The sequence below is a fragment of the Curcuma longa genome, chromosome 16 (genome assembly GCF_044706935.1).
Source record: "Curcuma longa cultivar G26 ecotype Majalengka, Jawa Barat chromosome 16, ITB_CL_G26_1.1, whole genome shotgun sequence".
Lineage (NCBI taxonomy): Eukaryota > Viridiplantae > Streptophyta > Magnoliopsida > Zingiberales > Zingiberaceae > Curcuma > Curcuma longa.
This window is the reverse complement of record NC_133876.1, coordinates 8,433,765-8,505,122: the sequence shown is the minus strand read 5'-3', so window position 1 is coordinate 8,505,122 and position 71,358 is coordinate 8,433,765. Positions and strand designations below refer to the sequence as shown.

General features: G+C 36.2%; 6 protein-coding genes, 1 long non-coding RNA gene, 1 other non-coding gene and 1 pseudogene across 9 annotated transcripts in view; 1 reads left to right on the top strand and 8 right to left on the bottom strand.

Moving 5' to 3' along the window:
- Positions 1 to 605: 605 nt before the first annotated feature.
- LOC141847340 (elongation factor 1-alpha) lies at positions 606 to 2,753 on the bottom strand. The gene is made up of 3 exons (XM_074735367.1): positions 2,707 to 2,753; positions 1,756 to 2,243; positions 606 to 1,675 (listed from the first exon to the last, which is right to left on the bottom strand). Exons 2-3 carry the CDS (start codon positions 2,215 to 2,217, stop codon positions 794 to 796), a joined length of 1,344 nt encoding a protein of 447 aa, XP_074591468.1. The 5' UTR covers positions 2,218 to 2,243; positions 2,707 to 2,753; the 3' UTR covers positions 606 to 793.
- A 1,979-nt stretch (positions 2,754 to 4,732) lies between these two features.
- LOC141847285 (L-ascorbate peroxidase, cytosolic-like) lies at positions 4,733 to 8,355 on the bottom strand. 2 transcript variants are annotated; one of them, XM_074735291.1, is made up of 9 exons: positions 8,182 to 8,355; positions 7,927 to 8,101; positions 7,782 to 7,847; positions 6,041 to 6,089; positions 5,595 to 5,680; positions 5,443 to 5,522; positions 5,217 to 5,319; positions 5,050 to 5,108; positions 4,733 to 4,960 (listed from the first exon to the last, which is right to left on the bottom strand). In XM_074735291.1, the coding sequence occupies exons 1-9, from the start codon at positions 8,298 to 8,300 to the stop codon at positions 4,945 to 4,947; spliced, it is 753 nt and encodes a 250-aa protein (XP_074591392.1). In that variant the 5' UTR covers positions 8,301 to 8,355; the 3' UTR covers positions 4,733 to 4,944. The 2 variants fall into 2 exon arrangements, with proteins under 2 accessions (XP_074591392.1, XP_074591391.1); XM_074735290.1 differs by lacking the exon at positions 4,733 to 4,960 and having other exon boundaries at positions 5,031 to 5,108.
- A 480-nt stretch (positions 8,356 to 8,835) lies between these two features.
- On the bottom strand, positions 8,836 to 8,908 carry TRNAE-CUC (transfer RNA glutamic acid (anticodon CUC)). Its single transcript has one exon. It is a non-coding gene; the product is annotated as a tRNA-Glu (tRNA).
- Positions 8,909 to 11,777: 2,869 nt separating this feature from the next.
- On the bottom strand, positions 11,778 to 15,785 carry LOC141847283 (protein NETWORKED 2A-like; annotated as a pseudogene).
- A 1,205-nt stretch (positions 15,786 to 16,990) lies between these two features.
- LOC141847282 (uncharacterized) lies at positions 16,991 to 19,887 on the bottom strand. Its single transcript, XM_074735289.1, has 5 exons — positions 19,663 to 19,887; positions 19,323 to 19,390; positions 19,101 to 19,227; positions 17,315 to 17,415; positions 16,991 to 17,224 (listed from the first exon to the last, which is right to left on the bottom strand). The coding sequence occupies exons 1-5, from the start codon at positions 19,844 to 19,846 to the stop codon at positions 17,195 to 17,197; spliced, it is 510 nt and encodes a 169-aa protein (XP_074591390.1). The 5' UTR covers positions 19,847 to 19,887; the 3' UTR covers positions 16,991 to 17,194.
- A 16,288-nt stretch (positions 19,888 to 36,175) lies between these two features.
- Positions 36,176 to 37,485, top strand: LOC141846905 (uncharacterized). Its single transcript, XM_074734934.1, has 2 exons — positions 36,176 to 36,403; positions 36,542 to 37,485. Exons 1-2 carry the CDS (start codon positions 36,350 to 36,352, stop codon positions 37,454 to 37,456), a joined length of 969 nt encoding a protein of 322 aa, XP_074591035.1. The 5' UTR covers positions 36,176 to 36,349; the 3' UTR covers positions 37,457 to 37,485.
- A 2,829-nt stretch (positions 37,486 to 40,314) lies between these two features.
- On the bottom strand, positions 40,315 to 45,011 carry LOC141847785 (telomere repeat-binding protein 2-like). Its single transcript, XM_074735870.1, has 10 exons — positions 44,826 to 45,011; positions 44,036 to 44,181; positions 43,217 to 43,955; positions 42,807 to 42,944; positions 42,603 to 42,731; positions 42,400 to 42,479; positions 41,760 to 42,004; positions 41,244 to 41,567; positions 41,095 to 41,158; positions 40,315 to 40,890 (listed from the first exon to the last, which is right to left on the bottom strand). Exons 2-10 carry the CDS (start codon positions 44,114 to 44,116, stop codon positions 40,711 to 40,713), a joined length of 1,980 nt encoding a protein of 659 aa, XP_074591971.1. The 5' UTR covers positions 44,117 to 44,181; positions 44,826 to 45,011; the 3' UTR covers positions 40,315 to 40,710.
- A 9,981-nt stretch (positions 45,012 to 54,992) lies between these two features.
- On the bottom strand, positions 54,993 to 56,830 carry LOC141847983 (BEL1-like homeodomain protein 9). Its single transcript, XM_074736090.1, has 4 exons — positions 56,300 to 56,830; positions 55,718 to 56,088; positions 55,576 to 55,636; positions 54,993 to 55,496 (listed from the first exon to the last, which is right to left on the bottom strand). Exons 1-4 carry the CDS (start codon positions 56,756 to 56,758, stop codon positions 55,164 to 55,166), a joined length of 1,224 nt encoding a protein of 407 aa, XP_074592191.1. The 5' UTR covers positions 56,759 to 56,830; the 3' UTR covers positions 54,993 to 55,163.
- Positions 56,831 to 70,015: 13,185 nt separating this feature from the next.
- LOC141848041 (uncharacterized) overlaps positions 70,016 to 71,358 on the bottom strand; it is a 2,389-nt gene continuing 1,046 nt past the window's right edge. Inside the window, exon 2 of the long non-coding RNA XR_012603455.1 lies at positions 70,016 to 70,242. This is a non-coding gene — a long non-coding RNA (uncharacterized LOC141848041). The remainder of the gene's footprint in view (positions 70,243 to 71,358) is intronic.

Sequence of the window (71,358 nt, the reverse complement as noted above, 5' to 3'; positions counted from 1 at the left end):
GCCAACGAGCAGCCAAGCCTCGAACAGATGCACGTCGACAAAGAAGGAAACGCGGGAGGCGAGGAGCAACTGAGGGCTGTCGACTATAGCCGTCAAGTTGAGTTGATCGATTGGATTGGATCTATCCTATCCCCTAATTTAGATGGATAAAATTTTATTAATTGATCCGTGAAGTCCGTAATTTAATTGATCCGTGAAAGTTTATTGATCCGTGATTATTTATTTATTTTATATTTTAAAATTAAAATAAAAAATTTAATAAATTAATAAGTTTGATCTATTTAAATTACAATTTAAATTTAAAAATTATAATTCAAATTTAAAATTTTAATTTTTAATTTAATTAATTTAAATTTAAAATTTTTAAATTTTTTTTATTTTTTAATAAATTCATAGATTCGACCCATAACCCGTAATTTTCTAACCCATCTTAATAGATTGGATCCATCCCACCGTAAATTTGTCTACGACCAATGAATTCAATGAAGAGCAGGTGACCAATGAATTCAATGAAGAGCAGGTGACGAAGGAGAAGATTCCGATCAACAAGTCCAAGTTCACGACCAGGAAGCACGTGAACTTTGGAAGATTAGAAGAGTAGCACGAGCCTTGAACACCATTGATAACCATTACACTAACGGAAGCTTAAACACGAAGCAAAGCTGCTCGAGCAGCACAAACCTAAAAAAACCCTCGAAGCAAACAAAAATCCAACCTCACTGATCCATGACAAAAATCAAAAACAGCAGCTAAATCATTGTTCCGAATTAAGCGACTAGAACTGATCCTTGCTTCACTTCTTCTTGGCGGCGGCCTTGGTGACCTTGGCACCGGTGGGATCCTTCTTCTCTACGCTCTTGATCACTCCGACGGCCACTGTCTGACGCATGTCCCTCACGGCGAACCGGCCCAGCGGGGGATAGGCTGAGAATGTCTCCACGACCATGGGCTTGGTGGGAATCATCTTGACGAAGCCTGCGTCGCCATTCTTAAGGAACTTGGGCTCCTTCTCGAGCTCCTTTCCTGATCGCCTATCGATCTTTGTTAGGATCTCGGCGAACTTGACTGCGATGTGGGAGGTGTGGCAATCAAGCACGGGCGCGTAGCCGTTGCCGATCTGACCAGGGTGGTTCATGATAATGACCTGAGAAGTGAAGTTGGCAGCCTCCTTGGCAGGGTCGTCCTTGGAATTGGATGCAACGAAACCTCTCTTCAGATCCTTGACGGCGACATTCTTCACGTTGAAGCCGACATTGTCACCGGGGAGAGCTTCCTGGAGGGCTTCGTGGTGCATCTCGACCGACTTGACTTCGGTGGTGAGCCCAGTAGGACCGAAGGTGACGACCATGCCAGGTTTAATGACACCGGTCTCGACACGGCCAACCGGCACAGTGCCAATGCCTCCGATCTTGTAAACATCCTGAAGAGGAAGACGAAGGGGCTTGTCCGAGGGCCTCTTCGGCTCATTAATCAAGTCGAGAGCCTCGAGCAGAGTCGGGCCCTTGTACCAGTCCAAGTTGGTAGATCTCTCGATCATGTTATCACCCTCAAAGCCGGAGATTGGAACAAAGGGTATCTTCTCAGGGTTGTAGCCAACCTTCTTGAGGTAAGAAGAAACCTCCTTTACGATTTCATCGTATCGGGCCTTCGAGTACTTGGGAGTAGTAGCATCCATCTGAAATGCACCGAAGGGAGGGGAGTTGGAATGATTTAATTCAACATTTGGCATGAATTAACAAGAACTTGGCAGTGTACCTTGTTACAGCAGCAGATCATCTGCTTGACTCCGAGAGTAAATGCAAGCAACGCATGCTCGCGAGTCTGGCCATCCTTGGAGATGCCAGCCTCGAAGCCACCAGTGGTGGAGTCAATGATAAGAACGGCACAGTCGGCCTGGGAAGTTCCGGTGATCATGTTCTTGATGAAGTCGCGGTGTCCAGGGGCGTCGATGACGGTGCAATAGTACTTGGTGGTCTCGAATTTCCACAGGGCAATGTCGATGGTGATTCCTCTTTCGCGCTCGGCCTTGAGCTTGTCAAGCACCCAAGCGTACTTGAAAGACCTCTTGTTCATCTCGGCAGCTTCCTTCTCGAACCTCTCGATCACACGCTTGTCGATGCCGCCCAACTTGTAGATTAGGTGGCCGGTGGTGGTCGACTTCCCGGAGTCGACATGGCCGATGACCACAATGCTAATGTGAACCTTCTCTTTCCCCATGAAGAAAGCTGGAGACGATTATCTAACTGCATGAAGAGAATACAGAAACTTACAGTTTGACCTAAAAATTCCATATCAGCACAAGCCAAGGAAATAATTCGCATGAATCAAAAGAATCTTAGGCCCAAAATTAAAAAGCTGTTTAACCAAACAAGTAAGAACAAAGCATCGGAAGGTAAAGCATATGCTACTTGATATCATCTTCTGAACAATCTAAATAAAGAATCTCAGATTTAAAAGACAATTGACCTCAGATCAAGTAGCACTACCCATAAAAACAGTTGATTTGCTTATCAGCTGTAAGATTATGGGGAAAAACTATTTTTTTTTCAATCGGACGAGCAAATCCCACCACGCACAACTCAATAGTCGATAAGAAGCTGAAATCATACCAACGGAGGGAAGTACGATATCATATAGACGATCCAACGACACAAACGGAAAGAAAACTAGACAGAGAGGCGCCGGGGAGGAAGAGAGAAATCTGACCTGTGAGAGCCGGAGCAGATCCTACGCCGACAGCCCGATCGATGCGGAGGCGAAGCTCATCTGGCAAGCGCTTTATAGAGATTAGAGGGCAGGGAGGACGACTAGGGTTTCCATATTCGCCGTTCGATCCATTCATCGGACGGTTTAGGAGCTTGAGAAAAATGGGCCGTCGACGAAAAGCAACCTGCCAATTTAAGATCTGACGGCGCAGCTGGGTGATCGCTAAAACCCTAGCCGACCAAGTTTGTTCAGGTCACCTGCTAGATTCTATTGTTTTGGTAATATTTATTAATTAATTCTGAATGGCTTTTAAAATTTTTAATTAATATTAAAATGTTTTTTAAAAATTTGTTGAAATTAAAATACTTATTTTACTCTTTTAAATCACCATCTAAATCATTTTAATTCAAAAAATATTTTAATAATATAATAAAATTTTAAAGAATGTTTTAATATTAATAGGTATTCTAAAAAAGCTGATAAATAACTAAAAGCATTTTAAAAATCATTTTCCCCCTCCATTTTCTTTCCACCTTTCATGTGTGTATATATATTTACTTCTATTACCCTTCATTTTTTTTTATCAAGAAGTGGTGAGTTCGTGGGCATATTAATAAATATACTTTTATCAAGTTTACGATAGTTTCGATATAAATACTAAATTTTTTTTATGAAATATATATTTAATAAGTCTTTGGCATATACAAGACTGAAATTTTAGTATTGATTTACTAATGAGAAGAGATGTAGATGAAATTTTTTATAAAAATATAGAGAGAAGATAGAGATTAGATGTTGATGGAATTTTCCACTATTTAAATTTAAATATATTTTTTTAAGTACTCTTTGTCAAATTCACTTTATTTAATCTGTTATTATACCAATTGATCAATAACTTAATTTTAATCATTGAAGTTATTCATCTATATTAAATTTAAATATTTATACCCAATTAATATAAGTAATATATATATATATATATTTGAATGAATTTAAGTGACAGTGGGTGGGCCTCTGACTGATCACCTCACATACAATTTTTTTATTTTTTAATTATATTTATTAAACGATTAGTTTTAATGATTATTAATAGTTAGTTTTAATTTTTATTAAAAATTATAAATTTTAAAATTGAAAATAAATAAAATGGTTAATTTTTAATGGCTATTTTTTAACGGCTAATTCAAAATTTAGTTTATAAAATTGCATGGAAGGTGGGACGGTTATTTTTAAAATGTATTTATTTAATATATATAATTTTAAGATGAGTACATGATAAAACTTATAAATAAAGAGTGTTAATGTTAAAAGAAATATAAATGAAAAAAATATGTTATTATAATAAATATATAACAGTGAATTTTATATTTTTTAATGAGATAAAGAATATTATAACAAAGATGAATTATGGATGCCCTTACACTCATCATGTTCTTCTAAATTTATTTTTATTTACTTATTTATTTTTACTTTTTGAACTCTCAAAGCGCAGGTAAACGAGAAGAGGCATATCAAAAAACATAAATATATATATATAATATTTATTTATTTATTTGAATGAAAATGTAGAAGGAATATTCCAAGAATACCATAACAAAATTAAGTTGTTTTATTAACATTTTTCTGGATCCCGCCTTAAGATCGCAATCCTGACAACTACTAGCTTTTTACCAACTCACGTAACAGACACATTCAGCGAACATTATCACAGAAACTATAGTTCTTTTCTTTTTACCAGATAGTGCGATATAAAACTTCTCATCTAAACCAAATGCAATAAGATTAAACTTTTCTGAATAATGACGTTATTTATATCATATTTAACTCTGAATCTTTAATTATAAATTCTTCAAATCTAACTGGCTTATTATAATATAGACTAAACGAATATTAATACGCCGTCTGCAATGAGCAAGGAACCACAAGGCTTCAATCATAATATTCGAGATTTAATTATAATTAGAAAAATATAAGAAATATGAAAGCAGGATAAGTATTAGATAAAGAGCAATCGACGAACCATGCATTAAAGCAAAAATTAGAAATATGAAGTCGGATAAGAAATTACAAGTATTAAATAGCATGCATGCATCGCATCACATAGAATGCAGAAATGGTCATCAGATTCTCAAATGGAAGGTTCACCTACGATGACAAAAACATATAATGGAGAAAGCAGCAACCTAATGCTTCAAAATCTTATTGCAAAATGCTTCTACTGGAAACCATGTTCGTTGCTCAAGCCTCAGCAAACCTGCATTACGATAAAAGAATAATGGTTTAGGCTGTTTCGTTGAATTGTTTTTGTTAATGATGGATAACCTTCAAGGCGTAGTTACATACCCCAATTCTGAAAGCTTCAACTGAGCTTCTGCATAATCAGCGAAGAAAGCATCCTCATCCTGAGACATGATGAAATCCAAATTTTTGAAAATATTGGAGAACAGACAAAAAGTAAGGCAACTACACGGTAATGTTGCAACAGTGTTGACAGATAAGATGAAACATACCGCTGCATATTTTTCGACAAGAGGGCGGAATACAGGGTCTGATAGGAGAGCCTTGTCAGAAGGCAGCTGAAGAAGGTCTTCTTTCTCTCCACTCAGGAGTTCCCTGCCAGTAACAAAATGCAGATACAAATAGGAAATTATTTTGACAAGAACACACACAAGTTAAGCATAATTGAATGATCCGAGCCTAAGGGGAAAAGGCGTATGCAGCACAATTGCAACTTACTTGAAGTATGAGTTATCAAAAATGAGGGGATTGGCTGTCCAAGCCCCTTCGAAGCCGGATCTCTCCTTGTGGCACCTTCCCTGCATGAATGGAAGTAAAGATATCAATTATGGATATGGTGATGAGATAGAGTTATCAGAAAATAAGGTTACCAATGTGTGACCGCCAGATAGCGCAACAATATCCTGATCGCTGAGACCCATGTGATGACCAAATACATCCCTAAGGTGATCAGAACCTGCAGAATTTTTAGGGAAAATAAATAATTTTTTCCTCTGGCAACAAATCACTCGTCCTTCAAAACAGTAACAAGGAAGACATAACACTATATCCTGAAATGACTCTCAATTGCCAAAAAAGGTGAACTTTTGAAAAAGACAATTCTTTAAGATGCAAGTTACAAATTATAAGGTTGCACTCTCATTTATGTGTGCGCCATTTTTTGGATGCATTCTTTGATGTAATACAAGGAAAAATATAATTTTTGTTACAACGAAAATGATGTTATGTTAGCTAAAAAATCAATTATATCTACAACCCAACTGCAAAATATTGTGATTCAAAATTTATACACTAGCACTTTATGTAGATAACATACCCTTGGTAGCATCAGGAAGTCGGCCTTCGACAGGTGGCTCTGGCTTGTCCTAAATACATATATATTTTTTTAAAAAAAGAAGAGAGAAACTAGTAGTAAACCAGACGAGCTTGTTTCAAAAAAGTTTATATAGGCAAGTAATGCAATTATACAAAAGCTAAATATAACTAAGAAACAATAAAAAAAAATCCAAGTTTTAATATGCATGTTGATAAAAGAAGACAGGAAAGCCATAATTGCCTTGAGACGAATATTTTAACAATTTGTCAAATTAATTAAAAAAATAAAATATAAGCCAATCACTATAGGAAGGATCCAGTGAATAACTAATTGCATTTGAAGAAGTGCATATCAATAACACGAGTAAGAACTGCAACGCCAGGAGTGGTGTGTGTATGGGGGGGGGGGGGGGGGGGGGGGGGGGGAATCAATTTAATTTCCAAGCGGCATATGCATGGCAACCATAACCTGATTAGAAAAAGGTGAAGGTTGAGAATAAATATCAACAAGCATGCTTGGAGGAGCCAACAGTGACCTTTAAAAGGTCAAGTATACTTTAGCAACTGATTACATAAACACTCAGAGGGGAAAAAAACCTAGTTAAGGATCTGAGGCAATGATTCTATGCCATTTGATGGTGAAGCCGTAAGAGATATTTAACTTTTGTTTGCTTATTTGTAGGTCTGTTCATTGTTTCAACTGTTATTAGTGCACTTCTTCAACTGAAATTTGTTCTTACTTCTTAAATTTAACTATTCAGATTTCATAGCATTGTTCAAAACCTCTCTTATGAGGCATATCCTCCAACACCCATTTTAGATTTGAATGTTTCCTTGGAGGAAAATGAAACAATTTAAGAGAAAAAAGGGAAAAAAGAAATGACAGATTATCTGACTTCCAATCTATTTCTTTCATCACGTTTCCTCATATGACACCGGAAGAAAAGAAATAATATAACATCAGTATATGTTTAAACTTCATTTCAGCCATTTCCACCTGATTAGCACTGAAATAAAAAAAGAATTGGATGGAATTAAATTCCTTATCTCAATCTGTTTATTTTCACTTCAGTCCAACTAAACACAGAATTAAAGGCTAAGCAAGAACTTTTTTATTTCAGAAGTATCATTTTATTTTGAGTTATAGGTTTATTGCCTGAACCGTAATATAAAGGTAGTAGATTTTTGCAGGTCGAGTCCTTTACAAGTCTTCATGGGTTAAACGGATATGTATATGTTGTAATTATAATTTTCTTTATATCAAGAAATATTTACTTGATCACAGTAACACAAGTCCTAGATCAACATCCTGGAAGGGTATCGATCCTCAAAGTGGCAGTCTAGATATATTTAATGGGTTGCCTAGGCTGTTGGCAGGGTCAGCAGACCAGTGCATGTGGTGAAGCTGATCCAGCATGAGCTCAAGCTTCTGGTTCGAACAAAGGCCTAGGTTGCACAGCCCAACACATAAGCAATCCCACTTAAAACACTTAGCATATGGTTTGGCTCAAAAATAGCTTATCTCACTTTGTTCAACTATGAAATTTGAATTAACTAATGGTAAAATACACCAGAGAAATGACAAACATCCGGCAACACAACAGGGCAACCTACAAATAATGACCAAAAAAGACAAAGGAAGAATGGTGCCATCCTTATGCATATCCGATTATAAATTAACAAGAAGCTAACTTCACCAAATTTCCACACGATAAAATGTAAAGTAAGATCGGGATTTATACCTCCCTCCCTGGATGGAACGGAATCTCAGGTCCTCCGGTGACTTCCACGGCCACGACTCCAGCAAGCTGGCATTAAAACCAAAAAATCTAACGAAGTACGATGAAAATAAAATAAAGAAGTTAAATCGTAAGATGAGGAACGCACCTGATAGAAATCGGCATACGACAAAGTGGGGAACTGCTCCTTGATAGGCTCCAAAAGCCTGACGGCGATGTCGAGCCCATTATTGGCACCGTGGGCAAGTTCCGCCGAGAACCTCATGGTCCCGAACGGTCCCCCAGTCTTCGACACCACATCGTACGTCCCAGCCGAGTGCCATCTAAAACAACACAGATCGCAACGTTCCTTCATCAGATCTACCTAAAAACACGCAAACAAGGCGAGATCGGGTTCACTTACGCAAGCCGGAGCATGAGCGGGGCGCATTTCTTGTCGGCGATGAGGCCGCGCAGCTTCCTCTTGGCCTTCGCAACCGCGGCCTTGTACTCCTCGCTCACTGCCGGATACGATTTCCCCATCTGTGAAGCGGCGACCCTGCAGCGTCAACTGAGCGAGAACGATGGTAGGGCAGATCACACTCCACGCTCCTCCGCTCGCTGGTATTTAATACGAGAGGAGAGAAGGTTCTAGTAGCGAAATGGTATCCGTTGGATGAAGAAAACCGTCGTCCCAATTGCCATCATTTGAACGGCAGATGCGGATCGGGCGACGTGGTAGACGGACCATTGAATTGGAAATAAATTTGAAAAGACTAAACTAACCTTATGATTCGCAAACTGTTTTAGAAAGTAATAGGGGTAGTTGAGATATCTCGTTTTAGTATATAGTTGAGAAAAAGAGGTAGTTGAGATATCTCGTTTTAGTATATAGAAAAAAGGAGGACGAATATGACGCAGACACGTGTCTATTGAGGATCGTGTCGAACACGGCATTCTAATTTCCAACTGCTTCATGTGCCCTAGGGATGCCAGGGCTAGGGTTGGCCCGGCTCGGCCCAGTCTGATTTAAAAGAAAGGCCCAGCTCGGACCAGTATGATTTAAAAGGAAAAAAATTTCCGTTGCCGGGACTCGAACCCGGGTCTTTCGGGTGAGAGCCGAATATCCTAACCAACTAGACTACAACGGAATACATATATATATATATATATATAATAAATATTTAAATATAATTTCAAAAATATGATGGATTAATGAGTAGAATTCTTTGAATAACATCATAAGAAGAACCCATCTATGCGGTTGATGACACACATTTTAGAAAATTGATGACTGATTATAATCGACGATGACAGTGATAAAGATCATAACAATGAATCTGTTCATGAAGTGCAAATTTGAAACTATCCTGAAAGAATTAACCATAAGAACAGAAAGAATAGGATGCCAACAATTACAGACATTTCACAAAGTACTTGAGACAACAAGTATAATCGCTAAAAAGCAATGAAAAACTAAAATAGTACCTCTAAGTTTGTCAATTTTTGATCTTTTTATGGTATGTAGTGGTGGTCATCGGAGTCTAATTTTGATATGTATATGTGTTTATCTTCTTTGTAATATAGGATAATACTGTGTATAGTAGATTCAATGTCATCCAATCTTTTTCAATGATACAGGAAAGCTCATGATCTCTACGTGATGAGTGAGGTCGAGAATTGTATTGAGTTGTCACTCAAAATTAAAATCGGTTAGACATATTCTAAAGAGTAGTGGGTTAGATCTAGAGGGGGCTTGAGTTTGGTCAAACTAGCTCAAATCCCAAGGAGTCGAATTTGTCCCAGAATAGATCGATCGCCCCTAACTCTGCCTCAGGTGTTAACTTCATCTCCAACTAGATCTCGGGTGCCAACCTCATCTCCAGTCAATCTTAGACGCCTACCTTATTCCAATTCGCCCTCAGTTGCCGATTTCGTCCACCCTCCTCAGCATCAATCTCATCTCCTCATTTGTTCCCGGTTAAGACGTAACATGCCCACTTCATTCATGATATTGTTTCTTCCAGACGATGCGGATGTTAGAAGTAGATATTTTAGAACATACCATAAATGGAGGTGGATATTTCAGAATCTACCATAAACGATAGTGTGTATCTCGTAACAGACTATAAACGGATAAGCACATTTCGAAAATGAGCACATTGACAACTCTTTAAAAGGTTGTCCACTGGTATGTGCACACATAAATCCTAATTTTTCTTAGCCAATTCTTTTGAGAAAAACTCTAATTTAATCATTAGAGTAATAAGTCAAGATCCCTCTCCAATGCCATTTTAATATTCTTTTGGAGTGCTGTTTAGATTTTTTTTCATCCTCTTCAATGACAATCTCTAGAAAGCGTGTATATTTGTCCATTCACTGATCGATAATTTGACTATCCATAATATTTAATCGAAATATTTGAGATCCATATTGATGAAAATTTTATGTACCATATTGTATTACTTTTATATTTACATGTGCTCATCTTAACAATATTAGATAAGCTAGCATAATCTTCTCAGGCATCTTTCACAAGCTTATTTGACTTTCTGTAATCAATACAAGATATAGAAACTCTAGCATGCAAGTCTAATTGACTTGTGTTTATGTATGCCAATGATGCTCTCTGGAGCATAGTTGAATTGATTATGACAAAGCAGAATTGTTAAATGGATAAGAGTCGAATCTCAACAAAACCGAGGCAATACCCTCTTCCGTCGTGACCAATTACAGCTTCTCGATTTACCTTCTTATAAATGATCATAGGGTTGATCGTATAGAACTATTGAGATGACGAATATCATCTTTTGTTAAAATGTATGCCAATGATGATACAAAGATAATTACTTATCAAAATTAATGACATACTATAATATCATAGCAACTCAAAGGTCCACGTATTGCAAACAAAATTGGATGTGACATTTATATGGAAAAAAATATTTCAATCATTCATTTTAATTTTTAAACTATTATTATTTTTCCTCTTAATCATTAACGCTGTTACTTTATTTTTTTTAAAAAAATAGCACGTAATTATTACTACTGTTACTATAAAATTAACACTGCTACTAGAAAAGTAATGTGACGAATAAGTATCATTATTATTGAATTAGATGAATTATCTAATATTTTAGGACTAAAATAATAAGAATTTGAAAACTGTAAGAGGATTTTGGTGATTTAAAAATTTTCAATTTTTCTTTAAAAACTAAAGTTTAAATAGATCCTGTAAGTAACATTACAAAACTGTTACAAATAAATATAACAGAGTAAAAGCTCAAAAATAAATCTACACCAAAAATTAGAGGTTAAAAGTAATTCTGGACAAAATCTATATATATATAACAGAGTCAAGAAAATTGATATGATGTCATAATTTTTATTAAATAAATACTGGAAATAAGCTTAAACAAATTAGGAAGGCATGTTTAATAAAATGCAATAAATAAGAAATCATGTTTTCTTAAGATAATAAAATGCATAACACCAGAAACACATTGGTAAACTGTTAAAAGAAAAGAAAAGCATAGAATTCAAAATACGGCTAACTATTATAAAAAAAGAGTCAAAAGCTTGAGTGACCAGATAATAGCAATCGTAACAATCTTGTAATCTTAGGGATGCAGCTTGGATTTTAAGCTCTTCTGAAAAAAAAAAAAAAAAAAAAAGGAATCCGTCACCTTAGCAGCTTCACACGATCGATCCCACGACCATTTATGAAAAGGTAAATCGGGAAACTGAGGAATGATTGAATTTTAAGCTCAAACACATGAGGAAGATCCACTGACCTAGCAATTTATTTTGTTCTCTAGATTTATATTCCAGATATATTTAAATAAAATTGATCACTAGAAATGTTTCAGAATTTGGGAGCATCTAAATGCATCAGAATGTACGTTCAGGTACCATGAAGGATAATGTTGATAGAGAAGGAAAAGAGACTTTCTGGAATCTTATTCAAGTACAAGAGTGAAAGAAAGTACAGTGTTTGAACAATAAAAGCAGTTTTCCTTCCAAAGATCCATTAATCATCTGAATTTGAGATTCAAAATCTGAACCTTGATTCACATTTCCGCAAGAGATGAATCTGCCTCTGGAGAGGCTTCATGAGATGGTGTCCGCAATGTCCAAAGTCGAAAAGAACAATTCTACCTAGACCTGTTCAAAATAACTTCCCAAGTTGACACGGTAGCAATAGTTTGAAGCTGTTCAAATTGTCTTGTTGACTTACCGACTGTGAAATTTAGTCTTTTGCTTCCGAAAAATAGGCAGAATGCGTGTAAATATTGATGGTTTTTTGGGCTTGAAACCATACAGGAAGGCGCTTAATGGTACTCCTGCCGTATTTGGATCATGTTTGCCTCTAGATATTAAAATTTGGAAATTCTCATACAGCTTAGCCAACTGCTTCTCGATTTCAGATTGGACCCCCTTGATTTGATTAAATCCCACCAAAAGGTGGCTTGAAGCCTTATTGCTCATATGTTTCATGTTCATCACCTCACTTTGTAACCTTGCAGCTTCATATGGAGTCAACAATGCTCCCTCAGATGATGAACTTTTGCTCACAACACTCGATATCTCCTCTTGCATATTGTTGAGGGATAAGTACCGCTTCTCCAGTTCCTCTCTCAACAACGTGCTTTGCTCTGACCAAAGCAAGAGCTCAGTCTTCAACTCACTCAGTCTTTTGGCAACTGATTCTGACTCAGCATTGTCAGTCTGACTGCTGGTATCAGTAGATTTGCCGCCTTCTGTCTTATTGGCATCCAGTTTATTGATATCAGCTTGTAGCTCTGTGTACTTGGCTTTGAGCTTCTGCACATAATGGTATGTAGTGCTAAATCTTAACCAAAATTCTAAGTTTTTGCCGAGAAAATGATCAATATTCTTCCCAGACTCTTCAGTAGGTTGAGTTATGTTCTGTTCATAGATACACTCCACATTAATGCCATCGACAGATGAGTCTCTCCCGAGAGTAGATAGAGACATCTCAGAGTTTGAGGATATCAATTCACTGTGACAAGAATCAACAGATGAACCAACTGTACAAAGACCAAGTCTTGTCTTTAGAGATGTCAATTGCTCTCTCAGCAAGCGGATTTCCTCATCTCTCGATGCAATGACATTCACTAGTTCCCCAATCAGAGCCATCATCTCTCGGATGTAGTTTTCATTCTTGTTCTCTACCTCTGACGCATTTTTGAGTGAAGCAACTTCCTTATTCTGCAGAAATTCTTCGAGAAATTCAACAAGTGGCTGAGTTGCATCAATCTCTACCAAGTCTTCTTTGACATCATGGAATTCAGTTACCTCTACATCCTTGCACTCAGGATGTGATTCAATGATACAAGAGGAAGAGACTTCCTCTTCCTCTGGGAATGAAGCTTCATCGCAAGCATTTTCCGTGAGTGTAGGAGGCAGAATCTTCTCTGAAATAGCTTTAACGCTGTGACAAGCTTCATTTAACTTCTCACAGAAACTAGATTCTTCATCCTGGATAATTTTCTCAATTGCCTCAACTTTGCTCAACTCATCTTGGGCTTCCTTAAGTCGTTCAGCTAACACATGTGAGTCCTCAGATAGAATCAATTTCTCCTCTTCCAAGTTCTTCACATTTTTATCCAGTGCACAGCTAACTGAGACAAATTGATTTATTTGTGCAACCTGTGATGAGAGTGTGAGATCTAATTCAGTAACTTTGTCAACAAGGCTATCTATGTGCCGAATAATATCAGCAGTGGAACTTTCAGTGCTTGTCTCAAAGAATTCCTTGATTTTGTCCTGTATAATTTGCAGGCCTAGCTTTGCTTTGTTCAGAGAATCAGCTTCTTCTGCCATGTTTTCAGCAGTGAAGCTTATCTCTGTTGTTTCACTAGCCATCTCTGCCTTATCCATCTCAGATTGATCACAGTCTCTCTTTAGAGCTCCAACTTTTCTTTGGCAATTCTAGTTCTTTCATATTCTAGTTGTACTTGTTCCAATGATGTCTTTCGCTGCTCCTGTAATCTGAATATGACATCTTCGCAGGATTTAATGGCTTTTTCTGTCATTATAATACGCTCATCGACATCTTTGAGGACTTCACTGCTACCAAACTCATCTTGCCACCAGCACATTTCGTCATACATGTCCATGATTTGCTTCTCAATGTCCCAATACTTGACTATACCATTCTCATATGAGCTTTTGATGAATTGTTTTTCAGCTTGCAGAAATAGTATTCCTTTATGAAGCATATTTATTTCCTCTTGAGCCTTTACTTTATTAGCCTCAGATTTGGCCCTCACCTCACCTGCCTTTATAGATGATTCACTTCCTCTTCTCTTCTTCATCAATCCATCAACCGTTCTCCTGTTAACTTTACTTGGGTCGATTGGGGTAATTGCTTTCGGAAAATTTTCCTCCTCCTCCTCCTCTAGCATGGCATAATGGACCTGGTCAGGACAATGAGTTGCTATTGTGTGGTTGGCCTTCTGTAGTTCTCCAGAGACACGGTCAAATCTTGCAGCCAATGCTCTATATGCTTTATGGACATCTTCCACAAAGCCTATCAATTCTGGCCTCCTCTTGAAATAGAACTCTGCTTTTTTAGCAAAGGAATCGGCATCTAATTCAACTACCTTAAGCATATTTGTCACTGTAGACTCCATCTCTGCATAACAAAAAAGTGAAACAGAGACTAATGTTCGTAACTAGAAATATTTAATGATTTTTATAGAATATCCAGTTCAGGCACTTTAATTATGGAACAATAACAAGAATCAGGTAAAAGTCTACTTGAGCATTCATTTTGAACAAATAGACTAATGATTTCTGATGGAGAATCATAGCTCTTTTAATTTACGATAACAAATCATTAAACAATGTTTAATAATTCGAATCATATCTTTGGAAAATCTTGCATACAATGGAGTTCAGGAAAAAAGAAAGAATCTTGCATATAATTACAGTGCTTCTTCAAAGAGCTATATGTCTAAGATCGATTTGCACTATGTATGGGCTGACACCAAAGCAGTAATTTAATAAGGCACTTACACCCTTACATATAGTTCATAGATTGTCCTAACAGGAAAAAGGGCTTCATAATTTTGAAGAGGAAATTTTATACAGTGATTCAATTTGTAACTTGTGGTAAACTGCTTGTTTATGTCTTAGATAAACTATCCATTCAAACAATCAGATCCTTCATGCTTTTAAAGATGAACGATACTATTTTATGAAATCAAAAATTATTTTCATTGTTTGGATGAATTGATAAGGATTACCAAAAAAATAATTCATTTTCCCAAAGACCAAAAATTTAACAAACTTATAAGAAATGATGGATAGCCATGCCAACCAACACTAACGAATCCTCAAAAGAATTGGTTCAAAAGTTGGTAAGTTATGGGAAACTGCTTGTTATGTCTAGATCAACCATCCATTCAAGCAATCAGATCTTTTGTGCTTATAAAGATGAATGATACTTTATGAAAATAAAAGCTATTTTTTCATTGTTTCCATGAATTTAATAAGGCTTATAAAAAAATTATTTTTCTGAAGACCAAAGGTTTAACAAACTCAAGGTTAACCATGCCAACCAACCCTAACTAATATATCCTCAAGAGAATTTATTCGAAAAACATTATTAATGGCCAAAATGATGCTTCTATTACATTACATCATTTTTTTGAAGTGGGATCGGAATGATGTTTCTACTATTGAATATGAAAATCAGTTTCAATATGAAATCAAAATTGCTTTCTTTCAAATCCAGAAATCTTCCAAAAAAGAAAAAATGATACAAATTGCAAACATAAGAATCAAAATCTCGATTCAAAACGATCATGAAATTTATATAACCAATTCATGGTTCTAATCGGAAAAACAAAAGAAGAGATCATATATAGAGGGGAAAAAAACAGGGAAAAGGTTAGGGAACAAACCTCGGAGGTTGTTATCGAGCCATTTTGATTGCTTCGTCCTGATGTTGCTTGCCCACCACCATGAATAGGCACCGCTCTCAGCCCTCTCCAGCATCTCGTGCAATTCTTCCTCCGGCCCTCCCTCCTCTCTCTTTCTCTACTAATCAGGAATGCGAACCGCAGAGAGAGGAGGAGGAGGAGGCGGGGAAGAAGGAAAAAATTCGTTTTGGAGAGCGAGAAGATTAGGTTTTCCATAGGTCATCGAGATAAAAATAGCTTAAAAAGAGACAGGTAAAATACAAGCTGGAGCTCCGAAACAAATGGAGGATGAGGAGGAGGAAGAAGAAGAGGAGGAGGAGCCGACGGCATCTGGCTTCGTTGCCAGAATATACTCGCTATCACCTCTGTCTCGAACTAATTGGGAAAGATAGGAATCGTCGTCGGCGCCGCCAAAAGCGGGGATTTCGTTGCAGAAGCCACATGCCAAATGCCAACCTAACTCGTCTTCCTAATGTGAAGCCAGCCCTGTAGAAGTGCAGAATATGGTCGAGCGCTGGTGGTGCTACTGATCCAAATCCAGAGACGACGGCGGCGACCCAACGTCGTAGCCCTAATCGACGACATTTGAGTGTGGTCTTGAAGCTCCCGCCGGTGGATGGATAACGATTTGCCGGAGAGAGGGCCTGCGGAGCTGATATCATCGACGATGACCGTGATGTGATGTGTTCAGCGTGGTCGCTAGCTGATCAGATCGCCGGTCGCCGGTGGAGGACGAAGCTTTGCCTTCCATACCGACGAGGGAAGCGTGAAAAATATAGACGATGGGAAATTTTCACTTTGCCTTCCGTACTTATATATTTTTTAAATTCCGAAATATATTTATTTTAACGTTATATTAAAATAAATTATTTTTAAAATTTAATTTAATTAAAATATTATATATATAATTTTTTTAATAAATGACCGGCCATTATAGCAGTTATCTGTCATTTTGACTACGTTAAAATGATTTTAATAAAATTCATAAATAATTTTTATATGAAAATACTTAGTGCTTTATGTATTTTAATTTTCTACAAACTAAATTAATTTTTCTGTATGTTATATTTTAATAATTATTAAGATAGTTGCTATAACAATATAAAAAATAAATGTATTTTTTAGGATGAAAAATTATGATAGAATTATTTCATTTTTTAATAAAAAAGAATACCCTTTTAACTAAAACATTAACAAGGGTCCTCTCTCTCTATAATTTAGAGTTTTTAATTTACGCTCTAAATTTTTAAACTTATCATTCATATAATCTAAAAGGGTTAATTAATCAATATAATTTTATACTTAATTATTTTAAAACTTATCATTCATACAATCCGCAACCGGGGCACATTCAAATGGCTGATTTACACCGAGAAATTTATCGTAAAATGAAAAAGAAAACAAAATGTGCACGAACTAGATAATTATAAGGATGCAAATAACTTAGCATGTTGGGGGTGACTCAAAGAAAAGCTTTAAAGGTCTTCAACAAACTGGTTTCAATGTGATCACAATCTGCCGAGAAAATGAGCATAGTAAGAAATTTCCCCAAGGAAAACGGGAAAAAGGAAAGGTAATTCAAAGAACATCATTTAGTAACTTTACCTTTGTTTTCTCATTTGTACCGATATAGTCGCAGAGTCTTTTGCCTCTAACAAGTTCTTTCCCTGCCCACCATAGCTGCATTTGCTGATGAACCTCACAATCTAGTTTGATTTTGAAATATATCGCATATAGTTAGCAGGTAGTGTGAACTTTTTTGACATCTGTGTGAAACAACATATAGGAAAACTATGCTAAATTAAGGTTTAACCATTGACAGAAAGCTGAGACTTGGAAAATTAAGGTTGCCCAGTTCAAGCATTTGTGAAGGTTTTAAGGAGAACTTCAGCAAGACTTGCATGAAGATGGTTAGTTTGTTGTACTAACAGATGTTTGTAAAAATTTGAGTAACTATACATCACAAAAGAAGTTAAGAAGAGCTAAACTTTAGAATTATCCACCCTAAGAATCAGAACTAAGCACAATCGTGGATGAAATTTTATTTCTGTGCAAGCTAAAGGGATGGGCTTTTGCCTGGTGTGTTAAAATTTGATTAGAAAACTACTCTAAATGTGGAAGGTGATCATATTAACCAAAAACTGAAACTATCTCAATAATTGGATTACTTCCGTGGAGTTTCTTCAAATTACGAAGTTCAACTGTTCTTGGATCATTGTGCTTTCAGCACTGAACTAACACTTTAGGCTAGTTTCAGATTGCATCAGTAACTTCTTTGGATAGCATGAATCATTTGGTAACATTTATATTTTTGCAAAATAGAATGTTTGACTCTCTACAGCAAAGCTACTTTGGAAATTACAAACCATTGGAAATGTTCACTGGCTTTTCACTACTAAGGACTACCACATGCTTTCATATTTAATCAAACCATTCCATGAAATTCATATGTACTCATGAATCTTAATGAATTTTTTACTTCTTTCAATCCTTGCCAACCAAATTGCTAAACTGTTAATAACAGTTGAAACTAAAAAGGTGTAATTTGGATCAGAATTCAAGTTGAAACAAATAATCTTAATCTTGCCTTGGACAAACTTAGTTAAAGAACAAATGGAGTGATGCTGGTCCTGTAGCAGGTGTCTTGTGATACCATGAATTGTACCAAGCATGTGTTTCACGTAGAAAGCTTAACACACACAGAATTTTGAGTAGGCTAGTGGAAACAAATTTTGTGAAGAAAAGGTGCTTACATCTTATGAGTTATTTATGTAAACATTTAAGTAGGCAGATATTTCAACGACCATAAAATATGTAATCAGACAAGTTAATTGTGTAGTGTTGAAGATTTAATGGGTACAACAAGACCTAATAAAACTCTTTAAAGTAATTACAATTGAGATAGAAATATCAATATTACCATCAAAATAGAACCTCTTTGCACGCCTTCAAAATGAGGTTCTCCAAATTAATCTTAGTTTATTTTTCAAGATTAGAGAAAAGAACTAAAGAATATAACAAGTGTAGCAAGATCAAAGTGTGTATGGTCAACTCCAATGACATAACATCTATATTTAAGTGAGTTAAAACCTACCTCCGCTTACTAAAAACAAAATGATAAGTTCCTTAGACGAAAATAATGCTAACTAGTATAATAGCCTACCTGCTTGAACCAAGCCAAGGCACTAAGTGAGCCCACAAGTATAATGTTTACCAAATTAGGCAATGCTTGTAACGATATAATAATGAACACTGTTATTACATAATTTTCTAAAGAATCCAAATAGAAATAACATATCAACAGATTATTCTTCTCTTTTTGTGCAACAAACCCATTAACAATACTTCTTTAAGATTCAAAAGAATGCATCATGGAAACAACAAATAATACCAGGAGGCTGTGGTAGATCACAATCAAGAAAACCCTTTGACTGAACAATCTTGACTTCCTTCTCTATGTTCTTAACATGAGCGTGCAGGGAATGAGGTGATAAGAACCTTTTGTGCTCAACTTGATCCTGCAGCAAAGTTTAAAAGCACACATCAGTTCAAATAGACAGCTTCCATAGAAAAAAAAAAGCTATAACCTCTATGCATCTGGACTATATCTAACCTTTGACACATAAGCCTCTGCTTCCGATAAAGATCTCTCCAGGGCAAGAGCTGTGTCAGGAGAAATGTCTGAAACAAAATAAGAAGCTATGTAAGTAAATTCTTGGCAGAATTTATGGAAACTTGGATAAAAATTTGAATTTTTAATGATTTATTATGTTGCAGAAAACATCCAAGAATCATGTATAACATCGTCATTTTTTTACTTTGCTTTGATATGTTACGGAGGATTGCCATTAGGGCTTTAAGTATTTTTTTCCCTTTTGGCATGCTGCGGAAAAGAAACACAAGAATAAAGCTTCTCTAGTTACATAAAACGATTTAGGGTTCCGGAGACTCACCTGAGAAAGAAGGGCCGGAAAGCAGGCGTTGCCGGAGGAGAAGGGAGAGAGATTGGATGTGAGACTGCAGGTGGTGGATGCGGAGGATGGCATCGGCCACCTCATCGATGGCCGAAGTGGAGCTGCAGTGGTAGAGGAACTGCTGCTCCTCCGACGTCGCCGCCTTGACGTGCACCACCACCATCGCTTCTCGAGCTTCGCCCCTTCGACGCTGCAATCTCTCGGCCTGCGCCGATTATGTAAAAAGTACTTTTTTCGACAATTTTTTTTTTCATTTTATATATTGGGTAATTTTGAAAATGGCCCAATATTTATTTTTTTTGAAAAATTACCTTAAAATTTTTTATTTTGCTATTAAAATATCCATTATCTAAAATTAAAATATCAATATTTTACCTCACTAAATTGCAACATAAATTATTCACTTATGAATAAAAAAATTCAAGAGGATATTTACCATTAAATAAATTTTTGAGAATCATGTTAAAAATTCGGAAAATGAATTAAAATTGATATACAAAAGGTTTACTAAGTAAACAAAAGAAATAATTTTATCTCTCGTATAATTCATTTTGTTTTCCATCCTTCAAATTAAATATTATGCATGAACACTAAGACCCTTCCCATTAATGTATTGATATTTTGAATTGGATTAAATTGGAACTTAACAATACTCTCATCTCATTGACTAGGCATGATGGACTCAATAATTAGATTTATGAGGATGATATCAATCGATTGATATGCTAAATTGATACAAGATCATTAACTCACGAGCAAAATATTTCTATTTAAAACTAAGTCAATTGGATACTCAACATTTCTATTTAAAACTAAGTCAATTGGATACTCAACTAGTTAAGTTGAGTCAGTATTTTTTTCATTATTCAACTTTAATTAGTTTTCTACTTATGATTAATAATTCAAGATCCTTAATTTTGTACTCACCTAGTTAAGTTGTAAGAATTTGTTGTTTATCATCATCACTATTTTGCCTAACATCCTCATTGATATCACTTAAGTTTGTTTATTTTGCCAACCTCATTTATGCTATTGCTAATCGCATGACTTTGTTGATGCTTATCGCCCACCATCCTCATCACACACCATTGTCGATCAATTCATCTATATTCATGGAGGCGATAGAGATGATGTTTCCATGAGTTTAATATTTGTAACTATGAGAATTTGAATACACAATTATTAGAAATCTCCAATGAAACATATTCATCTAAATTAAAGGGAAAATATTAAATTTTCATGTATGAAAACATGAGAGTATTAATTATATTTTATTTTGCTATTCAAATCTTGAACAAATTAAACTAGACCAAACTAAGTTAATAAAAGAACAAATGAAATCAATAATTAATTTTGGTTCAATTTTAATATTCGGGTTGAATCACATGATCCATAATATATATATCAAATCAAAATTCGTTCATAGATCTATATTAATCACGGGTGTAACCCATAACAATTCAATTTTAGATTAACAAATATCATTTCCAGTATGCCTCTAGTATTCTTAAACATATGATTATATATAACGAGAAATTTAATTCTAGTCAAGATGCGTCACAAGGAATATCTTGCTTAAAATTAAGTAACCAATTGACACCGATAAATTCTTAACTTGGTACTAGTGATAAATAATTAATTAATTAGATGAGTGTCGGTGAGTCCTTTAATGCGTATTATGATAAATCCCAGTCAGTCTCATGACTGTGGCCGGTGAGTTTCCCACCGACCACCAGGATAAATCGGGAAGCGCATACGGCGGCCAATCCGGATGCCCAGCATCCTTTGATTGTGTTCCCCATCCTGCAAATACGCCGTAGCTAGGGATCAAACCGCGGGTCCGTAGATCACAACTCGGATGTCCTACCGTTGCACCTTTGCCCCGGGGCCCCTTTAATGCGTATTATCTTCTATAGGAAGGAAGCAAAAAAATGATAAATTTTGATCATAATATATATGATTATAAATAAAGAATAAAATATATATAATTAAGTCTTGTTCAACTTTATAATTATATGGGCTTGCAAGTTGCATTGCTTTGGAAAAAGCTTGCGTGGTGCTTTTAATTTGCCTCTCCTCTTTTGCATTTCATCCATCTCTAGCTTTTTGTGTATTGTCTACGTAGCATCAACTTTATATTACTCTTTGTCTCAACTTTCAAATGAATGTCATCTTACGACGATTAACTTTTAATCGGATGGAAAATGACAAGATGCTTACATGAGCCAAATCCAAATTTACTTGGTCCAAATGCATGCTTAATATGATCAAATATGAGTAATTCCGTACGTAAATTTAACCGGTCGATGTTCTAGCTCATGAAGTATATATTGATAGAAGAAAAATATGTAAAGAATGTTTCATGTTTATAATCATGTGAGAATTATTGGACACACTTTCTTTTTTCTTTCAAATCCTCATTCATTGCAACTCAATTTCTTCTTTGCTTCTCATTGGAGTGTCTTCTCAAGTCTCCATCATGTCTCATGTTCATGCAACTTCGTGAAGGAAAGGGAGGGAAAGGAAAGAAAAAGGCTACAAGGCTGGTGGCAAAGGAGAGTTTTGCGTATTAGGTTTGGAGTAAGCTAGATGCATGAATATATGCATGAGCAAAAATATATTATTTTAGTTATGCAATTGATGCTCCTCGGGGCATGGTTGAGTTGGTTACTGCGGGACAGATTTGTTAAAGTGGACAAGGGTCAAATCTCAACGAAGTCAAGACAATGCCCTAACTCATAGTGATCAATTGTATTTTTTCGATTTACCTCACTACAACAAATATGACTTTTCGCAGCGCACAAAAGTCTATCCGCAGCGCACCTTGCATGCTGCATAACTCCAAGCTGTTGAAAGTCAAGCACTTTTCGCAGCGCGCGCCTGCGCGCTGTGGATGCTCTTTTCCGCAGCTCGCACCCGCGCGCTGCGGATGCACTTTTCCACAGCGCACAGGCGCACGCTACGGTTGCGCTTTTCAACAGCGCGTGGGTGCAAGCTGCGAAAAAGTACATTCGCAGCGCGCCGATGCAAGCTGCGAAAAAGTGCATCTGCAGCATGTGCTCGCGCGCTGCGGAAAAATGCATACGCATTTTTTGCAGGCTACTAAATATTTCTATATACACAAATATAATAAAAATACAAATAATTATAAAATCATATCTCTAACATTTATAATCCAACAGACAAATACTACATACAATATCACATTCACAATTATAAAATGAAAGCTCAAACAATTATAATATATATCAGAGTAACAAAAATTCATCTTTACTAAAAAAAAAGTATAAGATGAATTGAGTACTAAAGTTGTACAATATAATTGATTATCTATGTATTCTACTTCAAATTTGTTGATATTATATGACATTTAATTCTTTCAATATCCTTTAGCATTTGTGTCCCTTTTTTATAGAAAATATAAATACATTAAAAACTTTTTTTTTCATAATCTACTCTCATAAATTATTTTTCACAGCTAGCGTGTTTGCTTGTCTCATATACTCTTCATAGCATTATTATCCCTTAAATTATACTAAAAGGAGTTTGTATCAATACGCCTTTTAAGTTATAAATTATAGGTCAATCATTAGCTATATAGGAATAAAATATTCTAAAGTGAGCTAGAGTGACGAATTACAAAGGAATCTCTCTTTTTCTTAATAGCAAAACTCATGGCTAGGTGATCCAATCTATTAAACTATCAAACGGCCAATCATGATGAAACAGATTAATCCATCAAAAATTTATTATTCAAATGGATTAATTCATAATAGAACAAATTAATCCATTAAAAATTCATTATACGATAAAGTGAGATGAGCCGACTTATCAATTTGATAGATTAAAAAATCTCTAATCTAATCCAAGATGAGTTATGAGTTAGACGAGACAACTCACGGCATGTCAAAAAATAAAAAATATTAAAAATATTAAAAATTTTAAGTTTGAATTACAGTTTAAACAGGTCAAGTTAAAATTTTTAAATTTGGATTACGGTTTAGATGGGTCAAATTCATAGTCCATATAATTTTCTACTTTAATTTTAAATTTTAAAGAAAAAATAAGTTTTTTAACCTGCTGACCAACTAATCCTACCACGGGTCAATCTATGTAGGTCACGAGCCTAAACGAATCGATTCACTTGAACTTACATTAAAATGGATTGATAAAATTTTAATATAATCAACCTAAATTATTTAACGGGATGGACCAATCTGATGAACCCAACCCAAATTCATAACTGACTCCACACTCTATGTTTAAAATATTCTAAGAGTTATTTTCTTTCTTTCTTTTGTTTTTTTAGTCTTAACTATAATGCTTGTACTATAATGAAATGTGAAATTATTCTCCATTTAGAACACAAATTATAAAGTTAAAATACATTTAATTTGCCCTAAGACACGATACAATGGTAAATGGTAAGATGAACTCTCATCCAACAAGTGTTCAAGTCTGACATAGGGCATCTCATATGTTCATAGTGCTTGAATCACTCGTGATGCTGAGCCGCCCACTATAACTCATCTGTGCACTTGATATCTAATGAAAAATTTTCGTAAGTTCGAATCAATCATCTTAACCAACTTCTTTCTTAAGTAACTTTTCACATGCATTAATGTGAAGGTTATATCATTTTTTTTTTGAAATAAATAGTATTTGAAAGAATAGATGGTTGTACGGCTCAATCGATAGTTGCTAATTTTGAACACTGCAAGTAAGGAATTTATATATACATGTTTAATTCTAAAGAATGTAGAGCAGTTATATCTATTTCAAACATAAAATTCTAAAAACCCTCCTTCATAAAATAGCATACTTTTTTTAAAAAACTAATGGAGCTACTCAAATTTGTTGTAAATATAATTTGATAGCACATGATTAAAAAATCATAAAATATCGTTTAAAACTATAATAAATGTAAATTCAAAAAATCATAGTATCTTATATAAATATACTAATAATACATGTATAAAAAACCATAAAGTTATATAAGGTAAAGAATTATAATACTTGCTCCCAAATGTTTCGGATGGTGTTGTTAGAGGGGTGAATAGCAATTTGAAACTTTTGTCAATCGTTGATCGTGTGCTTGTCTGCAATACATCAATACACAACATAAACAAAAACATATAACATAAAAGAAAAGACAAGCATAAAGATAAATTGATTTAATATGGTTCGGAACCCTCAGTTCCTACTACACGGTCTACGTTCCTAGTGAAATTACCATCAGCTATTTCCTTGTCGGATACTTTCCGGAGCAAACCTCTTACAACAGTTGTTGTTACACAAGTAATGCAACACAACAATAAAAATACAAATACAAATATGATCAAATGTAAATGAAATAATTTACAAACTAAATCTTTGCTTTTGATTGTTTTGGATTACCTCTTGTGGTCTAGAAATATAATGGTACTTGTCTCCAAAACTTTCAAAGAATCGATTATGAAAACCTCATCGAAACTCTTCTTTTATAGTCTTCAGGTTGAGGTTAATTTTCACATATCAATTGATTGAATCCCAAACTCCTAAGAATCGATTATGAAAACATCATTGAAACCCTTCTTTTATAACCTTCAAGTTTGGATTGATTTTCATGTACCAGTCGACTAATCATCATCATCAGTCGATTGTTCCACTAATTCGATCGTTGGACTTGTAGAACGACTCTTAACAACTCTATTTGACCATGAACAATCAACTGTTACTGTTCATCGATCAATTGATGTCCAAACAGTCAAGTGTCACAACCGATTTAGAAATCTTTTGTTCACTTCTACAGTACCATCAGTCGTCTGATAAAACTCATCAACCAATTGATAGGTAATCAGTCCAATCCCCAATTGAATTTTGTATTTTGTATTCGCTTGAATAGTCATATCAGTCGATAGATCATCTTCAGTCGAGCTGATCAATTGATTTCCTTGCCACAGTAACAATCAACTTTTACTATAGTAGAAACAGTCGAGTCGATCATCTTGGTCCCAAACTTTCTATTTGACACATAAACAATTGGCTGTTACGGTTCATCAATATTGTAGCAGAAATTCTAAATCCTATAGCATCCCCAAAACACTATAGCAACCCCTAAGCACTGTGGCAACACTAAATACTATTCATAATGTTGGAAAACCCCTCAAACTCAAGATTTAGGTTCTATCAATTAATTGATACACTCTATCAATTGACTAATACTTATATTTTAGCCTTACCAAAGCTGAATTCTTACCTTACCTAATTTTCTATTGACCTCAAACTACCTAGACTTCCTTTGTCCGGTATCTAATCAATCTTGACATATCAAGACTTCATTGTTGCTTAGCATTCGATCAACTTTGACTCGTCTAGATTTCACGCCTCATGCCAACTCTTTGTTAGACTTCCGACCGCCAAGTATCTGATCAACCTTGACCACTTGATCTTTCCTCTTGTCAATTCCCTATTGGATTTCCAATTGTCAAGTGTCCAGTCAAATGTGACCCACTTGGACTTTCCTCTTGTCAACTCCCTGTTCAACTTTCTACCGTCAAGTATTTGGTCAACCATGACTTACTTGGATTTCTTCACTGATAAGTATCCAGTAAACTTTGATCTAGTTGATGTTTTACTCAACCAATTAATATATTAATCAAACATTGAAGTTAAACTACCAAGACTTCCTTTATCTGGTATCCAGTCAATCTTGACCTACCAATACTTCATTGTTGCTTAGTATTCGATCAACCTTGACCCGTCGAGATTTCACGTCTCATGCCAACTCTTTGTTAGATTTCCGACTGTTGGGTTTTCCGAGCCGCAAAAACCGCTTTTTGCGTTGCGGAAACCTCGGAACTCCCGTGCCATTGGATCCGTGCGAAGATAAAAACATAAAATGCTCATGTACATGTTTAAAAACCTTAGATCTACACTAGATCTACGAGATAAGAACTTTACCCTCGGTGCGTGCCCTTCGCGTATCCCGCTCGTCCACGATGGAGTCGGATCTCGAGAGCTACTCGTGTAGTCTCCTCTATGGTATCCACTCGGACACTTTGGTGGAAAATCAAAACTCAAGGTGTGCTAGCACCTTAGGGAGTTTTGGCAAGCACTAGTGGAGAGGGAGAAGGAAGAAAACCAAGGAGAGAGAGAACCCAATCAAGTTCACGTTGAGAGGAAAAAGTAAATGAAAAACTCCATTTTTCATCCTTTTGTGGTGGGCCACCACACACCACATTAAAGCCAATTAATCATATTAAAAAGCCTTAACACCCCATGAGTTACAAATCACAATTGTAACCTCGTATGAGGTGGCATTCATGATGATGTGGAGGCTTACCATTGGCCACCACTTATGCCACCTCACCTCAAAGTCAAATGGTCAAGTCAAACATTGACCATGAGGTGGCATAAGTCAAGTCAACATAGATGATGACATGACAAAAAGTCAAGTCAACATTTATGATGACATGACACAAAGTCAAGTCAAACTTGACTCCCAAAATTTCTCCTTCTCAAGTCAAGTCAAACTTGACTTCTAATCTCCCAAAGTTGATCAAATCAACTCCACTAGTCTAGTTTGGATTACACCTAACCCAACTTGATTCATCACATGAATCTAATCCTCTTGGTTCATCACATGAACCTTATTTCCACCTAATTGCCCTTTGAGTGTGACCCTATAGGTTCTTGTAACGTTGGCAATGCCCTAAACTCATTTAGGTGCATAAGTAGTGAGCGGTATCTAGCAACACATCACTACTACCCAAGCTACAAGAATGTTGAGATCCAACATCACCTTGTGACTACTAATTGTGACTCTCACAATATGTGACCATGTCCTTCTATCCTTGATATCAAGATTGATTAAACCGAGGCATAGACCGTGTCATCCTCTAATCAATCTATGTCTTGAACTCCAAGTAGACTCACTCAATCAAACGAGCTCAACATCTCATGTTGACTCATTTGGGCATGACCATGCACTTTAGTGGTCTCACTCTATCAAGAACTAAGATATCACTCCCGTCATATAGGAGGGATAGATCCCATCTACATCACTCACATCCCACTACATAATTTGTTACATACCCAGTAATCGCCTTTATAGTCCACCCAGTTACGGGTGACGTTTGACGAAGCCAAAGTATGTAACTCCTTATGTTGGGAACCATGGTGACTTCAGGTCTAAGGACTAATAGTCATACTAATAGCCACATGAGAAAGTATATGACACTCATATAACGATCCATGATACTTTCTCATGGCGGGTCATTCAGTATACATTCTCCAATGCATACCCATGTGTCAACTTGATATCTCATATCCATGACTTGTGAGATCAAGTCATCATGTTGACCTACATGCTAGTCTCTACGCATTAACATTGTCCCTGAATGTTAATACTTGACTAGGAATAGTTTAGTGCAGTGTTCTCTATATCATCTCACTATCGATTCAACCAATCGATTGATATAGATACGAACCTACTACACAAGGACGCTATTATACTTAGTTTATTTGGCACTAATACAAGTAAGTATAATAACCATAAAAGTAATGCCTTTATAAATAAATAGAATATGATACATAGAGTCCTTACATCAACCATCTCATGATTGGCTCTAGGGCTCTCACTAACACCGACCGTCAAGTACTACTGTTCCCATAAAAACATAAAATTTCGATATTGAAGCCATTTCCTGCTTGTCCAACAACCCTAGCTTTGTTCGATCGATTCCCCGTTGAACGTCATTGGCTTCAACAATTCATCCTAGCATTGTCGGTCCAAAACTCCTACATCACCGACTTATCTGTTCTAACACCACCTTCACTTCGACTTCTTAGTTCCAGCCGCACCACCTTCACCTCGGCTTCTCTGTTCATTGACTCATCACCTTTAGCGTCTTCTTTATTCCCCATCAACGACTTTTTTTTTCTCTTGCATCACCACCTTCACTTGTTTCTTTATTTACTTACAACACCACCTTCACTTTCACCACATTCAATCGGGGACAATGTCAAAGCTTCAAGATTTCAACTTACCATAATCTCAAAAGGTAATTTTTTTAGGATATATACTGTTAGATATTGGTGACTCGAATACCGTGTGATCTGATCTATGGCGAAAATTAAATTATGACAGATTTAAGGCCGATATGGATCAAATCAAATTATGACAGATCTACGACTGATATGGATTGTTCCTTATTATAAAAGCTTATTATTGCTAGGGTTTCCAATTAGAATTGAAACACACAAAGATTGTGTGTCGGCCCCGTCATTGTATTCCACCTTTTGATAGTGAATTTTCTCTCCTCTGCCCGTGATTTTTTATCCGTCAAGGGTTTTCCACGTAAATCTGTGTGTGTTCTTTATTTTCTTGTTGTCTATTTTGTCGGATAAACGTTTGACTCTCAAATTGATTTGATGCACACACTTAAGAAACTCATGTATCAATTTTAATCAAAATAGCTATAGTAATATTTTTTAAAAAATATCAAAATATATTTAAAAATAACAAAGAATTAAAAAAAGTCATAAATTCTATCATAAACTAATATATGAATTATAAATTAAAAACATTAACTATAATTTTAAAGAAGATAAGTTTAAAATTTTATTAAAATAGTCATGTATTTGATCAAAACTATTATATAGGCATTTAATGCTAAAAATAAGGGAGTCTAACTATACTTTCAAAGTTATTAGATGACTCAAAAATAAATATTAATTTTGACTAAAATTATTATTGTTGGTGTAATCAACCTCTAGTCCATGTTAACCAAATTCGATTGACCAAACTCGAGTTAAATTTTGATATTTGATTAATATGTTAGTTGGTTAAGTGAGACCTCAAGTAGGTCAAGGCTGATCGAATACTTAATGATGGAAAAAGTTCAAGTGGATCATGGTTGGCTGAATATTTGATGGTCAGAAAGTTCAATAGAGAGTTGACAAGTGGAAAGTCCAAGTAAATCATGGTTAACCAAACACTTGACGATCGAAAATCTAATAGGATGTTGACAATTAAAAAGTTCAAGTGAGTTATAATCAATCGGACATATGATAATCAAAAGTGCAATAGGGAGTTGATATGAGAAACAAAGTTCAAGCAGGACAGGAAGGATCAAATACTTGGCATAAGATGGAAATTAGTCATGGTAGGTCAAAATTAGCCAGATGCTAAATAAAAATAAAGTTCTAATATGTCAAGGTTAATCGGATCCTAGATAACGAGAAGTCCTAATATATCAAGAGTGATCGTATGTTGAATAAAGAAAGTCTTAATAGGTTGAGATCAATAGATACCAAGCAAGACTAAAATTCAACTTTGATAAGGTTAGAAATAGAAGTATCAGTCGATTGATAGGGTGTATTCATCAATCGATGGACTCTAAACTTCAAATTTAGGGTTTGAGGTTTTTTATGATTTGCTATAGTAAATAGGGTTGTTATAGTAACGAGGTTTGTTGCAAGGTCAGGGCCGCGTTTAGGATTTTTACTATAGTAATTTTCTACAATACCTATCTATGAGTTTGATCAATCAACTGTTGACACTATAGCAACAAATAGAATGTTCAAAAATTGACTGGAAACTCGATTGGTTGTTTATCGTCAATTGATAAGGTTTAGCAATTGACTGATGGTGGTCAAACTGAGTTGGAAAGAGCTGTTATACAGGTGCAACAGTCAAATTTAACGGAGCAGTCAATTAATATGTAAGATCAGTCGATTGATAGGCGAAAATCAGTCTAATAACAACCATATAAAAGAGGGTTTCAAAGAATTTTGACGATGTCGGTTCTTAAGGGTTTGAAAAAGAAGTGTTGTATTTTCGAACCAACGAGATGTATTATAAAGTAACCAAAAGCTATCAAAGCGAAGATTCTTTATTATAAAGCTAGCATTTCATCTACATTATTCATACTTCTATTTTTGTTTTATTTTTGTGTTGCTTTACAAACAACAAGTGTTGCAAGAGGTTTCTCTGCTTTCGAAAAATATCCAAGAAGGAGAAGATTTAATAGTACTAGTTCGCTAGAACTAGACCTTGGATGTAACAACTTTGGAAGGTTGTAAATTAAGTAAATCGACCGTGTTTGTGTTGTGATGTGCTAGTTCTTTTGCATCAAAGTTTTCCACTGCGTTCTCAAAATCGATGCGAGAATAGCCCCTTCTAACTTGCATCGGTCTTAATAATTATATTATTTTTAAAAAAATTGAATTTAAATATATAAATGTAGTCTATTAGATCATTGAAGTCTAATCATATACTTTTAGACTGATTAAAGAATTCAAAAATAGTCGTATAATAGTTTGAATTTTTGCATAGCAATTTTGATTAATCAAAACCATCACAACCCTCCAAAATACATGAGTGAAGTATAAGGTTCAATACAAATATTTGAGTATCTACATAATTAACATGTTGTAAGCATAGTGATCTCACCTTAATTTTACAAACATCTATAAAGTTTCAGCAATCACAGGGTTCAAGTCTTGCCCAAAATGTCTATAGACTTGTTGCATGCACTTAAACCATTCACAATGTTATATGACAATTCTGCATTTGTAAGTGCACTCTAATATTGTATGTGTTAAATACAGTAATAACCATGTATTTTTCATAGATTACCTCGAGAATCTTCTTCTTCATCTGATCAAATTCATCAACGAGGTTCGGGGATGACGCATTTTCAATGTCATTGCCTTTGCCATGAATATGTATAAATCACTTACACCTCGCGCGCTGACCACTATATTTAGGTCTTTTAACCCCTTCTTCTCCCTTAACACCCTCCTCCGGAGCATAGCTGAGTTGAGTAGTAGCAGAAGAGGGCAATATTTAGGTCTTTTATTATCCACCTTCACAAATGGTTTTTGTATGGTCTTTTTTGCACAGAGACCAACCTTGTTTCATGCAACATGCTTGATCCTAGTGTAGAGGGAGCAGAGGGGTGTTGTTGTACTTGTTGTATTCTGAGGGAGCATATAGGTTCTAGCCTGGACCGATCAGCAACCCCTTGTTCGTATCTCTGGCAAAGGGTAGATAATGAATTCTCATATCTAGCAATTTGTAGAGCACTTTATCTTAGTTGAGTATCCTTCTCGGAATTAACAAATCCTTTTCAATTAACAAATATACAATTTTTATAATTTTTACTTGGATCGTCGAGGCTAGTATTCAACACTATCTCTGTAAACGATATTGCTCCGTTATAAGTGCTTATGGATAGCATTTCAAATTTCGAGACCAGCGAACCTTCTAAAAAAAATGCACTACCATATTGTGCACCTTTAGGGTAAAACAACCGATTTACGCATTCTTTTCTATTCAAAAAAGTGTTAAGCATTTAGCAGGGGAATAAAACAACTCTCAGCCATACCACTACTATCAAGCCGATCTTTTATGTAGAGACTCTGTCCTATAGATGTGCACCCTATTGTAGTGCGTGTGGCGAGTGGCGGGCTTACAAGTGCGAGCACTTACTCACTCTTAAGAAGAGAGCACATGGGCTTTTTGTGTTAACTCCATTAACACAGCAACATTAATAATGAAAGGAAATCCAACGAAATTCTCCGATGTGGAACTATTTCCCATGCATTTCCTTATATAACATTAATTAATAATTAATATTATTTTGGGTTGATTTTGAATAATTAATTTCTTATTCATCCTTAATCGATTTTGAATAAATTAATAATCTAGATCGATTCATCTACGCGAAACATAGATTTCGATTTTGAAGTCAATTATGACTTTCATCAATTAATGACACTTTGATTTTTCACAAAACTATATTGGTCCTTTAAGGTCCCAATATCCAACACTTATGACCCAAGTCATTTCCTATTTGACATCCTCCACACTTTGAAGTAGATGTTTAATATGTTTTTCCTTTTCTTGGATCTCTAGGTCTTTAAGTGTGATGGTGGCATCGACTTTTGCAGTAGCATTTGAAAAATGTTATGTTAACTCTTCAATATCTCACTATTTTTCCTTGCAATCACTGCACTCTACCTTATCCAGCCACTACAGTATATATTCTTGGGACTGAACTGTTGCTCCTTCGATGTCAAACTCAAGTTGTTGAGGTGGTGGAGAATGGTGTGGAACCAATACAATACAAAGTTATAATATGAAATTTTTGTCATGAATCTGGTTAAATAATATATATATTTATTATATGACCTACTAGACGAGGATGGTTTCTTGAAGAGTAATGAAATGTAAGCATCCATTACTTCCTTGTCTGTAAATATGCTACCTAAGACACATGACAAGAAGTCATCTATTGTCAATGAGTAGTAACCTTCCTCCCAAACAAAGACAGAAATAGATCCTTTCAAATTTAAAGCACTTATATCAAGTAGACATCTTCTTGTTTTTCCTTTATTTTTAATTTTTCTTTAAGATACTACAAATAAACACAACTCAATGTATTTAACAAAAAAAATTGAATTCAATGAAAATGCAATTACTATCAAACTCAAATATTATTGCATAAATATCAACTTACTTTAATAACATTGAATCTCAAAGTGTTAATTTATTTTTTCCTTCCTTGACTTTTATGGGTCTCCTATTCTTCATCAATCTCATCGTCGATTATTACAGCGGTATGCTCTTCTTGCATATCAAAATCCACTAACCTAGATTTTATCTCCAAGCTACCCCCCCCCCCCCCCCCCCCCCCCCCCTTCATCCTCCTTTATTTCTTTCCTGTTCTTCTTCCTACCAAGGACCAGTGCTACCCATTTAGATGTATCTTTAAGAGTGATCCTGATATTATAGCAACTTCTATCGCATCCTCTCCTCATCACATTAATTGAAACTTCTTCAGGATGAGGATCTTCTACATGGTAGCTAGTTGGATAAGAAGAACTTTCCCTTTGTGAATTAGGAACTAATTCCTCATTTAATTTAGAACAATTTTCATTCAAGAATGTAAGAATTTGGATTTGTTTTGCTTTTCAATGTAATTTAAACATCCGGCTGCTTCCTGTGAGTCATTATGAAATTGTGCAATTGATATCTTACCCTGTTGTGGTGTAGACTCCAAGTTAAAGGGGGGGTCTCAAGTAAATGAAATCCCTGAGAGGTAGGGAGAATATCAATAATAATCTATGAAATTAATAATGATATATAATAATTAAAAATCTTTAACTATAAAATATGAATTTAATATTAGTTGAAATACACATAATGATTACCTTAGGATCCGGAGGTGAAACTGCTTCTAACCTAACCCTTGCTTTCTCTATATGAGAATAAGTAGACCTCGACATATTTATTCTCAATGCTACGATGTTGCTTGATGATTGAATAGGGGCATGCTCAAGAAACCAACCATATAGTCAATAATTAGATAATATTAACTATTTATGAAAGAACTTAAGTACTAGCTAATCAAAACTTAAAGCAAGTAGACCAGCAAATCTCTTCATATATGACAGTAAGAGGATATGCTACGAATCTTTGATGTAAAAACATCCTCAAATATTGAAAGTTAAGGAACCATATAATTATATATTACCTCTACCTGATTATAATTTCCTAGGTTATCAAAATCATCTACAATATTTATAATGCCTAAAGTAACTTATATATACTAGAAGCAAACAAAACAGAAGAAAAAAAAGATATAAAATATAAAATTTATAAAATAAAAAAACATCCATATCTGAATTCATGTCGAGATAATAAGTCCTGAGTAGGTTTTCCAATCTCGATATGATCGATTCAGTTTGTTACTTACAAAAAAAACCTTTTGAATATTTGACCAGAAGCAACAATAGTAGAATCCATCTGGACATGTACTATTTGGAATTTCTAGCAATAATGTTACATCTTTCATTGTGAAGGACACAACCATGTTAGAAAATTTAAAAGTTTTTGTTTTTGAATTTCAATTCTCAAATATGTTGGCTAGTAATCTCTTAAAATTATCGAATTTCTGGCATGCTAAAAAATGACATAAAAGGGCCATTACTTATAACACTAATGTATTTTTTATGAAAATATATTTTTGAATGACCCTTTTCTTTTCCTTTTCCTTTTTCCTTTGTGGTAGTTTTAGGAAAAAAAATCTCTAAAATGTCCGAACTTACTCATCTAATGTTACTTTTTCTCCAAACTTAACAATTGAATCTCTCTTACATAAGTTGATCTAAACTTTTTAATTTCTCGCATTATATCAAAACAACAATCGAGCTCTGTAAAAGTCAATCGAATAACTTTTGTAAAACTAAGTTCAACTAAAATTAGTCACTAACGCTATAAATTAGACGAAAAATATGAAATATTATGTTCTTTTAATGATAAATAAAAAATCGCACCTTTTATAATTTTGTAAAAAAGGACACCTTTATAATTTTTGCCCATGTAACTTTCACTCTCATAACAATTCCTAATCTCTAAGCCACTTTGTTACTTGAGTTATGTATATACTCTAATATTTATTGTATATATAGACTTTTATAAAACAATGCCAAAATGTTAAATTCTTTTCTGTTTTTAAAATACAAATTGTTAATAAATTTTCACAGAACAAACACAATTATCTTACTTTTGTTTCATATAATTAAGCACTAATTCTACATAACTAATGAGGTCTAAAACACAACACTTAAATCTAATTCACCATATAATTAACTCCATATATAAAATACAAAATTAATCATATAAAAATATTCAAGATAAATATAAGACTAAAAAGATTCAATTCCATTCAAATTTAACAACCGATTTTAATTCATTCATTAAAATTAACGACAGAATATAATATATCAGTCTTTAATATAGTAATGAAAATTTAATATTCGATCACAAATTAATAACTACTTTAAAAATATATCAGTCACAAAATTAATCACTAATTTATAATGATAATTTAATATTTATAGAAACATAAATCCCATAACATAAATCATCAATTTCAATATCCAAAAATATTTATAACATAAATCCCATAACAAGAAAAACAATCCTACAATATAATTTCAAGAACAACCAAAATACTCAAGCAGTCAGTCATATATAATCTACTGATCAATAAATCTAATCTCCCGTGAGCCAACAAATCAAGTACAGAAAATTTAAGAAAAGTAAAAGAAAAAGATAATTGTTGAGAGAATATCATAAAAGATATAAAATTTGCATGGACTGTTTTAATGTCACGACCTCATATCTCAATTCAATTCTGATTAAAATTACATATGAAAATTTAAAAAAAAATAGTGATCGAATTAAATTGTTCCCTCATTAATTTGTGATAGAAAAATTTTATTGTAGTGAGAATTCATCTTTGTTGATGGTTATCGATTAGCTATCGACGGTCAGAATCAAATCCCACACGAATCAAACAATCGAAAGGAGACCCTACACACAGTTTATCCTTGTTCTACTGCTCATGCTCCATTGATCTGAAGCTTATAAACCAAGGCTTTGCATACTTCCTCTCCCACATCCATCATATTGTCTCCTTCCCCACTTCCTCACCAATTCAATCTCCTTAGCAAAGTAGCTAGCTCAAAAATAACTTTAAAGTAGTTCTTCCTCTCTCATGCATGCATCTTTAACTCTCTCCCTCCCTCTGCAAAACCCTTTAATTTGGATGTGATTTTTTCCCCTTCTTTTGATAAAAGAGAAGAAGAAAGCTCTTAAAGAAGCACCACCATGGCTTTCCCTTCCTTTCCCACTATCCATTTACATCCCCCTAATCGCAACCAGGTACTGATCAGCCCTAAGTATTTTATTTAATTCCCTTTTTCTTCTTTTTTTTCTCCTTAAAAGAAACATGTATGTACATATATTGTACAAGAGAAATGATATCACTAGATTCTCTTCTTCTTGTTGTATTTTATACAGCAACATCCTAATTACCGGTCAGCCGGCGGTGATGGTATCGAAGAGCCCTCTGCTCCGGCGCCGATAACTAGACCGGTTGGTTCGACAGCTGGCGGTCGCAGCCGGGAGGCGAAACTGGTCGGCCAGCGGCCTGAGCAAGAGGTCATCAAGTGCCCTAGGTGTGACTCCACCAACACCAAGTTTTGCTACTTCAACAACCACTCCCTCTCGCAGCCGCGCCACTTCTGCAAGGCCTGCCGTCGGTACTGGACCCGCGGGGGCGCTCTCCGCGAAGTCCCCGTCGGCGGTGGCCGTCGTAAGAACAAGCGTCGGACGGAGAAGCCAGAGCCGCCGGCAGCTGCAGCTGGCGGCGGCACTGGTACCTCCTCCTTCGAGCCTAACTATCCACTCGCTAGTTCTATCATCCATCGCCGGAGTTCTGGTCCACCGCCAGCGATCAACATGCCGTCGCCGGCGAGCTGGATGGACCCGTTGCCGGACCGCAGTACTATGAACATCGATCCCTACGCAACAAATCCAGCAAACTATTATGAGGTGAGTGCAACTGGAAGCCCTAATAATAACTTAGGGTTTGAGATCAACAGCTACTTGAAACTCCGTCAACAGTTCCCTTTCAATTTGGGCGAGGAGCATCTGCTGCCGCCGCCGCCGCCGCCTCCGGAGGCTCTCCAACCGTTCGGTGAGCCAGTGAAGATGGATCGAGACGTGAAGGCACAACAGCTCGGGAATAGTATTGTCATTCCTCAGCATCTTGGTAATTCGAGTCGCTTCGATCGAAGTAGTGCTGATGGGTTCATTGACTGGAGTGGCACTGGAAATAGCAGCGCCGGCGGCGGCGGATGGCCGGCGGCGACTGCTGGCGGAGAATTCACGACCATGAGCTTCTTCCGCACTCCACCAACAGATAGTAATTAATTTGCTGCTGCAGTAGCAAATTCTCCTATCATTCTGATAATAATTAGGTCAAGATAATTAACCTTAAAAAAAATCATATCTATAAGTTCACATATTGTGTGTGTAGGTTTGTTATATAATTTGTAATTTATGTTAAAAAATATAAATATGCAAGGAATATGAATGTTACATGAATATATATTTATGAGTGCATAAAATCATATCTTGATAACATTATGTTATAAATATTTGGTAATTTATCAAAGAACAAGTTTTTGTTTTCATTTTAGCTCATTATTAAAATCTTTAATTAGTTAGTTAGAAATGAGCATTAGTCAAAACTCAACAAATAAATTGATAATTAAGATTTTTTTTATGCGTAAAATTTGAACTCTATGAATCCTAAAATTTCGACCTTTGACATCTAACTACTAGTCATCTAAAATCTTAAGCTATATATTAGAAATAAATATATTATATATTGACTTTTGTAATACTTTCTAAGTACTCTATGTTTTTCTAATTAAGAACTCTATAATCTTAGAATTTTTATATTGATAGCTATTAAAGTTGATCGGATGATTAATTATCTATCTAAAAGCTCAAGCAATTATAAAATAAACAAATAATTCATAGTTTTGTATCCGTAATAGTACTTCAATTCTTCATGGTTAATTTTCTAATTCGATGTATTACTTTTGCATTAATTTAATTAGGTATTATATATCATTTGGTAGATCCTTGAAAACTTATGCATCCACTTAATCATTATCTTTAATTAGATGAATTTTACCTTTAATAAATATCATTAACATTAGTCAAGGGTATATATATATATAAATTCAAATTTTTAATTATTTACAAATGGAGTTTATTGCCCATCTTATAATTATATTTTTTTGCTCCTTAATTATCATTTAATGAAATTGAGCATAATTGCTATAATAGTGCTCATAAAAAAAAAAAATTATAATAGTGCTCATAAATCATTCTCAACATTCTCATTATTTTTTGCTAAATTAATTTTGTACACATATTATTTCATAATTGTCCAATGAACCACTTACATCAAGGTGATTGCTTGAAGCCATAGGATCTTGCGACAAGTAGTGTAATGATGAGGTAGTACCACATCCTTCCTTCAAAGACGACTACTACGTACAACTCGTAACTATCCTTTCACTTTCCCTCTTATATATGTTCCTCCACATTGCACCGTTGCTCTCTACGGGATCATCCCATCCTTTCTTAAGAACACAAGTACACAACCTGATTCCGTGCCATCAAACGACCCGATTTAGGTTGACATATTTCGGTTCACACATAGCTAGCATGATGGGAAATCATGTCATCTATTATTCGCATAGAGGTCACTTAGCTTGCATATTAGAATTGTTTTTCGATGATGTCAATTTAGGTGAACTCGACTGCAGATGCGGTCCAAGTTTGAAGGTGTTACTTCACTAGTGTTAGAGATTAGTTAAATGATTAATGGCCTTAAGTGTTTTAAGACTTGTAGTTTAAGCAGTTAATTGGTGTGGATTCGATCGACTGATGGCTAAGTCGACTAAGGAAGAAATAATTGATTGATAAATAATTAATCTTAAATTGGTTTGTTTGAACCAGTTGATTAATATTAAGATTTAGTTGACTAATTAATGACTCATGTCAATGGACATCTAAGAGAATGATTATCAATCGACTGAGATTCTTCAATTTAAAAACATAGGATTTTGTAATCGATTCAAGACTCATGCTATAATGATCGATTCAAATGAAGTTAAAGATGAAAGAGGGCTATTGAGTAGTTAATTGATAGTTAATTAATCAACAGTGAGAAAATATAAAAGTGTTCTCGAATCATAAATCATTTTAGCAAAATGTGGAATTCGCCATCCCAGCAATCCTACATGGTTGGCCCCACGATTATTTATAAGGAGATAAATCGAGAAGCTGCAGTTGACTACGACGATCAAATCATAAATCATGAAACAATAATATGAGGACTATCAAATCACATTAAATATTAATTTATATTCTTTACTTTGGGGTGCATATCTCTTTAGAACACTAACATCCTAGAAAAACAATAGACTATATAATGTCCATGTATAAAAAGGTGAATCAAAATCTGCTTGAATCTCATACATATTGCATTAACTTTTCTTTTTTCATATATACAACATATATTAATGAATGGGTGTATGTTTTTTTTTTTTGTGTTAATTGATCATTAGGTGTTTAATTTGAGGGTTAGTATCACATGCAAATCCGTACATATTCACCCTTTTGAAGAATATTAATTCACCAAAAGAGGGGGAGGGAGACAGATTCCATGTGCTTTATTTTTTTGCAGGGCTTTGTTGCTGCTCTGGATTCCATTATAAGGTCTATTTACCTGCTGCTTGAATCATCTCAATCTCAATAATAAAGATGTGCAGTAAACAGAGACAAAATGGATCCATATATATGTTCAGAGCCTTTAAGCATAACTTCAAAAGCCAAAGTAAAAGGAACTTTATTGTTTTCAAAACTTTCTCATGGAGGAATGAAATCAAATGGCAGCTTTAGCTTTATGGGTTATTAGCAAAGAAGATAAGCCCTATGATCCCAATCATTGCACATGTTGCATGGCTTCATCTTTAAGGCTCTGTTCACTTATGAGAAGGAAATGATGAGCAAAGATAAACATCACGAAAAAAAAAACGGATTCTGCGAACTGTTTATTTGAAAAAGATGAGAAGAGAGAGAGAAAGAACACTAAAAAGATGAGCAGCTACGACAGATGACCCATGGGGATAGCAAAAATCATTGCAAGAGCTTAAGAATTTCAACGAAATAAATGTGCTATAAATGAATCATTGTTACATGAAATAAATGATACAAATTGAAGGGAAAAGGATTCAGTAAACAATACAGCATTGAAAGAATGGTAAGTTGGACAACTAATTGAAGAGGTACAGGACTTGGCATTTCCTTCCCCGACACAACATTAAACTCCATGGACAAGCATGAGTTAAAGGAATTAGAGGTTACTGTTTAATTAGTAAGTGACAGCGACCTCATTTCTTTCCCTCAATTATGATGTAGACGCCAGGAAGAAGATAAACCATTGTTTATCTTCTCATTCCTAAAGAACCTCCCGATGTGATAGTGGTGAAAGAATGATGGTGTGTAAATGTGTAACAAGTGAAGGTTAAGCAGATTCATCTATCGACAGTTTTTTTTTCTTATCTACATGAATGAAATGGTTTCTACTCTCTTTGGTTGAGAGTCTAAGGGAGGAGCAATAGAGTCTCAGTTGCAGGAAGGGATTTCACTTGGAGCTTGGATTGTTGCTGAGACCAGTAGGCGTGGGCTAAGAGAACCCTGTCTAGAAGACCTTGAGGAACAGGTTCTCCTCTTCTCTGCTGAGGAGAAATCCTGGCTGTGTGTACCAATGTCTTCCATTTATCCTGCGTCAACCAAAGAACTTCACTCAGATTGGCAAGAGACCAGCCTTTTCTTCCAGAGATTCAAGAACTATAATGTTTGCTCTGTTATTGTCATTGTTCTATACTAGTAGAAAAAACAATGTCAATGTATCTTAAATCTTGGAACTTCAGAACGTAAAGTATGATGCAAATATTTTCCCAGGTCAAGGATGAGGTAACAATTACCTTTAGATCCACATATGTCCGGTGCTTTTCATTCTCGAAGGCACAAAGTTTGACATCTCTCCATCTGAACAAACAAACACTGAATAGCCATTAGGAATCCTGCATATTCTAGCTGACTAAAGAGCGTTGGTGTATCAAGCAAAACAAACCTTCCTGTCCCAAGCTTTTCCACTGCCTGAACCAGGGCTTCTACTTCGGCAACAGAGAATGGTCTCCGCACACGACGTTGAGCAACTTGGCATGACTTGCTCTTGGGCTTGCTGCGGAGAGGAACCATGGCCAATGCTTCTGCATTTACAGGAGGTGGTGGTGCAGCTACAAGAACTAGTGAACTGGAAATCTGCTTTTCAGGTGATGATGCATTGCTTGATGACAGAACTGAATCACGGTCATTCTCGTGACAGCTCTTTACACATGTTTGAGTGGCATCAGATCCCAACTGGTCTGTAGCAGAGCGTGCTGTAGGTGGGGATCTATCCAATGCATAAACAATTAGACAACAATGATGCTTCTTGTAGAAAGAGATAATAAACACAGTCAACCCATCACAAAATTTAAGCTGAGAATATAAACCAAGTTGATATATGACAACGACGGCACAAACATCTGACATGACAAATTCCCAAATACAATAGCAGACTCAATCAAATGCCTAGTCCACTTACCCATCTGGTGAACCAGTTGCGCAGCCAAGACTTAGTAGATTAGGGTCTCTGGGGCATGTCCGTTTCTCTGGAGCATGTTTAGTATTTGGCTCTAATGTAAAGCATAAACCATCCAATTTATCACTATGGGAAATCCCAACCTGGTGCAAGGTCTTACTGTCATCTGTAACCCTCTTTCCTCGAAGAAGAACACCGAGCTGCAATCCACCTCCTAGAATAGTGTTTACAGCATCAAGAACTGTCCTCTGCATGACAAATGCACAGTATGACAGCCACAGGATTAGAAAAACATGTTAAATGTGTAGCTCAATGAACTTAGGAAGACAAAATGAAAGACACTGCACACAAACAAGCATTTATGCTGGTTTGAGATTGAAAAAAAATGGTTTCAAAGAATTTAGATGGTAAGTCAGCTATGTTGCTCCAACCAAGATTACCCAAGTATTGATACCTTGGGAGTACGCTAATAATCAATGTTATCCATCATATAATTACTGATCCATCTAGTTTAAAAGGTGATTTAAGACCAGAGAATTTAAGCAAACTTTAAAGGGAAAATGTAAGCGCAGTAAACTACATGATTAATCTGACAAATACACAATATAAAAAAGAGAACGCTAAGTACAAAAGACTATATTACCTTTAAGGAGCCAACTGTAGTTGTTTCAGGGATCTCTACAACAAGTTCTGGCACCTCAAAAGACTTGATCCTAAGTTTAACTGATGTAATGGTAAAGAAGGTAACACAATCAAAACCTAATTATATCCGGTTAGGAATTAAAAATACACAGAAAATAAAACAGAAGTAACAAACACACATGGTTTATCCATTCAAGAAGTTACCATGGTAGTCTGGAGAACTATTGCGTGATTTTATTACTTTTGTTGAAGACCACGCATCATTTGCTCCATGGTAGTCTGGAGAACTATTGCATGATTTTATTGCTTTTGTTGAGGACCAGGTATCATTTGCTGTAAATACACAAAACATGTAGATTTTATACTATTTATTTGACAAAGCACAATTATTTGAATCATTTGACACACCTTCACAAAAAATCCCTCCATCAGAAGTTGAAGCTGAATGATGCTCAAAGAATTTTCTTTTTGCAAAGGAACTCATCTGTGTTCTTTGACGTGTATAGTCCATTCTTTTTCCTTGTAAATCAGTCTTGCCTCCTACATCTGCAATAGGAAAAACAATTATGTATGCTGATTTGCATGATATTTCAATTGTTTAAGCAATTCTGTTGAAACAGTGTGTTTAATAATAAAACCATGTCTAGTTAATAGATTTGCGTGATAAGTCATGGTATAAAAGAGGAAAAGCATTAAAGTAACATAATTAGCTTTATTGCCATCCTACGATAATGTAGGAACTACTTTCCTCAATCTAGATGCAAATAGCTTCCTTATCCTATGGTAGTCGCCTATGTGCTGAAGCCTAGAATCCTTACTTGTAATAACCGATGGAGTGCATTCAGATGAATTTTCTGAATCTTTATCTGGAGAGGGTCCCATATCATCTTCTTGCTTGGAAAAGCAGACCTTATGGTGACTGTTGTTCCTGCCAAAGGGAACTTCAGAACTGTTATCAGAGCTAACTAAAGCAGCATCGTTTCCATTCAAATTAATTGGATTGTTTGCATGACTCATGTACAAATCTCTTTCCATTTTTTCTTCAGCTTGGAATGGTGTCCTGCTCCTGACTGTATTAAGCTCACGTGATTCTGTGGTAATAGAATCGAGCATCTTTGTGCCACATTTTTGTATAGGATCAAAACCATGCACAATTTTGCAATTCTCACCGACGAACTTGGACTCTTCACTAATAGCATCCTCACATGATATTTCAGACTTTGCAAAGAGAGCAGCAGGTCCTAGCGGTGTGGCTTGTGAGGCCTTAGAGTGATTGCTCAAGTCATTTGTCTTCTTCCTTTTATTAAAATTTTCAGGACAATGTTCATCTTCGTTACAACTTAGCTGATCATAAGCTTCGGATTTTAAGGACTTCTGTCTACCAATTCTCTCTAGCTCAACAGTCATATCTACACCAACAGGGGAAGATGCACGATCATTGAAACAAGGTCTCGGCAAGTTTTCCCTTTCTGACAACAATTTGCTTGCTAGATTGGCAAGCAAATCAATTGCACGCATCTGGTGATTACCAGCCTTCTTTCTTGCCGAACGCTTCCCCTGTCAGTAAACTTGCAAAAGTCAGATCAATCATACAAATTCAAGCTAACAATAAAGAAAAATTGGAACCACAAACACACCCTAGCTGATCTGGGACAATGTGGGACCACTGGGGCCTGATAACCACTGGATCTGCAATCCATTCTGCTCTGAAATACCATACTCCAAAGACTCAGCACAATTCGAGACAGCAATTTCAAAAGAGAAGCACCATCGTTTCCTCAGTCTGTCACCAGATGAAAAGCCAACAGAGCAATCTCAGGCAAGACGTACGAACGCGTTAAGAAATGTGTATAGATCAACTCAGGATATTTCAGGAAACAAAATAAGATTGGGATTTAATGATCCAAGGCCCACTATCGTTGAAATGGTCGAACCCATAAGACAATTTTTGCTTAATTACCTTAAAGAAGATGACTGCACGTAAACAAAAAGGAAAGAAGAAGCTGATGATTCCATAACAAGTAAATTTCGGTGACAACAAAACGATGAGAAGATCGAAACGATTATCACAGACATAGGGAACCATGATAAAGAAGGAATTCAGGATCCAGATCCAAAACCACAAGAAACCGACGAATATAAAACAAAAATTGAAGCTTTTCCTTCTCTTGGGACAGAAAGCCAGTGAATTCTAACGAAATACAAAATCATACAGAAATCCAGATTGTTCCTCCAGCAAAGCGAACCAAGAGAGCAGAACGGGAGAAAAAAATAGGGGACGAACTCAGTTCATGATGGAAGGCGTAAAACCTTGCACAGCTCAACATTTTTGCTCGGATCAAAGGAGATGGAGAGAAGAATCAGCACTCCATAAAACCATCAGAAAAACCACACTGCACAATTGACGCAGGAACGGATCCAATTCACCTCTCGGGAGACGATGCGGTTGGCTCTCAGCTTAAGGATCGCGAGCTCCGATAAGATCGCCGAGAAAATATAGCTATTCCACTAAATTTCGTCCCAAATCAAGCGGAGGCGAGATCGGAGGACTAGCGAGAGGTCCAACTGCGATTTGGAGTCCAAATTGCCTGCATCAACCCCCTCAATTCCTTCCAAGAAACGCTCAAATTCATTCTCTCTCTCTCTCTCTCTCTCTCTCTCTCTCTCTCTCTGATTGCTAAAAACCCCTGTAAACCATCCCATTTTGGGTTAATCCATTAAACATGTCCGACCCCTCCCACGTCCACCGGCTCATCCCGTAGCCGATCACTAAACCGCCATCTAATTCCCATTCCCATGCCTCCGTCGCCCTCCACGTGTCGCCTACTGGAATTCTTCGGTCCACATAATCCGTAAAAGTTTAACGATTTATTAATAGCATTTGTGAACCATAAAATGTGAATATGTAATTGATTTATTAATATTATTAATGCACTTCTTTTCGTGGTGGGGGATCGGAGAATATGTTATCGCTTGATTTAAATTTATATTCACATAGTTTTTATCTGAAACAATGGTGGGCCCTGTTTTAAGAGTACGCCACGTGGGGAAAGAACATCGCATGAGGAAGTAGCGGTCGCCGGCTCGGATAATGGAAACCTTACTCGTGTTGAAAAATAATAATAATAAAATTTATAAAAAAAGTTTTATGATTCTTAAATAAATTTTTTTAAAATTAAAAATGATAATTTTAAAAACTAGAGTTCATTTAATTTTTGCCGTTTTTGCCCAACTTAATTTAGCTGGAAAAAATGTATCAAGAATGTTAATGAATTAAATCTAATTTAATAAAAAAACATCAAGCTAAAGGGAGCGATCACATGCTGATCATGTGTTTGGCTTACGTTGCTTACTTGGCAAAATCCTAAAGGGGCGTCTGATTTTCACTTATTCTCAGCTGGCATCGTATTGTTTTTTAAGGTTAAAAATCAAAAGATTGCCCTTGTTTTTTACAATCATCATCATCATGTGAGCTCCCTTCTTTTTAATTTTTATTTTTAACAAAAGAGTGCCCCACTCCATTAACCCCTATAAAATGATACAATTGTCCTCAAATACACTATTCTACATTATTATCTCCTATCATACACAGTTATATAAACATGACAAATTTATGTTGTAACAGCTATACAATTATAGTTGTTATCGTAGTTGTAGCAACTACAATATGAATGTTGTTGAATATGACAAGTTAAAATTGTAGGAGTTATGATTTGTAACTGCTACAATGTGAATGCTATTGAACAAGATAAGTTTGAATTATAACAATTATAATTTTATAGTTACTATAACGTAAATACTATGTGAATATGTTAAATTTACAATGCAGCAGCTACGAAACCGTAACTATTACAATGTGAATATTTTTAAACAAGTTAAATATACGTTGTAACAACCATGAAACTATAATTGTTACAATGTGAAAATTGTTAAACAGATCAAAGTCGACTTGAACAATTTAGGGTTTAAATTTGAAATCGACTTGTCAAAAAATCAAAACTACTCTACCAAAAAGTCAAATTGGTCAAATAGTATACTTAAGAATAACTATGTCATTTTATAGGGAAGACTGATAGGGTGAGACATCCTTTTTCATAAAAAAATAAAAAAGAGATACTCCATGATTCTAGTAATAAAAAGGATATCTTTTGATTATTATCATTTTTTAATTACCCTAAAAGTATTTCATGCCAAAGAAAATACTTTAAATATTCTCCTCCTTCCTCTTCACTCTTATTGACATGCCATCAATGCACATACCCTCCTATTGGTCATCAAATATCTCGCTCTTTTCCTTTAGCTATCAAGATTGTTAGTTAAGTACTTGTCGACTTGCATGATGCATTACCATGTGAAGCACCATGACACCATTGAGGCATAACTTATGCTCCATCACAGTGGTGATATGAGATCAAACAATTTAAGTACCAAACCTCTCTATACTAATATAACATAGGGATGACTCGGATAATCTCCCAACGAATATAACGACATGACTTTTAAGATCAAATTTATTTGTGAAAGAGTTTTGGGGTTGGGTTTAAACTGTAAATGCCAAAGATGGGTAATGAAAGACAATCTAATCTGACCTAAACTACTATTGCAACAGATCAAAGAGCACAAAAATATTTAATGAAACCTAAGCTAACCTAACCTATTTGCAAGTAAATTGAAAATTAAAGAACTAACCTAGGAATGGAAATTAATTCATGAAATTTGAAAGCAATACAATCTTATTCGATCTAACCTAAATTCTGAAGTGAATAAAACTAGACATGAACAGTAAATTCTATAATTAACCAACATAAATCACTTAATCAAAGTCTAAATCGAACTCAAAGCTGTTTCATCAGTTTGATCAAATAAGGAAAATTACAACTCAACGTGGATAAATCTATGAATCTAAAGCCGCTTACAATCCGAGCTAGGAAAACCCCAAGTTCATCGCATCTGGATCAAGGAAGAAACGAAGGCTCTGCTCTGAGAGAATGAAGATGGCGGGAAGATGATGATCGGAATTGGTACAGATGAGATGTTGGAATTACGATTGATCTGAGTAGTGAGGAGATGGATGAGATACCGGAGATGCTGTGGAATCCCCAAGACTTGATAACCCCGACAGTGGTGATCAAATACTTGATCGGCGGCAAGCTCGAATATAGAAATGAATTGATGGTGAATGCGGGGGAGGAGGTGGCTAGATTTGTGGTGGATGATGGTGGCCAATCTTTAAAGAAGGAAAAACCCTTACTCCTAATGCGATCGACTATTGGCGTCACCGACAGATGAGATGTAGAAGAAGAGATGGCCGGCGATTGTGGAAGTGGCGATACTCTGATCCATGCCCATGCGCGATTCTTTTGTGACTGTAGCATTCTCATTTAAATCCCAACCATTGATTTCCTTTGATCTCAGATTTGCATTGACGGATGTAATTATTTTACATCTAAATGTGTGGATGAGATGGCTAGATCTGGATGGATGGAGAGGATCAGCCTGATCTGAATGAAGAGTTCAGGATCAACCAGATCTCAATCAATGGCTGAGAATTCTCCAAATCTTGATCCAGGGGTGGGATTAGTTCAGATCTTAATCCAATGTTTCATATCTTGATCTATGGTGGTGATCTACACTCTCTTGACTTGGATGTGCCATATCTCGATGGATAGCTCAGATTACTCCTAATCTTAGATGAACAGTCCAGATTATACAGATTGATTCTCCTCTTCTAGCCCTAGATTTGAGTTCAAACTGGTTCAATTTGACTCGAGTCCATAGCCCCTTGATCGCCTATAAAGATCGCATTCAAATATTAGTATCAAATACCGCACATTAAAGATAAATTGTATTAAAGCCCAAAAAAGAATGCAACTTGTGAAATACAATATAAATGCTAATTTACCACACGAGAAGATCAAAAAGTATGAATTTATGAACCTAAATAATGTAACAAAATGATGATTATCAAAATCACTCACACTTATTTTTGCACGTCTTGAGCAAGCAAATAAAACTAAAACAAAATAAAAATTCATCCCCAAATTAATTCCCTAGCAATACTCTGAAAATAGTAAAAGAAATTATCTAAAATCATCTAAAGATCGAAACAATCAAGAATTCAATCCTTACAATAATCAATAAGCATAGTGATTCAATCCATTTAAAAAATTAAGAAAGGTGCAATCTTACATGATACATGTATCCACTCTAATTCTCACAATCATGTATGAAAGTGGAGGTTCACTCAATGATACTCACAACTCTTTACTACTATAAGTTTGCTTATTTTCTAATTCTCTATCACTATAAAAATATAGCATGAATGAATCAAAAAGAATTCATTAAGCTATGTAAAGAGAACGAGCAAAAGACTAGATAAGAAAAGAAGAATCAATGACTGAAAATTGAGGGCGTTGGATTGATAAACTTGATGAGTTGACCAATTGATTTGTATATCAGAGAGTGTCTCCTATTGATGAAGTGAACAAAAGAATGATAAAACATGGTTGAATGCAATTCACCATGTCGACCTCACCAAAATAGGCATATGCAGCTTTTTAGTTCAGTTTCATTATTTCTCTTCCTACTTTTACTGAAAAATCTCATCTTTTGAATAATTTCAGAAGTACCTTCTCCTGTAGGTTGCAAACATTTGTTAACTTGTCACAAAGATCACAAAGGAAACAGTCATTTCATGAGAGTTTCAGTTATTCTAATACTCAATTTTGTGCAGTTTTTATCCTTATTCGGATCCTGTATCAGTGCGAAATTTTGGCTTCCACTTTACAACGTACCGACACATTAGTTACCCCTCCATCAAATATTAAATTTCCCCATAAACTAAAGCAATGGAGCTGAAGTCTTTCTGTTTCTGAATCTGCTACTGGTATTCTGCAGGGCCAAATCCTACAACTATCTCCTTACCCTTCCACCAATGCCCCTCTTAGATCTTCTGATCTTTTGATATGCTATACTTTGTGTCACTCATAAACTTTGATCATGTATTCTTTTACTGATCAGAATCCTTGCAAACTTGAGGGTTTTAGGTTTCCTGGACATCAGTTTCAGAATTCAGGTTTATGTATTTGACAGCTTTTGAATCACATGGAACATGGTGAGAAGAGAACACCAAATGATCATGAGGACAGAAACTTCACTTGTGATCAAAGACTATGTAGACTTGGAACGCAATAGATTAACTCCATACATTCTATTTTTTTCTTGTCAAGTTCTAGAAATTTAAGAATCCAAGTGCACAGTGAAGTATCAAATCCAGCTCAGCATTGTCATAGAATTCAGAGTTCCAATCATGGAGGAGTTCAAAAGAAAGTAACACCAATTAACAATAACAAGGTCGGTACTCCTCTTGAAGTTGTCACTGATTTAAATCAACATTCCAGCTCACACTTTACAGCAAACATAGCTACACAGATTTAACTTTCTGAATAAAGTTTCAGAATTCAATGTTTATAGTCAATTCGGCTTGAGTCTTGAATAGCTCAACAGAGAATTTCATTCATCACTGAAATAACTAGAAGTTCAATTCTCAATTGCTGGCACTAAACAGCGTATGAACTGCTGTTGGCAATTCCAACAGCAATCCATTAAGTCAGTCGCTACACCAGTAATATCTTCAATGTTGTGGAGATTAGAAAACAAGCTTTGATTAAACCCCAACAGCCACATTTGAAACTAAGTTACACTTCAGAAACATTTCCAAGTATTCAGTTTTTAAGGAATCAACTTCAACTTCAATCCAGGCAAATTTCAATCAGTTTTAGGGAAATAACAGCTAATTAAAGAATTATATTCAGAATCAGATTCAAACCTTTGCTTCATGCCCAGCTGCAACCCTCTTCCAAAATTAAATTCAGACTCATTCTCCTTATTCTTCTTATTCTACTGTCACCCAAGAAGTTAAGAATTGAGCTGAATTCTAAACTCCTTTTGCTTCCATTTTCAGATTTAGTAGCTCTGTTCAGTTTTTTTTTTTTCATTCTAGAAATCTGGTTCTTATATGGATGACACTTTTCTGCTGCTGATGACAATCAGCTCCTAACCAGCTAGAGAGGTGCTTTCACATTGCATTGGTAAAGAACCAGATCAAGTTTCAGCAGCAGGTACAACTTTCTGGATTCAATTTCAGAAACTTGATTCTGGGAATTTGCAGGTCTGTTTTGTAAAGAGTTTCTTTGCGAGAGAACAGATATCAACTTCCTGGATTTAGTTCCTGAATTCAGAACCAAAAGGGAAATTTCAGAGATGAAACAGATTTCTGAACACTTGGTTCCTTAGTTTCCAGTTTCAGAATTTGAACGTAAAGTGATTCTTGCCTTGAACCATGAAGAATTAAGCTTGGAACAGGGTTTCATTTAGCAACGGAATGATTGAAGTTTCAATTCAAAGCAATGTTGATCAGGAACAGCATCAGCAGTTGGCACAAAATAGTTTCCTGAATTCATTGGCTGTTGTATTCAGTTTCAAAATTCAGCTCCTTCTCTTTTCTTGCTTTTGCAGCTAACACTCAATGTCACTCAATTAAAGATGTGCATCTCTATTGCGTTAGTGGAGAACCAAATCAAGATCTATTAAACACCAACAGCAACCTTGATCACAGAATTCAGCAACAATCAACACAGATCAAAGACAGAAATGAAGCTAATTCTGTTTTCTGATTTCAATTTCAACCTTTGGACTTCAAGGAAACTCTAGCTCAGGTCATGAAGAATTCATCTTGGAAGAGGTTATCATTTAGCACTGCAATGGTAGGAGTTTGAATTCGAATTATTGCTGGTCATAATCAACATTTAAAGTTGGCACAATGCAGGTCTTTTGAGGTAGGAACCGCTGCATTTCAATTCCAGAATTCAGATTCAGCAAACAGGCTTCCAGAAATCTGGTTCTACGTCAATTTAGATTTAAGGAAGTCTCATGCTTGGGTTATCAAAAGTTTTGTAGGGGGAAGGATTCTAATTGAAAAAAGGATTCCAATTCACAAAAACCTCAATTGAAATAGATGCTGTTCAGAAACAGACATCAGAATTGTCACATAAATTTAGACCATTATTTTTAGAATTGGAATTGCAATGTAATTTCAGCTCAACTTTTCAAATCAGATTCAACTTCCCAGAATTAGAAGCCAGATTTATATCTACAACAAAACTTGACTATAACTCCAAGTTTATTAGCCCAACACAACTAATGCAAAATCACAGCTTGTAAATTCCAGAAATCAGCTTCCAGTTAGCACTAAATTGATTGGATTCTGAACTTTAAATGATGTTGATCAGTTTGGCACAAGAGATGAGTTTTTCTCCTCTGTTGTTTTTCTTTCTGTTGATACAACAGTTGTAGTTTTTCTTTCAGTTCTTTTCCTTTTCTGGAATTTATTTCTCTGTATCCCAATTCCAGAATGGAGAGGTTTTCATTTGTCACTAAATTGAACAAACTTGAACTTAAGTTGCTGGACATTGACTTTATGCATCTTCATATCTGAATGTGATTGATCCATCCAATTTGAATTATACATATTTGCAAATGACTCACACCTATTTTGTTGCTTCATGAATGGGTAGTACTGTTGTTCAAGCTGATAATAATGAGGTTTAGGATGATAATATTGAGGTTGCTCAGGTTGATAGTACTGACTCTCTATCTTACCTCCAAAATACTGATAATATGAATCAATGGTCAAAAAAAATTTCTATTCTTATCCTGAGACACTAGCAAATAGAATCAGAAGACACAAGAATATATAATATCAAACGCCTAGATATATGAACGTTAAAGCACTTAGCAGAATTTTTTTCCATATCTTTTTATGTAAAAGAAAAAGAAAACAATCCTAAAATCATCAAACACCACTATAATTCCCCGGTAACAGCACCAATTTGATAAAGCTTGTATTTATCGTGATATGAGATTAAACAATTTAAGTACTGAACTTCTCTACACTAATATAGTATAGGGATGACTCGAGTCATCTCTTAACGAATGTAATAATAGGATGATAACTCTTAGGATCAAATTTATTTGTGAAAGGGTTTTGGGATTGGGTTTAAACTAGAAATGCTAAAAATAGGTAATGAAAGACAGTCTAATCTGACCTAAACTACTATTGCAACGGATCAAAGATCACAAAACATCTAATGAACATAAGCTAACCTAATCTACTTGCAAGCAAATTGAAAATTAAAGAACTAAACTAGGAATGAAAATTAATTCATGAAATTCGAAAGAAATGCACTCTAATTAGACCTAACCTAAATTCTGAACTAAATAAAACTAGACATTAACAGTAGCACTGAAATTAACCAACACAAATCACTTAATCAAAGTCTAAATCGAATTCAAAGGAAAAATATGTGGGGAAAAGCATGCTTCATCAGTTTGATCAAACAAGGAAAATTACAACTCAACTTGCATAAATCTGTGAATCTAAAGCTGCTTACAATCCGAGCTAGGAAAACCCCAAGATCATCACGTCTGGATCAGGGAAGAAAAGAAGGCTTTGCCCGGAGAGGATGAAGATGGCCGGAAGATGATGATCGGAATTGGTACAGACGAGATGTTGGAATTGCGGTTGATCTGAGTAGTGAGGAGATGGATGAGATACCGGAGATGCTGTGGAATCCCCAAGACTTGATAACCCCGACAGTGGTGATCTGATACTTGATCAGCGGCAAGCTCGGATATGGAAATGAATTGATGGTGAATGCGGTGAAGGAGGTAGATCTGTGGTGGATGATGGCTGCCGATCGATAAAGAAGGAAAAATCCTTAAAACGATCGGCTACTGGCGTCAAGTGTAGACGAAGAGATGGCCGGCGATTGTGGAAGTGGCGATTCCTTTATGTTACTGTAGCATTCTAATTTAAATCCCAACGGTTGATTTTCTTTGATTTGCATCAACGGATATGATAATTTCATATCTGAATGTGCGGATGAGATCGCTAGATCTAGATGGATAGATAGGATCAATCCGATCTGAATCAAGGGTCCAAGATCATCCAGATCTTGATCCAGGGTTGGGATCAATTTAGATTTTAATTCAAGACTTAGATGAACTATCCAGATTAGATTAGATTGGTTCCTTCTCTAGTCCTAGATTTGAGCTCAAATTGATTCGTTTGATCTGAATCATAGTCTCTTGATCGCCTATAAAAATCGCATTTAAATATTAACATCAAATATTATAAATTAAAAAATTTATGAGTTTAAATACATAATTTAAATATCATCCCCGTCCCCGTCGGATTTTGGGTATCCAGCAGGTTTCAGAGATCCCCACAGATTTCGGAGGTGGTTTTCCCCCGCGGGTATTTCCATGGATATCCCCATACCCATATCCATCCTCATCCCCGTCATGACATATTTAAAAAGTATTTTTTAAAATTTATTACTTTTTTATTAATTAAAAAAAATATTATTTATTTTAGAAATAATGAAACTATAGTATTCAATTAAGTAATTATCAATATGACTTATTTTTTCATTTGATATAATGATATAATTAAATTAATGAATCTCAATGAATGAAATTATCAAAGTCGGGTTCAGGGATGAGAACGGGAAATTTTTGGAATACCATCCCCGACCCATTCCCGCTTTCTGAGATTCGGGATTCCCCATCCCCATCCCCGCTTTCTTAGATTCGGGGATTCCTCGATCAAAATGAGATCGGAGAACAGATTTTTCTTCGGGTCCGGATCTAATTGTCATCCCTAAATTGAAGGAGGTTGCTGTTTGTTATTATCTGTCGAAATAAAAGGCACATGCTTGCTACTGTTGGTTGGTGAAGTATGAGGGAAGAAGAGAAAAAAAAAGGAAGAATAAAAAGTTTAGGAAGAAAGTGGATAATGTGAGGACTTAAAAAGAAGATATTTAAACTATTTCCTATGGATATGAGGCCCTTCGTGGATAATCAGAGGTATATAATATTTATTGGAATAATTGAAAATTAAAGGTGCTCTTTAGAAATGTTATCAAAAAAATTTGCACTCAAATCTATCTCAATTTGGTACATATAAAAAGAAAATCTCTCATCTTAAATTTCTGGTGGAGTGTGTTTGTTTACTTTTTTTATATTTTGTTGTGCTTTTTTAGAGATTTTTACCACTAGAGATTTCATTTTACATTTTACTTTTTAAAATTATCTTTATTTTCAATATTATCTTTACAATAGCATCAAGATGATAAATAGTATTTTGAAAAATAAAATAATATAAAACGACGGAATAAAGCGCTCCGCCGTTCCAATAAAAAACAATGTCCTTTTAAATTTTTTGCTATGAAAAGACAGATTTAAAAAAATTAATTTATATGAAAAAGGACAAAATATTACATATAAAAGATGGTAGAGAGTCCTTCACGTTGCCCAAACTCCCAGTCACTTCAACAAGATCAATGAACAGAACCTTGACACTGCATGTCATTTCCAATGCAGTTCACTATTTATCAATTGGTTTCTCTGAAACACTACTCTCCCTAGTTTTGTAGGGCACTGTCCTTCCACAATGACAGTGGCAACCTAGAAACTAATCCCAAAGTCGACACAGCAAAACAAAAAATAAAGAAGACAAAGAAGTGCATTCCATAACCAAAGAGCTACGATTGATTATCTGCAATCGATATCCTTTTACAGATTAAGAAAACAGTGTCTTAGCAAACAAACAAGCCTATTTATTCTTCCAGGATGCTTCTTGTTATTCATTCATTCATTCATCTCCTCTGAAACAACAAGCAGCAACATGAAGCATGAGAACGCTCATGGCCATCCCTGTGGCAAGCAGCAACATGAGCACTCCTCTGGGCCGAGAAGCGAGTCCGAAAAGTGAATCCCAGCATTCCGATGGAGTCCCAACGTGAGTGAGACCCCATTCCTGCAATCAGTAGATTCAGGGTTCGACCGAGGCTCTTGAATGTGCGTCGATGGGTACTGATCGGTGCTACTTCTTGAGCTCGCCGTCTGGATTTGTGAAGGCTGGCCGTGATCGCCATTTCCCGACATTTTGCTCTTCTCGCGCATCTCCAGGGCGTGCACTTCCTCGACCATCGGCTTCCATAGTCGCACTCTCGCATTGATAAACCAGTTAGAAACCTGATAAAGAGAAAGCAGATCAGATCAATTGTAATCTCTAGAAACTGCTTTCGACGAATCTGATTACGTTTCTTTTTACCTGGTTTCTTGTCAATCCTGTCTGTTTAGCCAAATTCTGCTTATCGACATCAGTGGGATACCTGAAACATGTTTCAGAAGGTTTGCTAAATTTGTCAATTTTCTTCGAACGCAGCCAGAACGAGAACTGGGGGTCGACTCACGGGTGCAGGAAGTGTTCGAAGAGCCAAGCACGGAGTACGCTGACAGCCTGCTCAGGAAGCCCTCTCTGCGGACGCCAGAAGTGTGGCTGAGCGAAGGTGGCGACGACTCCTGCCGGCCCATGGAAATAATAGCTGCTGTTCAGACGCGAGGAGCTTGCAGTTGGTTCTCGATTGGCGCCATCGTTTCCGAGAGCGTCGGTCGTCGGACAGAGTTGGCCGGAGATGATGCTCCTCAGGCCCCTGAAGTGCTTGGCCATGGCCTCGAGGGCCATTGAGGCGTACGGAGCTGCATTGCTCAATCCTGCGACAGCCTCGAACGAAGTGATGACGGCTTGCATCTGATGATGATATTGTTTGTATCTTCTGTGAACCTGGAAATTTTTCATTCAAACGGAATAACCACAATGCCGATCGATCGGAAAAGTTTTAGAAAATTACGAACACAATCTGATGTAGGAAACTATTGACCTAACTATCGATGCATAATAAAATGGATGTGAAAAAAATATAAAAATTTAGAGGAAATGAATGGAATATGTAGGGGAAAAAATGATATTTGCCTGAAAAAAATTAATAGTTCACCTCATCGAGCAAGCAACTGAGCCGTGTCTTCCTCCGGCGGTGCTCCCCGCCGGCTACAGGGGGCAACTCCTTCATCCCCAGCTCCGCCGCCGGCGGCGGCTCCGTGGTATTCGCGCCCAAAAGCGCGTCCCCGTGGCATCCTGCTCGCCGTCGTTGCTGCCCCACCTGACACACATCCTCGAGAAGCCTCCGCGCCGGTTGTAGAAACCGGGAGCGGCCGAGCACCGCGGCGTAGCCTGTAAACGGCACGTGAGGCGCCGACCGACCGATCCGAGACGCGGACGAGTCGAGGGAGAGAGAGCTGTCCGTAGGGAATCTGAGCTTCTCCCTCCGGCTCTGCTGCGGCACGTGGTAGCACGACCGCCGGTGGTCGCGAAGAAACACCCCCTGCTCCTCCTCCTGCTCCTCCCCTCCACCTCCAGAGAACCGGTTCGCCGCCGCTGCTGTCGCCGACGCCATATCTTTCTCTCGAAAAGCGCTGGGAGACAGTCAGATCGCAGAAAGCTCTCACCTTCCCTGGTTAACTTTCCGTGGAAAAAAGAATGAAAGTAAGAGAAAAAGCAAGACAGGGAAGAAGGGAAATGATTTACTTGGGCGCGTGAGATGATGATGGAAATGGATGGGAAAAGAGTGGAAATTACTAAATAGAAGATAGAGATGATGCCGATTCACCTTTCACTTCCGCCGTCCTTTCGTAGAACAGTCGTAGACACTGTACTGTAGAGTACATAACAAGAACAGGCTGAGGGAAGAAGACTCCAAGTGCTCCCCTAGTTACGTGTCGACGTGATTCGATGAGAAAATTTCATATTACACCTCAAACTTTTTCTACCTTTCACAAGCCACTTATAATTCAACATATTACATCTTATCCTTTATTATTTATAAAATAAAAAATAAAACAAACCATCTACTTTCTCACGCAATTCCAACGCGACCTAGAAGAGTAAATCTAATATTCTTTGTAGACAGAAGAAGAAATATTCTTTTTATTTTACAAATAATGAGAGTAAATCTAATATTCTGAATTATCAGGGGTGAAACGGAAAAGGCTATAAAGTTTAGAGGGGAAATGAAATTTCTCTATTTGGATGTCGAAGCGGCAGAGAGATGAATGATTGATTAAACGCGTGCCTACGGGCCAATCCGGTGGATGGCCGGGGCCGGCCGGCGGAGTCGACGCTGGTGGCGAAAGCAGCGGAAGAGAGAGAGAGAGGATCAGGGCGCCCGTGTTTTGAGTCGACACGCGGATTACGAGGTTGCTGTTGAATCTATTTACTGTGCAAGTGTTTCCCTCTGCGTAGTGGAGCGGAGGAGGAGGAGGGAGGGAGGGAGGGAGAGACTGACGTGAGGTGACCTACTCCATCAATCACATTACCGTTGACGTGGGCAGATTTGATAGGCGACTGATGTTTGACTTAGTTGGATTTTGTGATTTTCTAGGGTTAAAAATTAAAATTAAAATTAAAAGGACGCCCAGATCTCTTAAAATTTTTTAAAAATAATCTCAGTATTTTTTTTAAATGAATGATTAGGTGACGTGGATAAATAATGATTCGGTCGATTCGAATATAAATATTAATAATAATAATTAGTATGGATTTCGTCAAACGGAACATGAATATCAAAAATAATAACTATTGAATTCGTTTGATTCGAGTATAAATACTAGAGGTGATTCGATAGAAAAATATTAATATAGGATAGCTAATCAAATTTGATATTTAAGAATAAATGATATATTCGTAAATTTTTATTTATTAAAAATTTAAAATTAATTAAATAATGATTTAAATAGATTTAAAATTTTAATATTGTAAAGATTAAAATACCTTTAAAATATTATAATAATTTAAGTAGATTTAAAATTCTAACATTGTAAAGATAAAAATACTTTCAAAATTCTAACTTGATAAAAATAATAAAAAGCTCATTCGTTCTTGCATTATTCTTTCAATATCAAAGAAAATTCACTCTCGAATTATCAATCATATCATCATCATCAAAAGCGTTGTCGACGCATTATATATTGTCTTCTGTGTGATGTAGTAGAAAGCTATTGACTCCATTGATTTGTGCATAAATATCGAAAATAATCTTCTACAATATATTAATTCAGTAGAATATTAGGAAATAAGAAAGTAAAACTCGTCATTCTCGAAGAAGATGACTGCCTCCATAAGATCAATTACTTCACTTTGATACCAACTGATGCAGTAGATAACTATTATTCTGTTGATTTGAATATGAATATCAAAAATAATGATAGGACATCCTATTATTCTTCTATAAAAAATAATGATAAGCAATCAAACTCGATATTTGGGAAGAAACAATGTGACCGTAAATTCTTATTGATAAAAAACTTAAACCCTAAAATCAACTAAAAATGATTTAAATAAACTCAAAAATTTAACATTGCAAAGACAAAAAACTCTCAAAACTCTAACTCGATAAAACTAATAAAAAGACAAAAATTGCTCTTCTATTCCTGCATCATTCTCCTCGTTATGAAGAAAATTCGCCCTCGAATTACTGGTTATATCATCATCAAAAAGCATTATCGATGCATTGCTGTCTTTTTAATGTGATACATTTAAAAGCTACTAAATTCGTTGATTCAAACACGAATACTAGAAATAATCTTCCACAACCTGTTGATTCAGTAGAATATCAAGAAATATGAAAGCAAAAGTCAACGTTCTAGAAGAAGGAGACGAGGATTGACTCCATAAGATCAATCTTGTTCTGATACCAACTGATGCAACGGATAATTATTGATTCCAATTATGCGAACACAAATATAGAAAACAATGATAACTTTTGATTTCGTTGATACGATCACAAATGTCAACAACAATGATAACTATTGAATATGTTGATTCATCAAATGGGGATCGCAATCAAAGGATGCTGGACATCTAGGTTGGCCGCTGCGTGCGCTTCCTGATTTATCCTGGTGGCCGATGGGAAACTTCCGTGGGACCGGGCCGGTCACCCCTAGGGATTGAGTCAATGCGACTGACTGGGATTAGCATTTGTTACGACGCAACATACTTGCAGAAGAGGGCAAGGGTTCGAATCTTGGTGAAATTATGGCAATACCCTCCTACGTCGTGACCAACTGCAGTTTCTCGATTTACCTCCTCATAGATGGTCGTGGGACCGACCGTGTGGAGCCGCTAAGGTGGCGGATTCCACCTTTTACAGAAGAATATGTTGATTCATGTATGGATACCAGAAGTCATCTTTTAAAACTTGTTGATTTGACAAAAGAATACTAGGAAATAGGCAATCAAACTCATTATTCAAGAAGAAACAATACAACGGTAAATTCTTATTGAACAAAAACTTAAATCCTAAAATCAACTAAATAATAATTTAAATAGACTCAAAACTCTAAAATTACAAAGACAAAAATACCCTCAAAATCCTAACTTAATAAGCATAATAAAAGAACTAGTACCATTCTCCCCATTGTGGAGAAAATCCAACATCGAATTGTTGGTCATATCATCATCGAAAGTGTTGTCGATACGTTGTTGTCTTCTTGGTGTGATATAGCAGAAAGTTATTAAATTAGTTAATTTGAGCACAAATATCGAAAATAATCTTCTACAACCTATTGATTTAATAGAATACTAGAAAATATGAAAGTAAAACTCATCGTTCTCAAAAAAGGAGACGACAATTGACTCCACAAGATAACCTTGCTCTAATACCAATTGATATAACAAATAATTATTGATTCAAAAATGAATACCGAAAATGAACACGAATATTGAAAAAAATAATAACTGATATGGTGGAAAGAGGGATATATACGTGGTAAAGTCGAGCCTAGGTGGAGGTTACAGTCAAGTCTAGGTAGAGGTCAAGGTCAAGCTTAGGTGAAGGCCAAAATGACTCCCTCGACTCTAGAAGGACTCAAGCTCCTTAACTCCATTAGCCTAGTGCACTTGATGACTCAGGCTCCTCGATTCCATCAACTCATTGCACTTGACTCCATCAATGCAGTGCACTTGACTCCAAAGGACTCAGGCTCTTCGACTTCATCAGCTTAGTGCACTCGTCTTTAGAGGACTCAGGCTCTTCGACTCCATTAACTCAGTACACTCGACTCTAAAGGGCTGAAGTCCCTTGACTGTAGAGAACTCAGACTTTTCGATTCCATCAGTTCGGACACTCGACCCAGGCAATCCAATCTTCAAGACCACTCTCCATCTACTTCATTTCCTTATCCACAGTTGGAGCTTACACCCTACGTTGGTTCATTGATAGTTACTACAAATATTCCCAAACATAGCGCCATGGTCGAATGGAGAGGCAATCATATGACTGTCAGAATTGATCTCTTAGATGCTCCCATACAGACATGTGACACTTAGCGATTAGAGAGACCACTAATAATTGTTGGATTCGATCTCCTCATTGGCTATGACATGAAAATGTTCTTTAGACTACTATATAATCCATAGGGAAGGTATGCACAAAAGGTATTATAATATGCATACTCACCCTTTTCTCCTACTCATTCCACCTTATTATTTTATCTTCTCCTAACCCTTGTGCTAACTTGAGCATTAGAGTGACCATGCTGAGTCCCAACTCGACACTCATTCTAACTCTCGTTCAGTGTTGCAAACATCCCAAGTGTTCCCTTCTTCATCAAGACCTTCATCGTCCACCTCATAGCAATTACTTCTAGCTGATTTACCAGACCGTGATCTTATATAGGAACAAATTGGCATTATATGGGAATCACTTGAACTGAGATATTATGATGGTGGAACCTAGGAGAACTATTGAAGGTCTTAGCTTTGAAAGAGATGTAACTTGTGATGAGATCAACACCACAACTAGAGACGTGTTTCAAGCATTACCTAAGTACACTCGTCTCTAGAGTACTCAGGCTCTTCGACTTCATTACCTAAGTACACTCGACTCTAAAGGGCTCAAGTCCCTTGACTCTAGAGAACTCAGACTTTTCGATTCCATCAATTCGGACACTCGGCCCAGGCAATCCAATCTTCAATCATTTTCTTATCCACAGTTGGAGCTTACACCCTACGTTGGTCCACTGATAGTTACTACAAATATTCCCAAACGTAGCGCCATGGTCAAATGGAGAGGCAATCATATGACTGTCAGACCTGATCTCTTAGATGCTCCCCATACAAACATGTGACACTTAGCGATTAGAGAGACCACTAATAATTGTTGGATCCGATCTCCTCATTGGCTCTGACATGAAAATGTCCTTTAGACACTATATAATCCATAGGGAAGGTATGTACAAAAGGTATTATAACATGCGTACTCACCCTTTTCTCCTACTTATTCCACCTTATTATTTCATCTTCTCCTAACCCTTGTGCTAACTTGAGCGTCAGAGTGACCATACTGAGTTCCAACTTGACACTCATTCTAACTCTCGTTCAGTGCTGCAAACATCCCAAGTGTTCCCTTCTTCATCAAGACCTTCGTCGTCCACCTCATAGCAATTACTTCCAGCTGATTTACCAGACCGTGATCTTATACAGGAACAAATTGGCATTATATGGGAATCACTTGAACTGAGACATTGTGATGGTGGAACCTAGGAGAACCATTGAAGGTCTTATCTTTGAAGGAGATGTAACGCGTGATGAGATCAACATCACAGCTAGATATGAGTTTCACGCATTGGTTGATTGGGCGGTGTAGAGTTTTGCAAAGACTTCCTCCAATGAATCTGACTGCCATGAAAGAATTGAACACCTCAATCGAGGTGTTGTCTATTCCTAGTTGAGAGCCAAGAGGTTTAGTGGGGCCCCTCTCTACCACCTTCACAAAGCAACAAAGTAAGACTGTGATCCCACTTGAAGAACACTCCAACAGATCAATGGCTGGAGAAACATCACCCCTAACCAGAGTAAAAGCAAAGAATCCATATCCATTGAGAACACACCTTTTTCGAGTTACATCTTGAACGATGAATTGCCTTGTAATTTCCAAGCATCTCAGCTCGAGGATTATAACAGATCATCCAACCCCGAGGATCATTTGGGGCTGTTCGAGAAAAATACCTTGCTACATCAATACACAGATGACTTCAATTGTAGAGTTTTTCTAACGACTCTATCCAACCTTGCTCATCGATAGTTTAACCGACTACCATCTGCATCAATTCAAACCTTCGTTGACTTCAAGATTGTATTCATGCAGCACTTTGCCAGTAGTAAGAGGTACTCGAAGACACCACTCAATTTATTCACTTTGAAACAGACCACTAAGGAAAGCCTGAGGGATTGTATTCGCCAATTCAATAAAATAGCCATGGGCGTGCTCTTGGCTACCTCCGAAGTACTTATCATTACTTTCTCTCAAGTTTGCCAGAAGGAGATCTCTTTTAGTTTCTAGTGAAAAATCTTTCGACGACTTTCAACCTTTTGTTGAGACATGCACAGAAATACATCAACGTGGAAGAAGCTCAAGTTGCAAGAAAAAAGTCGTGGTGCAGACATTAGTGCCAGCTCAGTTTGAGAGCAACACTTCCCTACCACCACTTCAACATAAGGAGTCATTCACGCCACATTAGTTTTTCTCGGCTTGAATAGGCGGACGGGTTATTCAAACTGTGGAAGTAGTCTCAACTCTAGATCATTCCAATAGGTCGGATATTGAGGGAGAACGGTATTATTCTTTTTATCGTTCTTGGTGGCATGATGCAACGAATAACTATTTATTCCGTTGATCCAAACATGAATATCGAAAATAATGAATAGCAGAAGAATCTTCTAAAACATGTTGATTCGACAAAAGAATACTAGAAGATAGACAATCAAACTCGATGTTTGTGAAAAAAATAGTGCAGTTGCAAATTCTTATTGATAAAAAAGTTAAACCCTAAAATCAACTAAATAATGATTTAAATAGATTCAAAACACTAAAATTACAAAGATGAAAATACCCTCAAAACTCTAACTCTATAAAAATAATAAAAAGATTAAAATTACTTTTTTATTCCTTCATTATTTTCTCTATAATGGAGAAAATTCACCCTCAATTATGGGTCATATCATCATTAAAAGCGTTGTCGACATATTGCTATCTTCTCGGTGTGATGCAACAGAAAGCTATTGAATCTGTTGATTCACACATGAATATCAGAAATAATCTTTTATAACTTGTTGTTTTCAGTGGAATACTAGAAAATAGGAAAGCAAACTTCATCGTTCTTGAAAAAGGAGATTGCGATTGACTTCACAAAATTAACCTTGCTCTAATACCAACTGATATATAAACAATTATTAATTCTAGTGATTTGAAAATGAATACCAGAAACAATAATAACTATTGATTCTATTGATTTGAATACGAATATCGAAAACAATGATAAGTATTGAATCCGTTGATTCACGCATGAATACCAGAAGCAATATTTTAAAAGAGAAATGATATGTAGTATGAAAAAGTCCAACATGAAACCAACATGACACACTCAACTGCATGCCTGTGGGTCTCATTATATGGATGTGGGATCCACTGCATGCAGTGTGTCATGTTGGACTTTTTCATGCTACCTATCATTGCTCATTTTAAAACCTATTAATTCGATAGAAGAATACCAAGAGATATGTAGCCAAACTCTATGTAGTTTCTTCTCGCGCAGGCAACAAAATGCCACCGCCATACAAGCACTGACCGCCCACCTCTTTTTCTTCTTTCTTCTTCTTCCCCATTTCTTCTCCTTCCAGCAACATCAAACCCCAGCAGCTCCTCCCTCTGCTTTCTTCCTCCTTCATCAATGAACAGCAGCTTCCTTGCTGTCTTTTGTTTTATTTTCCTCCTTTTCTCCAGCAGCAGCAGGAACATTCCAATCTCCTTCTCCTCTTCGCCATCAAAGAGCAGCCTGGTTCTTCCTCTTCTCCAACAGAGAGTAGCAACACCTGCTGCCCTCTTCTAACATCGCGGCGACGACAGCTATTGGAGTTCGTTGAAGTTAGCTGAAGCCGCCAACGAACAAAGGAAAGGGTGCGTTAGTTGTTGCCCTCTCTGCAACACCTTACTGTTTTTCAACAATAGCAGAAGCAGCTTGTTGCTGCCTCTTTTCTTCTCCGATAACAACAACCGCAACTTCTAGCTGGTACCCCTTTTCCAACCCAACAACTGCCTTTCTTTTCCCTCGCTGTCCCTACTTCTTGGCAACACCGGCGGAGCTCGTCGAAGTTTATCAGAGCTCGCCGGACCACCAGCAAAAAGGGAAAAGGTCCCTCTTTTCTTTCCTTTCATTGTTTCGGCAGGTTCCTTATCATTCTTTTCAGTTGAAAGGGAGATCTCGTGCAGGAATGCTAAATTATTCGAGATATTCATCGACTTCAGTCGTAGATAGTATGTAGATTTTGTATTATCACTGTTATGAAATATTATTTAGAATTTTTGAGTTGTTTTCATATTTTGTTTGTAGATACAAGTTCGAGTGGAGCACAGTGATCCGTCGATACTCGAAGCTTTTAGTGTACATAAAAGTGGGTACATTCTATCCTTTGACTTGTATATTTTTCTTGTGCATGAGTAAATAGATTAAATGGATTATATATACTTGTATAATTATTTTTGAAAGGGGATTAAAATGATATTTAAAATAGTGAAATGAGGTTAAAATAATTAAACCATTGGAGGGTAAATAATTGATATTATTTCCTGTTCACATATGAGTTCATATGGGGATTAAGATGGGAAAGGGTGTTTTAAAAATTAAATGGATGTTCTGACTTACTTTTCTGTTAATACTTGTCTTTAAATTACTTGATCTTTTATATTCCATATTGTTGATATTGCATCTTATTGATACTTGTCCTTTACTTGCAAACCTTATAATGATACCTTAATGAATGAATAAAATTTATATTAAGAGTTGTCTCGAGTTGGTCGTTCAGATAAATCGAGAAGATACGGATTGAGAATGTAACAATTGTAATAAATGGTAAAAAAAAAGTAAAGTGAAATAATAAAGGTAAGAATGAAAAGTACAAAAAAAGTGAAAATTATAAGCCTAGCTTTATGCAAGAGTTTTATACTAGAGTATTGAACCGCCCACATGTTATAGTAACGCGGTCGCCCATGGTCAGTGTTTATCATGTCTTCCACCGGTGAGGGCTTTTAGCTCGTACGTTAAATAGCATATGCGACGATATCCTCTGAGGAGACTTTTAGCCTATACTTGTGACATTATTATACTCTGATGATATTGGCTCTAGTTGATTTCCTTTTTATTTGATTTATCAGATTTATATCATTGATACAGATATACATGTTAATACTCACATGATTATGATATTTATCCATGTTGAGATTATATTGTTGATAATCTATATATCAAGTTATCCTAATTGATGATACAAAATGATGAAATTGAGATTTTAAATTCCAATATAAAAATATTACATGATTTCAGATAATGGTAATTGAAGATAATAATACATATATATTTACGTATAAATGGAGAACTTTAAGAAAAACTTAAAGTTGTAATAAGAAATTGTGATCTACTCTACTTCCTTAGCTTCTGAAATAAGATTAAATTCATACACATCTTTTCTAATTACCCACTTAGCCATTAGTTGTCTACATTCTGTGGTGGCCTCCAGTTTTGCCAGGTGCAGATACCTTTTTGATTTGGAAAGTCAAGCACACATACTAGAGCTTGAAGAGGATCAATTGAAAAAGTAAAAAACAAGGGTATCCCTGATTATTCTTTTTAGTATGACCAAATGAAGAAGACAATAAACATAATTGACCTCAACAAGCTAGATCCATGAACATTTGCACTTCCAACGGCTGTTCATCGCCGTCTGATCACCGCCAGCCGCCGATCGTCGGTCGCTGACCGCCGGTCCAGGCTCATTGGAAGCGCAACTACGACGCAAACCGCGACATTGGATTCCGACCGGATTGGGTCGGAATCCGATCGGAATTCCGGTCGAAACATGGCAGCAGTGTCTGACGTCGATTTCGATCGGATTCCGGCCACCGCCGGTAAGTGGCGTGTCCATCGCCCTCGGTCCAAGCGGCCGGCGGTGGGGGACGGCGGTGAACAGCGACAAAGTAAGCTGAAGGTCCAAGGAGAAATACTGTGTTGTAATCGCGATAAATTGATCAATCCGCGATCGATCACGATTCAGGCGTGGACGGCGGGGATTGGATCGCGCACGGTCGCGCACCGGGTTGTCGCGCACCGGGATGTCACGCAGGATATCAAACTCGTATATATATATAAGTAAAATAAAATAAAAAATAAAGAAGAAAGGGTAATAAAGACATTTGAATGGGGGAGAGAGAGGGGAGGGAAAAAAGCAATTTACTCTATATATATATAACTTTATATTATAATTATTATTTATTCAACGAATATACAAATATTTCTGACATGGTCCATAGCAATGGGAGGCGTTTGGCTCTCTCGACCGAGGGAGAGGGAGACGGAGACGGGAGCTGAGTTCCTTTCCGATTCAGCCGCTAGCGTTTACTCTGCGAACGCACGACATCAATAATACCGTTACCGCGTAGCGAAGGTGTTATATTCCATTTTATAACGTTTCGTGACTTGCGGTTAGTCAGTGAAGGTAGGCGGAAATGATTGATAAAATTAAAATCAACTCGTAATTAAATATTTTAATTTAAATTAGTATATATATATATATATTTATTTATTTATATATATATATATATATATTAAAATGATATCTTGTAGGTCTTAAAATACACCATTATATGCGACATCAGAATCGGATCGAGCATCTGGAATAATAAATAATATTATTTTATATTTTTTATATTTTATTTTTTGACTTACGGTTAAGTATTAAGATTTTTTTGTTTAAAATTTAGAGATTGAATTATAGTATTAAACATAAAAAATTTTAAAATAAAAATTATTTTTTATTTACGATTAAGCCATTTAAGATTTTTTTTAGAGATTGGATTATAAAAAAATTAAAATTAAAATTAAAAATATATATATTTACTGTTTCAAGCGTTTAATAGTTGTAATAATTATAAACTAGTTGTTATAATAATTTTACGATGATTTTAATTGTTATGGGTTTTATGATTGGCCCGCGAAGACCAGTCTTAGATCACGATACGTTAAATAAAAGACGGTGACTTATCCGGACACATGGCACAGGCAGGAGAGACCCAGTTGATTTGACTGATTGACTGGACTTAATCAGATAGGTTCGCCTCACTCAGAATTCCTATCCGATCACTCGTCCATTTACTCGACCACTTGCCCTAATCCATCTTATTTGATGGTCACAATCTCTCACGTGGTCCAATCTCTTTTTGCCCGTCAAATCTCCTCAGACGGTCACAATCAAATTCAATCCGTCAGACATTCACATCACCGTCGCCCAGTAGTTATAAGACCTGACAGTCTAATGATGTGGAGTTATGACGGTATTGAGGGGATATTCCATTCGTAATGATCGCGAATGATCACGATCAGATATTTTCTATAACAATTTGGGACTATCCACTTTTAAAATTGATCGGATCATAGAGTTGGACACTTGAATTATCCAAAAAAAAATAACATAATTTTAGTCAAATTGATTTACTTTTTATCAATTTTGATCAAAACGGTTATAGAGTTAAAATAATTTTAATTATATATATATAATAATAATTTTAATCAAAATTATTAGAGTAATACTAAAATAGGATTTTTTTTTAATGGCAAATAAAATGAAGTATCCTTTTAATATTTTTCAAAGTGGGATATTTTTTTTCAAAATTAATCCTTCTATAATAAAATAATTATTTTATGACTATGTATAGCATGAGAACTTATTTATGAGAATTAAGTGTCATTCCAAATGCACTATTATTTGGTAGTATGTATATAAATAAGTATTATATACAATTGGAGAAATACAATATTAATATTTTATTTTATTTTGTCATCAATTAATGAAAGTCTATTTATATGTTTATTAGAAAACATAGAAGTTTAACTAACTATATGGTTTTTTACCCTCTATTTTTCTAAAAGCATATAAAAAATTATTTCCACGACTTAAATCTATAATCTTATGCCCAGTTTACTTGGAGGTACGGAAAAAAACTAAGGAAAGTTTTCTTTTGCATGCATGCATCCATTGTTTACTTTTATAAAGTTTTAGGAAAGAAAGGAAATCTAATCCATCCGCGGATTGTTTTTCCTCCAAAATTAATCACCCCAAAATCGGACGGAAAGGAAGGACGGAAACAAAAAAGACCGGATTCTCCTCGCGCTGGCTATTCACGGTCTCTTCCGCGCAGCCCACCCCTCGCCCTCTCCTCCCACTCCGGCGCCGTCGCCGGCCCCCACCCTCCCCCCGCCCACTCCGGCGCCAGCACCCATGGCCCCGGCGCCGACCCCCACATCCCCGACTCCAGTCCCAGCTCCAACGACGCCCGCGATCGCCCCGATCCGATCGATCTGCGGATCCTGCGGCGGAGGCGCAGCCGCAGTGGCAAGGGGGGCGGTCGAGGACGAAGATGCTCTGCACCTGCGAGTGGACATGCCGGGGCTTGGAAAGGAGCATGTGAGGGTGTGGAGTGAGCAGAACACCCTGGTGATCCAGGGCGGCGGAGAAAAAGAAAAGGTAGGGGAGGAGGAGACCGCTGGGCGGAGGTACAGCAGCCGCATCGTTCTGCCGCCGGAGTCTTTTAAGATGGATCAGATCAAGGCGGAGATGAAGAACGGCGTGATCAAGGTGGTGGTGCCCAAGTTGAAGCAGGAGGAGGGGAAGAGCGTTGTCCAAGTGAAGGTCGAGTGAGCGTAGTACCTTTACGCTAATGCCAGTTCTGCTTCAATAAGGCTTAGTTTAGTGCTTGTTTCTGGCTTGGTTGCTTCAATGAGTTCTAGATCTACAGTGCTTGGCTTCTAGCTTCGGCGGAGGGCGATCGGGGGCGGGGCGACGCGAAGCGGAGGAGGAAGAAGAAGATGGGTATTTTGGATAATATAGATTTTTTAATTTTCTTTCCTTACGCAAGGTAAACAGAGGATGGATTTTATTTACCTTCTTTTCTCCTCTCATAGGGATTTATTTTCCCTAGGGATTCCTTTCTTTTCTTCATCCCTTGTATGAAGTAAACATAGCATTAAAGTCACATGGTAATAATTTTATCGTTGTGTCAACTGTCTAAACTCCCCTTCAAGAGAAGAGAAGGATGATAATTAAGTGAAAAAGAATTAGACCACATTTTAAATGATGAATCTCACTACTAAGAGATTGACCACTATTGACAATTCATTCTTTGCATCATATCATAGTGTAGTGTAGAGGTTTATGCTTGCTTGGTAGGGTTTTCCTATAGAACTTTTGCCTCTGCCTTTGCTAATTGAGCTAAAAAAGCCTTTCTAGAGTTCATTCATTTGTTTCGGAATAGGCGTATAAGAGTCTCGGTTAGTAGGAGCTTTAGAAGCACTCTCATTTTCGGTCGAGAAAGATGAAGATCAGTAGGGACTATTTCAAGCCAATGGCTTTCACATACATGTTCAGTCCTATTTAGTAGTTCCAAGAAACCCTACAATCAAGAAAGTTTAAGAGAGCTAATTCCATATCAAAGAATGTCAAACAACTCAAGCAAAGCAATGAAACTCTATATTCATGAAAGTTTCTGATTGACTTATTAGAATATTACTTTGCAGATTAAACATAAAGTCTGTGATAGAACAGAGCAGAGTGAGCAGGCAAAACATAACTGAAGTATAAATGCCATCAACAACTTCACAGCTGTGACTGGTGTTGATAGATAAAGCACAGATAGACAACAGAAAGCCGATTAAGACACACTAGTCATAGCATAATTACATGCCATTAAGAGTATAGTTTGTTCGCGATGATGCTCGAGAGTCAAGAGGACCACTTTGCTCAGAGACAAGGGCTTTGGCTGATGCATTTGCTTATGACCTGTAATCAGTAGGCAAGGCCATTGGTTAGATAAGCCACTCCATACCAAACTAGATACAGCACGTTAACAAGTCAATGAAGATCATTCGAAAATGAGGCAGTTAAATTGAACGAATACAGTTTCAATAACAGAATTGTGTTTTTATAGCCCGACGGGACTGGTCAGTTCCACCCGGTGACCAGGCTGATCCAGTTGGCTTAGTGGAGAAATTCCAGCCATTGCTTTGAACCAAACTAAAGAAGGGGCATTAGAGGAATCATTCCTCAGCTTTGCCTCTCAAATAAACAAGGAAAGGAAAGAAAAGACAATACTATGCTAGCAGGTTGCAGAAGGATAAGGAACTTTTTTGTCGAGGAAGGGAAAGACAAATGCACCAGTAACACCCAGCGTAGCAAACAAGATGAATTGCTTTCTGAGCAATCACCACTGCTCAAACAACCCCAGGAACAACAAAAAAACCTGCTCAAGTAGCATGGTAGTAAGAAACATGCATCTTTGGATCATTGTTTGGTCTATTTTAAGAGAAAAACCAAACATTGCCAGAAAGTCATGTTGTACATCTTCCAAGTAGCAACACCAGTTGAAGCCAAACTTACTAAACCATATTAACCATGTTGGTGAGTAACCCTAAACCCTAATGAACTAGTATCAAGATTTGCGATTGAGCGAGCTAGTTTTATCATTAAGACATGATCTCAAATAATAGCTTTATGACAGTTTTTCTAATTTACCTTATAAATACAGAGTGAGATCATGGACATGTGGGTTAGGCCATGTGATACTACCAACTCTTCATAATTATGTGTGTATGAATACTTGAAACTAAATGCTACATTTTATTTCTTGGTTCTGCCCATGATTTTCTTTAAACAAAAAAGAATAGCACTCAATGGTACCAAATCAGTAAAGTAATAAAATTATTATTTATTTTGGTCAAAGTAATAGCTGTTTCATGTGATGCTCAGCCAGGATGAAAAAAAAATTGAAATATTAGGAAATTGAAATCCATGCAAGATATATAAATGCAGAGAATAAAACCAACAACTCTATTGTAATGAAGATTCTACAGATAATTTTTGAGAGAAATGATTTTAATAAAAATGAAATTTCTATTA

Bases quoted from the DNA above. Each gene is read 5' to 3' on its own strand.
- LOC141847340 (XM_074735367.1), bottom strand. From the start codon at position 2,217: ATGGGGAAAGAGAAGGTTCACATTAGCATTGTGGTCATCGGCCATGTC. The intron at 1,676-1,755 runs GTACACTGCCAA...GGTGCATTTCAG, and splicing joins TGATCTGCTGCTGTAACAAG to ATGGATGCTACTACTCCCAA.
- LOC141847285 (XM_074735290.1), bottom strand. From the start codon at position 8,300: ATGGGGAAATCGTATCCGGCAGTGAGCGAGGAGTACAAGGCCGCGGTT. The intron at 7,848-7,926 runs GTGCGTTCCTCA...TTTTAATGCCAG, and splicing joins CGTATGCCGATTTCTATCAG to CTTGCTGGAGTCGTGGCCGT. The intron at 5,320-5,442 runs GTAAGTTGCAAT...TGTTACTGGCAG, and splicing joins TTTGATAACTCATACTTCAA to GGAACTCCTGAGTGGAGAGA.
- LOC141847282 (XM_074735289.1), bottom strand. From the start codon at position 19,846: ATGGTGGTGGTGCACGTCAAGGCGGCGACGTCGGAGGAGCAGCAGTTC. The intron at 19,228-19,322 runs GTTAGATATAGT...ACTTTGCTGCAG, and splicing joins CAGAGGCTTATGTGTCAAAG to GATCAAGTTGAGCACAAAAG. The intron at 17,225-17,314 runs GTAAAGTTACTA...TTTTCTCGGCAG, and splicing joins GTACAAATGAGAAAACAAAG to ATTGTGATCACATTGAAACC.
- LOC141846905 (XM_074734934.1), top strand. From the start codon at position 36,350: ATGGCTTTCCCTTCCTTTCCCACTATCCATTTACATCCCCCTAATCGC. The intron at 36,404-36,541 runs GTACTGATCAGC...TATTTTATACAG, and splicing joins ATCCCCCTAATCGCAACCAG to CAACATCCTAATTACCGGTC.
- LOC141847785 (XM_074735870.1), bottom strand. From the start codon at position 44,116: ATGGTATTTCAGAGCAGAATGGATTGCAGATCCAGTGGTTATCAGGCC. The intron at 42,732-42,806 runs GTGTGTCAAATG...GTGTATTTACAG, and splicing joins TGGAGGGATTTTTTGTGAAG to CAAATGATACCTGGTCCTCA. The intron at 41,568-41,759 runs GTAAGTGGACTA...TGCATTGGATAG, and splicing joins GCAACTGGTTCACCAGATGG to ATCCCCACCTACAGCACGCT.
- LOC141847983 (XM_074736090.1), bottom strand. From the start codon at position 56,758: ATGGCGTCGGCGACAGCAGCGGCGGCGAACCGGTTCTCTGGAGGTGGA. The intron at 55,637-55,717 runs GTGAGTCGACCC...AACATGTTTCAG, and splicing joins TTCGAACACTTCCTGCACCC to GTATCCCACTGATGTCGATA. The intron at 55,497-55,575 runs GTAAAAAGAAAC...TCTCTTTATCAG, and splicing joins CAGGATTGACAAGAAACCAG to GTTTCTAACTGGTTTATCAA.